Raw genomic sequence first — 61524 nt, 5'->3', positions numbered from 1 at the left:
GCAGAGAAGAGGAACGTGTGTCTTTGAGAAGTGCTCTGCAGAAGGCAGGCATGGCTACTGCCTCTGTCCCATCCCGGCTCAACTGTCCCCACCTGTGTCCTGTTTGCGACGCTTCTCTGAGTCTCCTGATCTCAGATTCTTAACTCCTCACTGCACAGCTGGACCAGACCCTGGGTGCCAGAGAAAACCCCAGACTCCCCTGCCTGACTTCCTTTACCTCTGAGACTCTCTTTCTTCTTGTCCTCCTGAGTCTTTGGGGGAACTTTAGCTTCTGGTGGGTGTTGCTCTCCCATCCTTCCTCCCGGCTGTGTCCTGGGTATCTCAGTGACAGAATCTTCATGTACAGGACCTGTCATCCTGGTCTGAGCCTGAGGAATCCCATGGGCTCGTTTTCCCCAGCAGTGAAGGTAGTCCTCGAGCTGCAGCCGTAGACTCCTACAGGGACCCTGCTAGTCCCAGAAGCAATTTAAAGTTTGGAATGTTGAGTGTTCATTGGGCACTGGGGCTCAGCATACTGGGGGCTCCAGAGACCACATCCCTGCCATCAGTTGCAATTAGAGGCAGTGACTGGGACATGGCCACCGGAAATGGAGAGGTAGGCACAGAAATGCCAGCTTCCTTCTGAGCCTTCCCTGGGATCTCAGAGAAGCCAGTGTCCTAACTCACTGGCTAAGGCTGAAAGTTTTCTTTTTTAACTACTTATCGATTTATTTGTTTGTTTGGCTATGCCAGGTCTTAGATGCAACCTGCAGGATCTTCAGTCCCCACAGTGGCATGCAGGATCTTTTAATTGCAGGATGTGGGATCTAGATCCCTGACCAGGGTATGAACCTGGACCCTCTGCATTGGGATAGTGGAGTCTTAGCCACTAGACCAGCAGGAAAGTCCCTGAAAGTTTTTTTTTTTTTTTAAGCCATGAATTAATGTTGTGTTTTCCAAAAGCTTCTTTGGTTTCATTTTATATAATCATGTGATTTTTCCTAATTAGTCTGCTAATTTGGTAGTTAGATTGCATTGACTGATCTTTGAATATTGAACCAGCCTTGCATTGCTGGGAGGAGGGGATCTTCCTTACCGCTGGGCAAGGAGTGGGAATTTCAGCTCCCCACTAAGGCTCTGCTGATCCCTTTCTGGCTGGCAGTGAGTGGCAGGAGTGCCTAGTGTTGTTCCCATGCCCTCCACTGACACCATGGGAAGGGGTGCCCTCAGTAGCACAGGCACAAGCCCTGACTCTCCCATAGGCCCCTTCTGATACCACCCAAGCAGGAAGAAGAAGGAGCTTCCCACATGGTCTCTACTGACTCTGTGAGGGTGGGGAGGACCTGTTACTGCCCAGCATCCCATCTTCCTATTGATCTTACTCTGATACCATGTTGGCAGGGGAGTGGTTGGGCTGCCTTATCATAGCTTGGTGAGAATAGAAGTCTAGGCTATAATCTGCTCAGCCTTTGCTGGCGGGTGAAGGTGAGGCCATTGTTTTTTTTTTTTTCCGAGGTGTTTGGCTAGAGTAGAGTGGTTATTGTCAGGAATTAAATTTTATCAAGTACTTTTCCTATATCTGTTGAGATGTGATCATTTGGGTTTTCTTCTTTGTTGATGTCATAAATTTTTTTATGATGTCATAAATTTTTAATGTTCACCCTATCCATGCTTTTTGGGGAGGATTAATGCAACTTGCTCACAGAGTTCAGTTCAGTTCAGTTCAGTCGCTCAGTCGTGTCCAACTCTGCAACCCCATGAATTGCAGCATGCCAGGCCTGCCTGTCCATCACCAACTTCTGGAGTTCACCCAAACCCATGTCCATCGAGTTGGTGATGCCATCCAGCCATCTCATCCTCTGTCGTCCCCTTCTCCTGTTGCCCCCAATCCCTCCCAGCATCAGGGTCTTTTCCAATGAGTCAACTCTTCGGATGAGGTGGCCAAAGTATTGGAGCTTCAGCTTTAGCATCAGTCCTTCCAAAGAACACCCAGGATTGATCTCCTTTAGAATGGACTGGTTGGATCTCCTTGCAAATGCATTACTATGTTTGTTTTACTGATTTTCATAATTTGGCTTTTTGGCATCAATGTTCATGGAGAGTACAGGCCTGAAAAGAATTTAGTCCTTTTGTCTTATTTGAAAAAGAGCCTGGGATTTGACTAAGACTCCCGTCCAAGTAGTAACCAGGCCCAACCCTGTTTAGCTTCTGAGATCAGATGAGATTGGGTGGTACAGCCATAGACTTAATCAAGACTGGTTTGCAGTTTCTTGTATCTCAGTTGAAAGTGATCTCCTATGTAATATAAAGATAGCATTGCAGTGGGAGTGTGCAGTGGTCAGCAAGAGAAGGTGACTATGTAAAGATACTTTTCCTTTGGGCTTTGTAATTGTCAAGACTTTGTAAGTTTCTAGATAGAAAACTTATTCCAACCAACATAACCCCAATACAAACTTTAATGCTCATAAAACTGAGAAGTTCAAAGGTGGATTCAGTCTCAGGCACAGTTGGAATTAGGGACTCCACATGTCTTTAGGACTCTCTGCCCTTTCATCTGGTTCTTATCTCTACTTGTGTTTTCCTGGCTTCGTTTTAAACAGACATACTCACATGCTAGAGAAGAGAGCTGTCAGCAGCCTAATCCACATTCTTCTGTTTTAGTCTCCAGAGGAGAACAGAGCCCTGGCCAACACGTTAGACTACAGCTTTGCAGAGGACTTGCTTGAACTCCTAACTCATAGAAACAGCAAGATTATAAGTGGGTATTGTCTAAAGCCACCAAGTAGTAATCTGCAATGCAGCATAGAAAGCCAATAAGGACCCCTTTTCTTCTTGCTCCAATTGAAATATGCTGCGGAATGGTTTTGATTAGTTTGACCAAGGTCACATGCTTTCCCTCAGACTGATTGCTGTGGCCAAGGGTGGGTGTACTACAGTTGGCAGTCCCCTGGAATCACATGATGAGAGTGAGAGGGAGCAATTTCCTCCTGAAACAATAGATGCACAGTACAGATGTAAGTGACCTCTGTTGAGGGCATCCTTAGAAACTCCAGCAATGCTGTGACTGATGTGCGCTTTTAGTAGAGGTCGCAAATTGCAACCCATAGCAAAAGTGGCTGAGAAACAAATTTTGTTTGATCTTAGAATTCTTACACTGTTGTAGAATTCTGGGAAACACTCAGCTCTGCAAGTACCAGAGGGGAATGTGGAGACTACAGCAGAGGAGCAGCTGTCTGCATCTCCCCCCCTTTCCCCTTCCTGCATTCCTGCCTTGCAGAGGTTGGCTGGAGCTTAGGAGGAATAGGCAGTCAGCTCCTGCTTCCCCACCTGGTCCTTCCCCTTAATTAAAGTCCCTGTCTGGCATCTGGAATGCTCTGATTGAAACTGTTTGAGTGATTATGTTATTGACATGTTGCCTGTGATCATCTTGGATGTTTGATTTGGTCATATTGGGTTTCTCATTGCGGTGGCTTCTCTTGCTGAGGACTTCCCTGGTGGCTCAGACGGTAAAGTGTCTGTCTACAATGTGGGAGACCCGGGTTCAATCCCTGGGTTGGGAAGATCCCCTGGAGAAGGAAATGACAATCCACTCCAGTACTATTGCCTGGAAAATCCCATGGACAGAGGAGCCTGGCAGGCTACAGTCCATGGGGTTGCAAAGAGTCGGACACAACTGAGCGACTTCACTTTCCTTTCCTTGGTCACATTTTGTGATAACCTTCATTGGGTACTCAATTGTCTTGAAGATTTTAGGGACTGTCCTAAATTGAGAGAAATGGTTACCTGTAGTAATCAGGTGTGTAATCAGCCATGAAATTAAAGGATGATTTCTCTTTGGAAGAAAAGCTATGACAAACCTAGATAACATATTAAAAAGCGGAGACATCACTTTGCTGACAAAGGTTCTATGGTCAAAGCTATGGTTTTTCCAGTATCATGCACAGATTTGAGAGCTGGGCCATAAAGAAGGCTGAGCGCCGAAGAATTGATGCTTTTGAATTGTAGTGCTGGAGAAGACTCTCGAGAGTCTCTTGGTCTGCAAGGAGATCAGACCAGTCAATCCTAAAGGAAATTCATTGGAAGGACTGATGCTGAAGCTGATATTCCAATAGTTTGGCCACGAGATGTAAAGAGCTGACACATTGGAAAAGATCCTGATGCTGGGAAAGATTGAAGGCAAAAGGAGAAGGGGTGGCAGAGGATGAGATGGTTAAATAGCAACACTGACTCAATGGACATGAATTTGAACAAACTGCAGGAAATAGTGGAGGACAGAGGAGCCTAGTGTGCTAAAGTCCATGAGATTGCAAAGTCAGACATGACTTAGTGACCGAACAACAACAACAAAGTAATCAGGTAGAAATTAATCTGCACATCTAGTGGTCTGGTCTAAACTCTTTGGTTATCTCCAAAACCAGGGATGGAGTAAAAGCTGGTTTTTGTTTCTTCTTTTTTTTCCTTCAATTTGTTTTAAATTGGAGGATAATTGCTTTGCAGCATTGTGTTGGTTTCTGCCATACAATGAGAATCTGTCATAAATATACATATGCCCCCTCCGTCTTGAGCCTCCCTCCCACCCACCCACATCCCACCCCTCTAGGTCATCACCGAGCACTGAGCTGAGCTCCCCATGCTGCTCAGCAGTTTCCCAGTAGCTATCTGTTTGCACATGGTACTGTATACATGTCAATATTACTCTTTCAATTCGCCCTACCATTTCCTTCACCCCGCTGGCTATTCATTTTTCTGAGAACCTTTGATGAGTGAGCCTTTCTGTTTGCTTCCAAGCCCTGGGCTTGGACCTTTTCCCAACAAATAGAATGGACCTGCCCTCAGGATGGGAAACTGGATGTAGCATGCGTCATCCCAACCTATTAGAAACAGTTTTGGCTTTGAATGAGGGCACTTGGAGGATATTCCAGACTGTCCTGAAGCTTACATTCAGGTCTTTTCCTCCCTCCAAAATGAAAACATATTTTAAAAATTTCTTCTGTTAATGTATGCCCATTGTAAATATCTGATATACTCAAATTCTTTATGTATTTTTCCTAGGTCTTTTAAAGTTGCTGTGACTGGTATAAATTGTGTACAACCACTTTACTTTCTTTAAATTATATACAACTTACTTTAAATTATATATAACCACTTTAGTTTTGCACTTGATTAAAATTTTTTCTCAGTAAACAACAATAGTTTACTTACTGAATAGCTTTCTTCTTTTCTGTATTTCATTCCTCATTTATTTTTCTGATCTGGTTTAATTAGCTGGACTCTGCAGAATGATGCAGATATTGAGAGATGTCCTAATCCAGGTTGTAAGCATGTTACTAATGTTTTGCCATCAAGTCCACCCTTTGTTGTTGTTCTGATCATTTCATTCATGTCAAGGATGGATTCCTCTATTCAGATCCACTACTTTAAGAGAGTCAGAAATGGATGCTAAATTTTACCAAATTATTTCTCAACATTTGTGGATGAGATTACTTTTTCTTTTTTCATCTGTTAATAAAATGGTTACAGTAATTGATCTGATGTTCAAAAATTTGCAAATCCTAAAAAAAAAAGAAAAGCGACCACTGGGTAATATGTATTATCTGTTTAGTACATAGTGATTTGAATTTCCTCAGGTTCAATAAACGAGTTTTTTCATTTGATCAACTTTCTTTGTTCTTTCATAACCCTCTAATTCTTTCAAAAACTTCACCCTAATACTTGTTGGTATTTATTCTTAAATTTTCAACAAACATATTAAAACTTTTGCTGCCTTTCAGTATCAGTGCAACGGGCTGTAGTTATAGGAACCCCTTTCCACCATATCCGATGAAACCTTCAGTGGGGTGTAACTTTCTCTTTCTCCATTTCCCAGCTAGATGAATTCATCTAGGATTATAACTGGAGCTCTATCATTGCTTCATTAGCACTATTTACCTCGACATGATTGCTGACAATTCCTTCATGTAGTCACCTTTGCAAAATCGGTATAAGAATTGACTACACTTGATCGGTCCTATGTATTTCGTCATTCCCCACTGTTTCTTCTATCACTTCCTTTCAATTTTTTATTTTTAACTGTTTGTTGGGACAACATTCTAAATAAATTATTTTCATGAAGAGATTGTATGGATATGTGCTTTCTATATTTACACATGACAGCAAGTGTCTTTTAAACCCTTGTATCTGTGCAGAGATAAGGGATGTGTAGAATTCAGGACTCATAGCCCATTTCCTTTCCCTCAGAACTTCAAAAACCTTATTCTGCCAACATCTACATTTAGGGTTGGGGAACAGCGGGCCATTGACAGGCTCTCATTCCTTATTAGGAAATATGCTTTTGTTCTGTGGAAAAGTCTGCAGAATTATTTTGGCGTGTATAGGAATTAAAACTTATCTTTGAATCTAGATAGGTGGGTCTTTTGCTATAATTTCTTACTGGGTGTTTGATGAACTTTTTATAAACAAAATATCTAAAACTTCTATTCAGCGAAAAAATTTTTAGTTATTATTTGTCTTTAATCTGCTCTGTGTCCTCATGAATTCCATACTGAATCCAAGTAAGTGGGATTGTTTCCCCTGAGCAAATGTTCTTATTTCTCAGTTATCTTTTCTCCTAGCCTCCTTTTTCAGACTGCTCTTGTTGATTCAATACCCTCTTAAATTCCACTGAAAAAAACTACTGAGAATTTTCTTTAATTTTTGGACCATCTTCCTGAAATAACTCTTTTTCAGCAAAGGCTGGTTGCTTTGAGTGTTAGTTTGTTTCCTCTGTTGGATTAAAAATTCATATCAACTGTCAGAGGTTTTCTATTTTGCCCATTCTTTTAGCTGAGCTTCTAGATGGATAACTCTAGGGAATTCCTCACCAATCATGAAGCTGATTCTTTTGTGTCTCCTCCTTCTTCTCTGAGCACTGCCGCCTCTCCCTCTAAATACTGACCACGTGGCTCTGGGGATTCTTAGGTACAAAGGCAAGTGATGGTCACCTCTTGGCTACATACTTGGTCAAACCAGGTCAGGTATTTAATAGAATTTATTTGATTACCCTCCACATCTCTCAGTTTCTACAATCCTCTGATGACCCATGGGAAGCCAGTGTTATCTAGAGAAAAAACCCAAGGATGAATGACATTTTCAGAAAAGGAGAAGAAAAAGGCCTGAACCTTTGACCTTTGCATCAGTCTGCCACACCTTGTTTTTCTCACTGTTCCAAGGATGTAAATGATTTTCTGATTGGGCCCTTGGTTAAGGGCAAGGGAAAGACGCTAATTATGGAGACACAGGAAGAGAATGATTCAGGAAACAGTTTTAAGAATTAAAATGACAATAAAAAATAAAGTACAATGAGGATAAAGATAAAAATATTACTGTTATTTGATATGGAGTAGGAAGAATTCCAGACAGGTGACCATAAAAGTATGGACCCATTCAAATATGGTCAGTGAGTGAGCCAAGGAGTGACTGAATTATAGACTATGCAAAGCTCTATAGACTAGAGCTCTTATGAATTAGAAAATAAAACTTGAAGAGTTACTTTTCTTTGACATCAATTTGTTTAGTATGCATGGAAGATACAGAGAAGTAAAAGGCTAGATCAGCAAGAATATACTTTTGTATAATTGCCTAGAGATTGATGGGAAAATTCACACTGACTGCTTTTCTATTCACACAGAGTTCTTGGGTATAATGAGGTTCTGTGTAATTAAACGTACCTATGGAAACTTGCATGAACTTACCCCTTCATGTTATGCTCTTGAGACCCTCAGGTGAGAGAAACTAGGGAGCAGGAGCTATCAGGACCCCTCCACCATCACCAGGTGAAGCGTTTCTGAGTCACCAGGTTCCTCACAGCAGCCTTCACATCCTTATTCCTGAGGCTGTAGATGATGGGGTTGAGCATGGGGGTCACCACCCCATAGAAGAGGGAGGTGAGCTTGTCTGCAAGGTCCTGTTTGTCTGCCCCCAGGGGGTCCTTGGATTTGGGCTTCCCATACATGAAGAGGATGGTCCCATAGAAGATGACCACAATTGTGAGGTGGGCAGAGCAGGTGGAGAAGGCCTTTTTTCTCCCCTCTCCTGAGGGGATCTTCAAAATGGTAGCAATAATGAACACATAGGAGAAAAAGATGAACAGAACTGGGATGCCCAGGAAGATCACATTGGCCATCGCCATACTGATTATGTTGATGGAGATGTCAGCACAGGCCAACTTCAGAACAGCCAGGATCTCACAGGTGAAGTGGTTAATGACGTTGTTCCCACAGAAGGGCAGCTGCATTGCTAGGGATGTCTGCACCATGGCACTGGTGCTTCCAGCTGCCCAGGAGCCAGCAGCCATGGGCACATAGACAGCCTTGCTCATGACCTCAGGGTACCTCAGAGGGTTGCAGATGGCCACATAGCGGTCAAAAGCCATCGTGCCCAGAAGCACACACTCCGTGGCCCCCATGGCAAAGGAGAGGAACATCTGCCCAAAACAGGCTGAGAAGGAGATGGTTTTCCTGGGGGTCAGGAAGCTGTCAAGGATGAGGGGGACTGAGGAGGTTGTGTAGCAGATGTCCAGGAAGGAGAGGCTCCCCAGGAAGAAGTACATGGGCGTGTGCAGGCGGGAGTCAAGGATGGTTACCAGGATGAGGACCCCATTGCCCAGCAGGATCACCAGGTATGTGAGCAGGATGAGCACAAAGAACGTTTTCTCCAGCTTTGGGTGGGCTGAGAGGCCCAGGAGAATGAACCCCACTGGGGGGGAGGTCCGATTGGATCTGTCCATAGTGCCTCTGCTCTGTCACCTGTTTGAACTCAAAAAGCCAACTTCGTGATTCTCTGATACCCAAAGAGGCCAGAAAACCAGTGAGGAAACTCGTCCTGCTGAGCACTTAGAGAACTCTTCTAGCAACCTGGGCAGTTCTTTGTGTTGTTCTAAGTAAAATGGAGAGAAATTTTTCAAAATCTACTTTATGATGTTTGGCTGCCCATGAAAGTGTTACCAGATTGGATTGAGTTTTTCTAATCACGTTCAAGGTTGATGTCACACATTTACTTCAAGTTATATCATGTATGGCCAATTTATTTTCATCAATTTTTTGAGAAGTATTACATTCCCTTTGTATGATTTCACCTGCTTTGGGGTATAGGACTGGTGGAAATAACTGATCTCCTTTGTGCTTAATTCCTGACCATTCCCCTCCAAGCATTTTTGGATGTTACCTTTCTCCTCTTTCACAGTTCCCTCTCTTACAGCCCCCAAGCCCTTGGGATATTCATTCATTTATTCCTTCACTCACCTTCCAAAGCTCCTCAGAAGCATTTCCCCAAAGAGCTGGCCTTTGCCAATCACTCATGGCCTGACGATCATTAAGTCCCTTTTCCTCTCTGGCCATCGGCTCCCTCATACTCACTCTGGAATGGATTGTTTTGAAAGGTATTCCATCCCAAGGACTAAAGGACCTCCTGAATTTCTTGTTCTTGAACTTTCTGTCACACACTAAGATGTCCTTTATGATGCTGGGTCCACAACAGCTAATGTATATAGTATTGTGTGTATGTGTGTGTGTGTGTGTGTGTGTGTGTGTGTGTGTGTGTGAGTCGCTCAGTCGTATCTGACTCTTGCGACCCCATGGACTGTAGACCACCAGGCTCCTCTGTCCAAGGGATTCTCCAGGCAAGAGTACTGGAGAGGGTTGCCATTTCTTTCTCCAGGTGTGTTTGTGTGTGTGTGTATATATATATAGTGTTCTCTTACCTTTTTGTAAATAGGTCGATACAGAAAATCACTTTTCTTCTGTCTGAGGAAGAAGCCTAAAATAGCCAATTGAGTCTGAAAGTATCAGCCAGAGGAGTTAGCACCTGAGACGGATGAAAGCTAAGTTTTCTTGGCTTTGTTCTGTTTCGGAAAAAATACACAAAGGACTGTCTGTTGCATACATGAAGCCATTTAAATCCCACTCTGCTACTGGGATTACTCTAGTCCCTGAGGTGATTTAAAGTTTAGAAGTTGAAGTGACAAAATTTGGAAACTGTATACATCTGAGATTATGTCCCCAAGATGCAATTACTCTGAAGTCCTGCCACAAGCACTTTCTTTCCCTCTCCCTCTCTTTGTAACCATCCTGCTGAGCTATCAGAAAGCATTAGAGGAAAAGGGTCATTCTGGTCCTGCCAGAGTTAACCTGTCCCCCAGTCAGTGAGAACTCTCAGCAGAGCCTACAATAGAGCTGGGAGAATGTGAAACCCACAGGACAAACCCTTTAGCACCCCTGCCATTTCCAAATTTAGGATCTCAGGACTGGAAAAAAGCAAGTGACCTAGAAGGTTCCCTCTGTCTGTGTCCCACCAAATAAATTCAGAGTGCCTACAATAGGCCAGGCCTTCACAGAGCATTCAGAGGGGGGCGGGGTGTCATAAATGAATCAGGTTTCACAGGTAGTGCAGCTCTGGACCCAAAAATGGTCAGCTGATTGCAGAAATGATGTCCTTTTGTTTGAAATCTTTCGTTGGTGCATGTGTCTTATCCTCTCAAGAGAATAAATTTTTGTTAAGGAAGGTAAGGGACAGTCAACCAATGTCGCGGAATGAGGGAGGGGGTGTAGGACCTGTGTTTCTTAGAGTTTTTCTGCCCAATCCTCCTTATTTCAGTAGCATCCCTCTTTATCCTTGGTCCCAGAGAGACTTGGTACAGTGGGTCCTCTGTGCTGTAGGTCTGGTTGGGGCTCAGCTCTCCTAGTTTCTGGCTTAGGATTGGACTCTATCAGATCAGCTACGGAAATGGCCACTAGCCCATTCACTTTCCAGTGTTCGAAATGTCTTCACTCTGATATCGCCCTTCTTCTCCTTAACCTTATTGATTTTGTCATTAGAAACAAAATTAAGCAAAACAAAGACATATTATGGTAGTTTTTGTGGGGTTTACAATGGAGCAAAATTAGATGCATGTGTTCAGTTCTCCTTTATGCCTCAGTCCTGATTCCATGCAGTTTCTAACACCCTCAGCTATTTTTTTTTAATATATGTTAGTCATTGTTTCTTGTCTGTTTCTCTCCTGCTAGAATGTCAGTTTCACAGAAGCAGAGGTTTTTTCCTGCATTGTTCACAGATGTATCCTAGATGTGTGAAAAGTGTACCAGACTCACAGTAGGCATTCGATGAGCAGTTGTTAAATGAATTATTAAGTGAATTTGTGACCTACTTTTGTTTTCTTTTTTGTCCCGTGTTAACTCTTATTTTTTATATTTTATTTATCTCTATCCATCTTTTTAATTTCTGTTTTTGTAAATATTTTATACATATTGATATAGAACATCTATACCTTTATAAATGAATAAACAAACATGCAGTGTAAATTGTTAGAAGGCATGATTTTAATACCCAGGAGACCATTGACCGTAGATACCAAGCTTCTGGCTGTGGGTTTGCAGGAGGAAACAGACAGAGCTGTACTCCATCTTAGGCCAGGCTGCGAACATTAGGCTGCACACATGATCACCCTCCCAGTGGACTCTGAAATTTGTGCCTGGTGTCTATAGAAATGGCATACCAACGGAAAACCAGACCCCCAGATAAAAAAGCCTCAGGACTTGTACTTGGACTCTCCGTTGCCTAAAGTGAAGTCACTCAGTCGTGTCCGACTCTCTGCGACCCCGTGGACTGTAGCCCACCAGGCTCCTCCGTCCATGGGATTTTCCAGGCAAGAATACTGGAGTGGGTTGCCATTTCCTTCTCCAGGGGATCTGCCCGACCCAGGGATCGAACCCAGGTCTCCTTCATGGCAGGCAGATACTTTAACCTCTGAGCCGCCAGGGAAGTTGCCTAAAAGAATATGCTAATTATCTCTCTAACAGAACAAAGTGGTAAATTTCATTATGTTTATCAGGATATGACCACAGGCCTATTGATAAATATCCACTGTTTATCTAGTCTTTTGACTCCTGAATCATGGGTTAACTTTGATTGTATCTCTCTTTTACCTTGTCCAGACTAGTTTCAAGGAATTTGGGGAGGTGGGTTTGAGCAAATACACTTAGGGTATATAAGGTTTTCACAAAAACTTGTTGGGGTCTTTGGCTAAGAGGAGACTCTACCTTGGGCACGCCGGTGTAATAAACTGCACTCCACTATCTGCATTGTCCTTCTGAGTGAGTTTGTTTCCCGGAACGTGTGGCTACAACATTTTCACCCTTTCAAATATTCAACAAACCTCTCTTAAAGTTTGGAAACCTCCATCTTGAGCAGAGCAGCACTGCAGAATTCAGGACTTTCAGCCTCATTCAGAGGAGACCTGCTAGCTTCCTTCTTGTCTGCACCATATGCCTTTTTTGATCAGAGACCACCCATGGTGAATAGGGACTGGTGACTGTGCTCACCAAGATTTTCAAAAGTCAACCCTGAGCTGTAAGATGCCTTGGAGTCATTCCTTCCCTCTCCTCCCTCTTTGGGTTTCTCCCTGAACTCTTCCCCGCCCTTTGTCCTCCAGTACTCTACGTATGAGCTTGGGTCTCCTCAGGAAAGTTCAGGAGCAAGAGGAAGAGAAGGGCACACGCCAGTGCCTCAGTTGTTACAGTTGGCCCAAGTACTGCCATGCACATGGGAATCAAAATATATATCAAAGGGACAGCTTGACTCACTTCTGCTCTTTATAGAAGCCATCTGTGGTGGCTCGTGATATCTTACTATGTTGATGTAACTTTAAGCTCTCTCCATGCTTTTCTGGAATGAGGATATATACTTAGGGAAAGAAGTCAATGAGGTTAAGTAAAAATTCTGTAGATCTTAATTTGAATTGTACATATGTATTCCACTGAAAAAGCCTAGAAACTATGACATCTCGATAGCACCCCTAGCACCCAGACTGTGGTTTTTGAATACCAAAGGAAACAAGAGCTCCTTAGAAAAAATGGTTGTTTCCAGGCCTGGAGAGGAACTGTACACGTTGAGCCTGGAAAAACTTGACATAATCAGAAAGCAAGAAACCATCAAAGATACTTGGGCCCCGTCAAAAGATCTCAGGAGCCATGGGCTCATCACTACACTGAAACAAAAACTTCTCAAGTATGTAGATCTGATCATCAATGAATAGGAAACACAGGGACAGGACTGTAATCAGCAAAATATAAACTAAGATTCTGTGACATTGTGACTTATACAAAATATATATTTGCTCATTCAGATGACCAAGATATTTTTATCACATATGTTTGGACTTTGTCCACAGCTTCTGGCTTACAGCTGCCAAGTCCGTCACAGCTCTTAAAATCCTTGGAATTTCCTTAGTGATAAGAGCAATGGGAGCAACTTCCATCATAGTGTTTAGTCTTCAATGCTCAGGTTCTGAAAAACACTTTAGAGCCATAAAGTAAAGGGGGTATCTTGTTATTCTTAACAAGCCCAGTTCAGCCACAACTGGGTTTATGTTAACAAGGTGACTTTTGGAAATCACCTAAGGTTGAAGTTGATTGCCAGGGGAACCAACTCTGAGTAGAGGGTTGGAACTCTCAGTCTTAACCCCTGATTTCCAGGGACGGGAGAGCAGCTGGAGGTCACATTGATCACTAGTGGCTGGTGATTTAATCAATCATGCTATTAAAAACCCAGACTTTATTTGGTATACAAACTCTATTATTTTCCATGTGTTTCATGGCAAGAAAAAGATTGGGAAACATTAAACTAGAGAGATGGACAGGGGAGAGGGGCTTATGGAAAGATTTCAGAGAAGTTACATACAGTATAAAACAAACTTCAAGGTTACAACCATGAAGAAGAGAGGAGCTGTAATCTAACCAAGGTCTGGTCCCAAAGCTTCTAATGATAACACAACATGGTGCCACCTCATCCACCTACTATTCTCCATGATTTTGCTAAGTATCACCAGTGTCCAGGATTCTAAAAAGATAACACATATTACTTGAGCATTGGACTTTGCATGATGTCACAGTTAGGTTTTGCCCAGAAGCAAACTCTGAGACAGAGATTGGAGTGCAAGAGGTTTATTAGGGAGAGCTCTTGGGTTCAATATTGGTGGAAGGGAGGATGAGGATGGAAGATTGGGCAGAGGGGGATGATGGGCTATGGGACAGTCTCAACAAAGGCCTCAGTCAACCCCATAGGGGACCCTAGTAGTGGGATGGCTGTTCAGAGATGTCTCTAGTAGGAGGAGGCATTTATATCCCTTCCCCAATCAGTCATTGGATATGGGCTGCCTTGGGGAAGGGAGTATGACCTTGGGTAAGTCAGGTCTCTTCAGATAAGAGCCCTCTTATCAAATTTCCAAAGATGACCAACAGTTGAAGGCTGTCTGCCAGCAGCTCTTTGAGTAACTGGAGGAACACCTCCTTGGGTCCTTTAGAAAGATGTGGGTGGGAACTCGGCATAGATCTCCAAGCCGGAAACCAGTGAAATGAAGTATATTGAAAAGGAAGATTGCTCTGCAAGTACCTTTCATTTTTAAGTAAACTCTTGATTATAAAGGTCAGAACTAATCTCAAGTTGATGTCCTCCTCCCTTTAGTGAGCTGAGAAGGGCATGGGTGGACTCTGTGCTCAGTAGGGGAAGGCACATCCCCCTAGGGTGGGACAGATAATACTGGGTATGAAAGGGTGAAACGGGAACATGCCCTGCACTCCTACAGCCCGGAGACTGTTGAAGGGACCACAGGGTGGTGACTGTGTCCAGGTTTCTGCCCACAATGTGCAGGAAAGCGCTGTGTGGCCCACAAGAGTATGGCTGGCCACTTCTTAGGCAGGAGGAGCCCAGGACATCCAAGCAAGGCAGGCTGAGAGCATGTGTTTTCATTGCAAAGTTTTGATTCTCAGGGAAAAATGGGCATCTGATCGCCTCGAGGAAAATGAGGCAATTTCCTTCCCTTACGTGTTTTTGTCCCCTTTTGTGTCACTACTGACTGAGATCTCACACATTTTACCTCTGGACCTCTTGTCGGTACATGTGAATGGGCCCCACCTTTTAGTTTTATCAACCAGTTGTCCTCAGCCCAGCCGCCTTGCTCCATCTTTTGCTGGTCACGTCTGAGCATCTTGACTCCAGCATCTTTCAAATCACGGTGCTACCCCCACCCTGCTCTTCCCATAGAACCATCCTTTAACTCTCCAGACTATAGGGCCAGACTGTGTACTCAGGATTTACTGGGGCAGGAAAACAACGCTTGCATCCAGATGCAAGGCTAAGACCCTCCACACACGTGTTGCAGGATTCACCTTACTTGCCCTCTGAAGAAGCGCCCTGTGTGTAATCTACAAGGTCCCTACTTCTCAGTCTCAGAGACAGCTTCTTTCTCATATCCAGTCGCAACCTTGCCTCCAAGAAAAATAAAATGTGAAGATGTGCCATTTCACCTACAGTGATGACTATTTTTTGTATTTTTTGTACTGCCATGTCATGAAGTTTCACCCCACACTGTCTTCAGTGCCTCCTTTTAGAGCAGGATTTTGAATCTTTATGTAACAGAAAAGTAAATGAGTCTTTTTTTCTCAAAGCAAAGGAGCAGCTTGCTCACAACTTGCCCAGTAGAGAAGCAGGGAGGAACATCACAAATTGTTCTTTCAGCGGCATTCCACTTCTATCCCCTCAAGTCACACTCCCATCAGGTTTTAGGTTTCATTGTTTCTAAAAATTAAGTCCAGTAACAGCTAAAATTCTCCCTTGTATGTGTAATTCAATTTTCTGGTGATGACTCTTTACACATATCTTCTTTGAGAGGCATGCTCTTCTGAGATTCACGAGTGAAAGCAGCCAAGAGACGCAGAACTACAGGGACATCTGTCCTCCAAACATCACCAGATGAAGCATTTCTGACTCACCAGGTTCCTCACAGCAGCCTTCACATCCTTGTTCCTGAGGCTGTAGATGATGGGGTTGAGCATGGGGGTCACCACCCCATAGAAGAGGGAGGTGAGCTTGTCTGCAAGGTCCTGTTTGTCTGCTCCCAGGGGGTCCTTGGATTTGGGCTTCCCATACATGAAGAGGATGGTCCCATAGAAGACGACCACAACTGTGAGGTGGGCAGAGCAGGTGGAGAAGGCCTTTTTCCTCCCCTCAGCAGAAGGGATCCTCAGGATGGTGGTGAGGATGAAAATGTAGGAGACAAAGATGAGCAGAACTGGGACCCCCAGGAAGATCACATTAGTCACCCCCATACTGATCACATTGATGGAGATGTCAGCACAGGCCAGCTTCAGAACAGCCAGGATCTCACAGGTGAAGTGGTTGATGACATTGTCCCCACAGAAGGGCAGCCTCATCGCAAGGGACGTTTGAACCATGGAGGCAGCACATCCAGCTGCCCAGGAGCCAGCAGCCATGGGCACATAGACAGCCTTGCTCATGACTATGGGGTACCTCAGAGGGTTGCAGATGGCCACATAGCGATCAAACGCCATCATGCCCAGAAGCACACATTCCGTGGCCCCCATGGCAAAGGAGAGGAACATCTGCACGGCACAGGCTGAGAAGGAGATGGTTTTCCTGGGGGTCAGGAAGCTGTCAAGGATGAGGGGGACTGAGGAGGTTGTGTAGCAGATGTCCAGGAAGGAGAGGTTCCCCAGGAAGAAGTACATGGGTGTGTGCAGGCGGGAGTCAAGGATGGTCACCAGGATGAGGACCCCATTGCCCAGCAGGATCACCAGGTATGTGAGCAGGATGAGCACAAAGAACGTTTTCTCCAGCTTTGGGTGGGCTGAGAGGCCCAGGAGAATGAACTCTGTCACAGAGGCTGTCTGGTTGGCACTTTCCATGGTATGTCTCCTCTTTCAACTGAATAAAATACTCAGTGATCCAGACTCCGCATCTGTTGTCTCACGCAGTTCCAGGGCATCTGGTCAGGAGTTCCAGTCTGGCTGAGTGATTAGAAAACAATTCTGAAGGCAGTCTCTATTCGTTTCCAAGAAAAAGGAGCAATAAAATTAGAAACTACCTTGGGGTCATAGAATATCAAATTTACACTGTTTAAAATGACAATTCTGATTATTTAATGCATTTGATCAGAGACAGTATATACAACACATTCATTTAAGTGGTTCTATGTGAAATTAAAAGATGCTTACTCCTTGGAAGAAAAGTTATGACCAATCTAGACAGCATATTGAAAAGGAGAGACATTACTTTGCCAACAAAGTTCTGTCTAGTCAAGGCTATGGTTTTTCCAGTGGTAATGTATGGATGTGAGAGTTGGACTGTGAAGAAAGCTGAGCGCCGAAGAATTGATGCTTTTGAACTGTGGTGTTGGAGAAGACTCTTGAGAGTCCCTTGGACTGCAAGGAGATCCAACCAGTACATTCTAAACGAGATCAGCCCTGGCTGCTCTTTGGAAGGAATGATGCTAAAGCTGAAACTCCAGTACTTTGGCCACCTCATGCGAAGAGTTGACTCATTGGAAAAGACTCTGATGCTGGGAGGGATTGAGGGCAGGAGGAGAAGGGGATGACAGAGGATGAGATGGCTGGATGGCATCACCGACTCAATAGATGTGAGTTTGAGTGAACTCCGGGAGATGATGATGGACAGGGAGGCCTGGCGTGCTGCGATTCATGAGGTCGCAAAGAGTCGGACATGACTGAGCAACTGAACTGAACTGAACTGAACTGATGTGCTATATGACAATTGATCTCATTAAACTTTGGCCAGAAAAATGACTTTAAGTTTGCTCCATGTTCTTCCAATTTGTGCTAGGGACTAGGGAAATCATTAGTGAATGCTCACTCTGTTTCTCCAGATCATTTTCACAGAAAACATATTCCTATTGTTCCCAAGACCTCTTTTCCTCATGAGCAATGCAAACTCCAGGGCTATCCATTCATCTGTCTATCCAGCCACCTGTCTTGTCCATCCATCCATCCATCCATCCATCTATCCATGTTTGAACATCAATCCGCTTATCAAAACTCCTGTTGATCACCTGGTATATGGGTGTGAGAATTCCTGTGAGAAACAGGGGTGACCCATGGCCCAGGCATAAATGGCTTCACAGCCTGTCAGAGAGGTAAGCAGAAGGATTTTGGAGAGGCCAGGACATCCAAATGGGCATGCAGTGTATGTGTAGAACAGGGGTCATGAAACACTCCTTAAGTGGTGTAGAATCTAGCTTGGGTTTTAAGGACAAAGGACACTGAACATGGAGAGATAACTTGGGCAGGTCTCCACAGTAACTTTGTGATCTGGAAATGCTGTTATGTTCCTAATAGTTTGAATCTGATATTCTATGAAGATAGACAGAGGACTTTCTCCAGAAACCCACAGTGGGTCACAGTTTCTGAAAATCTAGTTCTGTTAGATAACTAAAACAGTGATTTTTTCCAGTCTTGAATATGTTTGACATATAACATGTAAATTTAAGGTGTATAATGTGTTACTTTGATACATTTATATATTGTAATATGATTGCTGTCATGATATTTATCACATCACATGATTATAGTACAGTATTGCTGTCTATATTCATTACACCATGCATTAGATCGCTGGGTTATTTACTACTTGTTGCAAGTTTGTGGGCTTCCCAGGTGGCACTGGTGGTAAAGAACCACTTCCTGCCACACAGGAGATGTAAGAAATGTGGGTTCCATCTCTGAGTCAGGAAGATCCCTTGGAGGAGGGCACGGCAATCCACTCCAGTATTCTTGCCTAGAAAATCCCACGGACAGAGGAGCCTGGTGAGCTACAGTCCATAGGGTCGAAAAGAGTCAGACATGACTGAAGCAAAAAAAAAAAAAAAGTCTTCCCTGGTGACTCAGATGGTAAAGAATCTGCCTGCAATGCAGGAGACCCAGGGTCAGTCCCTGGGTTGGGAACGTCCGCTGGAGAAGGGAATGGCAAGTTTGTACCCTTAAACAACATCTTTGTTATGTTACTATTTTCTTTTTGTTGTTGTTATCATTCCCTCTTGATAAATGTCCACTCAGGAATCAGTGGACACTGATAGTCCATGAACCTTTTGGCTAAGCTTCTAGGTATGTTATCCAGACTTATATCCTGTCACTGATTATGCCCCCCAAGTAATCTAGTCCAACTCTGTCTCCCATTGTAGATCTTTCTCTGCACCACACTGATGCATGGTTTTCGGTTTCAGCTTGATTTCCTCTAGTGATGAAGAGCCCACTACATTCCTAAACAATCTACTCCATATTTTCAGAGCTCTAGAGTGTTAGAAAATTCTTTTTCATATTGAACCAAGCAGATAGTTTTCTAAGTTTTTCTTGTCTATATGATAGTGGTCAGCTTCCTTTAAAAATCGCATTGTATTTGTGTAAATACATCAGGTCTATAAGCACAGAGATTTGGGCTGCATTCTAACCTGCGGGGTAGACTTCAGTGATCCTTCCCTCTCTTAGACTCTCAGGTTACTTTCTTCTGCTTTGGAATTGGAACAGATCAATGATGTTCAAACTCTTTAAGAGAAAGAACTTTTGTTTCCTTAAATTCAGAACCCCTGCTCCAAGTATATGGTGGGCTTCCCAGGTGGCGCTATTGGTAAAGGACCTGCCTGCCAATGTAGGAGACATCGAAGACATAGGTTCCATCCCTGGGTTGGAAAGATCCCCTGGAGGAGGGCATGGCAACCCACTCCAATATTCTTGCCTGGAGAATCCCATGGACAGAGGAGCATGGCAGGCTACTGTCCATGGGGTCACAGAGTCAGACACAACTGACGTGATTCAGCACAGCACACATCACACCAAGTATAAAGTAGAGCTGTGCTTGTTGAAGTGGGCCAGGAGGGCTCAGAAAAGCTGGGTTGTTCAGCCCATGAGGCCCACCAGCGACCAGGCCATTGATGAGCAGCTTCCAGAAACTGTTTTCATTATAGGCAATATAAATGGCACCTCTGGAGCATAACAGCAGGACAGCTTCAGCCATTTCTGTGGCTATAGTGTGAATGGTGCTCCCTGGAGTTGTACAGAAAAGGCTCTGAAACTGTGGGACCGTCTTATCCTAGGGGTGTCTCTGAAGTTAGAGGAATTCATGAAATGAGACAAAAGTTTCAGAGGCTTCTTGCCATCTAGGCTTTTCTAACCAAGGGGTTTTGAATGGTCCTTGGTCTTTGTGATATCACTGAAATTGTTTCATTTCCTCCCTTCCCAAGCCCCAGCCCCTTCAAAAAATCAAGAAGCTGGAAATATCCCTGCACTGATAAAAGGTTGAGGATTACTCTTATAAGAACCCTCACTTACCTTTTTTAGGAACCTACTGAGAAAGGGTCCCTATGGTCTGGGAACAGTACTTGGGCCAGAAATATCATCACTAGTTTGAAAGGTCCAGGCTGAGATGTCCAGCTCTGATGAGAAGAAGGGGTGGAAGCCATTTCCTCCCACTCTGTCTTACTTCTGTGTTTTAGGCAAACTTTCTAAAGGAACAACCAGTCCATGTAGAAGGCAATTTGAAGTCAGAACTGCAGTTGGGACTATTGTGTTCCCTAAAGTGATTAAAAGTTTGGAAATGGAAGCATACAAAGTCAGGGAATTTTTATACTTTTGGGACAATGTCCCCAAGATCCAATTATGCTGAAAGTACTCCAGGAAAAGCTTCTTTTTCTCATTCCTTTGTTCCTGCTGGAACTTTCCACTCTGAGGCCACTGAAGGGCATCAGGGGAAGCATTTCCATGTGCTGCTTGAATTTGTACACACTTCAAAATGTTTTAACTTCTTGAAATCAGCAGCTGGGGAGATAAGGGTTATTTAGGAATACTCTGTGTTCACAGCATTGTGGAATCAGCTGCTACAGACACACTGTTTCTAAACCAAGTGCTCAACTTCCACCCAGAGCCATGGGGAAACTTCAAGGAGGAGATATTTTCTGGCCAGGGACAGTAAGGGCAAATTTACACGTGAAGAGACAGGCAAAAGATGGAGAAAAGGGATTTACCGTCCTGGTGATGGAGGTTGGCATGGGTCTTGGGCTTGAGTATTTCTTCCACAGCCTCAGTATGTCATATGTGTGAAAAACATCATGGGACAGGAAGTATAGTGGAATCTGGGATGTGATAGCAGCTTTTAAGATGACCACAGTAATTCTTTCCTACTGGATATCATGGCCTTACATAACCCTCTCACCTTTAGTAGCTGCTTCTAACGTAAAGAATGAGTCACACACAGCTGAGCAACTGAACATCAATGGCAGGACGTGGTTACTTCTTTTACAAATTAGCCCTTCAAAGATAGGAAGACAATAAGTCATTATAGATGTGCTCAGTTACACTGAAAATGTGAGCCTGAACTGAGCACAACCACCTACAATAACTCAACAAATAGTAGAAGTTAAACAGTAACTCAATAAGTATATAATAAAATCATGACCAAAAGCTATCCCGGCAAATCAGACTCTGCCATCAGTCCAAGTAGCCCAGAGAATCTCAGGCCCTCAGATGATCTACTTATAAAAGGAGTTTCTCACTGTTATTTATGGGAAAGAAATAGTAACAAATAAAAGAACAAGCACCCGATAGGATATACCTTCCTTCTATAATGAAGCTGCTAGAAAGTTTACTAGACAAATTTGTGGCTTGCCAATAGCAGTCACTATAAAAAGTCTGTATATTAGACAGACAGACAGATAGTTAGTAGTCTATTTTTTTGGGTAAAATCTACTCACAGTGAAAAACATAAATCTTAAGTTCATTGCTCACCCAATAAAATCAATCCATAGAATCAAAGAATGGAATGTAGTGGCCAGTGACCAAGAGGAGGTGCAAATGTGAGTTACTTAATAAATGGGTATAAAGTTCCAGTTTAGCAAGATCATTAAACTCTAGAGATCCATGTACAGCATTGTACCCATAGTCAATAGTAGCGTAATATACACTTAAAATTTTGCTAAAAGAGTATATTTCATGTTGTGTTCTTAGCCATAATAAATCTTAAGTATATCATCCAATGAGGTTTGACAAATGTTCACACCCATGTCACGAAATCTTATCATTACAGAATGTTTACAGCACAACCAAGATTTTCTCATGCCGCTTGCCAGTCAGTCCTCATTATTATTATTATTCAGTTCAGTTCAGTTCAGTCGCTTAGTCATGTCTGACTCTTTGCAACCCCATGAATCACAGCACGCCAGGCCTCCCTGTCCATCACCAACTCCCAGAGTCTACCCAAACCCATGTCCATAGAGTCAGTGATGCCATCCAGCCATCTCATCCTCTGTTGTCCCCTTCTCCTCCTGCCCCCAATCCCTCCCAGAATTAGGGTCTTTATCAATGAGTCAACTCTTCGCATGAGGTGGCCAAAGTATTGGAGTTTCAGCTTCAACATCAGTCCTTCCAATGAACACCCAGGACTGATCTCCTAAAGGATGGACTAGTTGCATCTTCTTGCAGTCCAAGGGACTCTCAAGAGTCTTCTCCAACACCACAGTTCAAAGGCATCAATTCTTTGGCACTCAGCTTTCTTCACAGTCCAACTCTCACATCCATACATGACTACTAGAAAAACCATAGCCTTGACTAGACGGACCTTTGTTGGCAAAGAAATGTCTTTGCTTTTCAATATGCTATCTAGGTTGGTCATAACTTTCCTTCCAAGGAGTAAGCGTCTTTTAATTTCATGGCTGCAATCACCATCTGCAGTGATTTTGGAGCCCCCCAAAATAAAGTCTGACACTGTTTCCATTGTTTCCCATCTATTTCCCATGAAGTGATGGGACCAGATGCCATGATCTTAGCTTTCTGAATGTTGAGTTTTAAGCCAACTTTTTCACTCTCCTCTTTCACTTTCATCAAGAGGCTTTTTAATTCCTCTTCACTTTCTTTAAAAAAACTTTTTAAATATAAATTTATTTATTTTAATTGGAGGCTAATTACATTTCAATATTGTATTGGCTTTGCCATACATCACCATGAATCTGCCATGGTTGTACATGTGTTCCCCATCCTGAACCCCCCTCCCACCTCCCTCCCCATACTATCCCTCTGGGTCATCCCAGTGCATCAGCCCCAAGCATCCTGTATCATGCATCAAACTTGGTCTGGTGATTCGTTTCACATACAATATTATACATGTTTCAATGCCATTCTCCCAAATCATCCCACCCTTGCCCTCTCCCACAGAGTCCAAAAGACTGTTCTATACATTTGTGTCTCTTTTCCTGTGTCTTGCATAGAGGGTTATCATTACCATCTTTCGAAATTTCATATATATGCGTTAGTATACTGTATTGGTGTTTTTCTTTCTGGCTTACTTCACTTTCTGCCATAAGGGTGGTGTTATCTGCATATCTGAGGTTATTGATATTTCTCCCAGCAATCTTGATTCCAGCTTGTGCTTCCCCCAGCCCAGCATTTCTCATGATGTACTCCGCATATAAGTTAAATAAGCAGGGTGATAATGTACAGTCTTGACATACTCCTTTTCCTATTTGGAACCAGTCTGTTGTTCCATGTCCAGTTCTAACTGTTGCTTCCTGACCTACATACAGGTTTCTCAAGAGACAGGTCAGATGGTCTGGTATTCCCATCTCTTTCAGAATTTTCCACAGTTTATTGTGATCCACACAGTCAAAGGCTTTGGCATAGTCAATAAAGCAGAAACAGATGTTTTTCTGGAACTCTCTTGCTTTTTCCATGATCCAGCGGATGTTGGCAATTTGATCTCTGGTTCCTCTGCCTTTTCTAAAACCAGCTTGAACATCTGGAAGTTCACGGTTCACATATTGCTGAAGCCTGGCTTGGAGAATTTTCAGCATTACTTTACTAGCGCGTGAAATGAGTACAATTGTGCAGTAGTTTGAGCATTCTTTGGCATTGCCTTTCTTTGGGATCGGAATGAAAACGGACTTTTTCCAGTCCTGTGGCCACTGCTGAGTTTTCCAAATTTGCTGACATGTTGAGTGCAGCACCTTCACAGCATCATCTTTCAGGATTTGAAATGGCTTAACTAGAATTTCATCACCTCCATTAGCTTTGTTCGCAGTGATGCTTCCTAAGGTCCACTTGACTTCACATTCCAGGATGTCTGGCTCTAGGTGAGTGATCACACCATCATGATTATCTGGGTCATGAAGATCTTTTTTGTACAGTTCTCCTGTGTATTCTTGCCACCTCTTCTTAATATCTTCTGCTTCTGTTAAATCCATATCATTTCTGTCCTTTATCAAGCCCATCTTTGCATGAAATGTTCCCTTGGTGTCTCTAATTTTCTTGAAGAGATCTCTAGTCTTTCCCATTCTGATGTTTTCCTCTATTTCTTTGCATTGATCGCTGAAGAAGGTTTTCTTATCTCTCCTTGCTTTTCTTTGGAACTCTGCATTTAAATGGGAATATCTTTCCTTTTCTCCTTTTCCCTTCTTTTCATTTCACAGCTATTTGTAAGGCCTCCTCAGACAGCCATTTTGCTTTTTTGCATTTCTTTTCCATGGGGAAGGTCTTGATTCCTGCTTCCTATACAATGTAACAAACCTCTGTCCATAGTTCTTCAGGTACTCTAGTCCTGATCTAGTCCCTTAAATCTATTTCTCACTTCCACTGTATAATCATAAGGGATTTGATTTAGGTCATACCTGAATGGTCTAGTGGTTTTCCCCACGTTCTTCAATTTAAGTGTGAATTTGGCAATAAGGAGTTCATGATCTGAGCCACAGTCAGCTCCCGGTCTTGTTTTTGCTGACTGTATAGAGCTTCTCTGTCTCCAGCTGCAAAGACTGTGATCAATCTGATTTCAGTGTTGACTATCTGATAATGTCCTTGTGTAGAGTCTTCTCTTGTATTGTTGGAAGAGGGTGTTTGCTATGAACAGTGCGTTCTCTTGGCAGAACTCTATTAGCCTTTGCCCTGCTTCATTCTGTACTCCATGGCCAAATTTGTCTGTTACTCCAGGTGTTTTCTTGACTTCCTACTTTTGCATTCCAGTCCCCTATAATGAAAAGGACATCTTTGGGGGGTGTTAGTTCTTAAAGGTCTTGTAGGTCTTCATGAACCGTTCAACTTCAGCTTCTTCAGCATTACTACTGATTGGGACATAAGCTTGGATTACCGTGATATTGAACAGTTTGCCTTGAAAACAAACAGAGATCATCCTGTCATTTTTGAGATTGCATCCAAGTACTGCATTTCAGACTCTTTTGTTGACCATGATGGCTACCCATTTCTTCTAAGGGATTCCTGCCCACATAGTAGATATAATGGTTATCTGAGTTAAATTCACCCATTCCAGTCCATCTTAGTTCGCTGATTCCTAGAATGTTGACATTCACTCTTGCCATCTCTTGTTTGACCACTTCCAATTTGCCTTGATTCATGGACCTAATATTCCAGGTTCCTATGCAATATTGCTCTTTACAGCATTGGACCTTTGCTTCTATCACCAGTGACATCCACAACTGGTTATTGTTTTTGCTTTGGTTCCATCCCTTCATTCTTTCTGGAGTTATTTCTCCACTGATCTCCAGTAGCATATTGGGCACCTACTGACCTGGGGAGTTCCTCTTTCAGTGCCCTATCTTTTTGCCTTTTCATACTGTTCATGTGGTTCTCAAGGCAAGAATATAAATTATTATTATTAGCAGTCTCCTAATATTTTTCACTCTTTTTAAAGTATTACCTTTTCAGAAACATCGAATAAATGGAATCATGTGCAAGTCTTTATATACAGAATAAAGTTCTTAAACTCTGTCATGTTTTTACATGGTTTTTTAGCTTGTCCCTTTCTATTACTGAATAGTATTTCATTAAATGAACATCTTTGTTTACCCATCTTCTTCTTGATGGACATCTGAGCTGTTTCTAGTTTTGGCTGTTATGAATAAAACCATTATTAACACTTTCATACAAGTCCTTTTGTAGATGTATATTTCAACTTTTCTTGGCTAAATATCTGAGAATGAGATTCTGGATCATAACACAGGTTTACACTTAGTTTTCTAAGAAATGGATAGGTCTTATGCCAAAGCATGTGTACTATTTTACATTCTTATCCTAAAAGCACAAGATGTCTCATATCACATTCTTGCCAACATTTGGTGTTGTCAGTCTAAAATTTTAGCCATTCTGATGATGTGTACTGGTATCTCATTGTTGTTTTCATCTGCAACTGCTAGTGCCTTAGCTTTCAAAAGCCCATTATGTCAACTGTGTTTGGCCAGCTACTTCTGGATGGTGCCTGATGTGGAAGGGTCAGCGGAACCCACAATATTGATTCCACAGCAGCATCTACTTTGGTAAATGAGCCCCTTGGTCTGATGAGATTTTGTGCAGGATTCCATGCTGTTAAATCAAACCTTCCATGAGCTTTCAGAGAGTGATATTTGCTAATACCCTATAGGGAGGAAAGATGACCTATAGTCAGAAAAGGTGTTGATTTTAGTCAAGGTGAGTCTCTGTCCCTTCCAGAAGGAAAATGGTCTAATGCAATCAGCTCATGACCAGGTGGCTGATGAGTCTTTTCAAATGAAGGTTGGTCTCTTGCTGCCAGTTCGAATATTCAGCTGCTGAAGTAGCTACATCAGCCTCTGTGAATGCGAGGCCCTGATGGTTAGCCCACAGATAGCCTTCTGCTATCATGGCTACTCAGTTGTACCAATAGCAGAGATTGGATAACATCAGCTCCCTGAATCATTTTATTGTTTGTTGAGCCTAGAGGGGAAGATGAAGGCTCTGAAGAATCTCTTGGAACACAGAATGTTAAGGAGGTGAGAAATACCACACTCAGCTTCAAATAATGAAATACTGCTATAAGACATTGCTGTGTTCTCTTCAAGGGACCGTCCCACTAGAGAAAGGAACCATAGGTTCAGGGAAATTCACAGGTGGGGGTCGCCTGAGATACTCTGTACACTCCCTTTATTGTGCAGATGAATATTTTTCAAGCACAGAGGACACACTCATGGCCACCCAGCTCTATGTGGGAGGGCAAAGATTTGAACCTAGACCTCCTGTAATACATCAACCCCTAGACATGTTCCAAATTTACGGGTGATAGAATCCACAGAGAGCAAATCCACTGTAGCAGGAATGGATAATTGATCACAAGAAGTACTACATGTTGACTTCAGAATGATTATTTCAAAACTGATCTCTAAAAGACTTTTGCAGTGCACAAGGCCTGGCACTCTCCACATGCACAGGAAAGAGCGTATCTATTTCACACAAGTTAGTAATCATATTAGATGTGACTTTTACTACCCCCCCCCCAAAGCAAGTAACAATCTAGATTAGTGAAAAATAGAATCTAGTATCAGGATGTAGGGGTGTCCTTTGGAGGCAAAAGTGCAGTAATGTGGCCAGATCTAGGGAAAAAAGGAAACCAAGAACTGAGAACATAGGAAGATGCCTTCATCTCCTGTCTTTGCTCTTTGGCTGTTCTTTTATTTTTGCAGACTTGTTTCCTGTTTAACACTCTCTGCCAAAATAAACTTTATTTCCTATCTAGACTTAATATATACATTAGCTGTATATTATACTATATAATACATATTGGTTTATTATGTACAGTAAGTTCCCCAAGACACATGTTCAAACATGATTTCCTTGTAGCTCCCATGTTTGCATGTTATAGATCCAGCAAGTCTTTGGGCATTAATGACAATCCCCAAAACCTGGCAGAAAGAACCTGCTTGTTCTAGATAGAGTTAGCATCAGACAGCACAAACCTGAGTCCCTCATCTCTGTGGATGAGGATGAGGGGTGATGGGAAAATGCCCAGAGAAATGAGATTGTTGGTTCATAAGCTAGAAATCTGGCCAAAAGTGTGCTGCAATAAAAAACAAATTGATCCAATTAAGTGTGATTTTGAACTCTATCTTTGTCATGAAGCTCCCTCAAAGAAATTATTTAACATATTTAATTAATAATAAACACTTTTCATTTATTAATTGAGAGGCTATTCTTTGCTGACCAGTGTGCATTTTTAATATATATGATGCCCCGTTTTAATTTAATCCCCACCACAACTCCTTGGGGTTGGTTTAATCATCACTGTTTCACACATTAGAAAACAAAAGTCTATGATATTAAGTAATGTTTGTAATGTGCCTGAAGTTACATAGTCAGAGGCACTCGACATGAGTTTAGCTTCACAGTCTATGCTTTTAACCACAAGGGTCATTACAGAAAGATATTTTAGCAGCTGGTGCTCATGTTCGATCCAAATCTTAGATATGATCAAGTGTGACCATGGAGGTTTGGATGGTTGCAAACATTAATGCCAGGGAAAGGAAAGGACTCAGAGTATCATCGACCCAATGGACATGAGTTTGAGCAAACTCCAGGAGGTAGTGTAGGACAGGGAAGCCTGGTGCACTGCAGTCCACGGGATCACAAAGAGTCAGATGTGACTGAGCGACAGAACAGTGATTAAATAGAGACTTCTATAAATTTTGCCCTTGGCCTGCAATATCTAATTTCAGTTGGTGTTGAAACAACTCTTCTGCAAATCTGGATAGGCATAGATGTGCTCTATGTACAGAGAAGAAGAAGAAGGAGTTTCCCAAAATTGGCTCTGGGACTTTATATTTGGGATATAAAATTGGCTCTGAGAAACACTCTGAGCCCCTGCAATGAAAAGGGGGCTAAATATTGTCATTTGGGATGTTTTGGTTTTGGTAATTTTCCAAAATGGCAGATTGGTTTTTGGTTTGGACACCAATTAAGCAATGACTTTTCGGAAAGGAAGTTCAAGGGGGAGAGGACTTATGTATACCTATGGCTGATTCATGTTGATGTATGGGCAGAAACAAACAATATTATAAAGCAGTTATCCTCCAATTAAAAAGAAATAAATTTTAATAAGAAGTGACTTTTCCTCACTGCCGTGCTCCCCATTATACAGTGAGCAGAAAACAACATGATTACACGTACAAGTTGGAGCTAGTCTGCACATGAACAAAGAAAGAAACAATTTTGTATAAAATTTTAATTTTTATTGTTTTTTTTTTTCAGAATAAAAATATATTCTAATAGTCACTTATCCTTGCTTCTAGGTGATTAAGCATAGCCCCCTCTTCCTTCTAAAGACTTGATGTTCTATTTTAAGTTATTCAGAAAAGCCCTATCTATACGTGCATTTTGGGTATCTGTCTTGTGATGATACTAATGTAGAGGATCATGGAGCCGGTCTATGCTTACCAAGTGGCCATTCCCTAGGGAATCCCCTAGAGAACTGCAAGATACACTCATTGCTTTCTCCCACTGTCACTTAGGGAAGCATTTCTGACTCACAAGATTCTTCACAGTGACCTTCACATCCTTGTTTCTGAGGCTGTAAATAATGGGGTTGAGCATGGGAATCAGCACCCCGTAGAAGAGGGAGATGAGCTTGTCTGAAACATCCTGGTTATCTGCCCCCAGGGGGTCCTTGGATTTGGGCTTCCCATACATGAAAAGAATAGTCCCATAGAAGATGACCACCACAGTGAGGTGGGCAGAGCAGGTAGAGAAGGCCTTTTTCCTCCCCTCAACTGAGGGGATCCTCAGGATGGTGGTGAGGATGAAGATGTAGGAGACAAAGATGAACAGAACTGGGACCCCCAGGAAGATCACATTGGCCACCCCCATACTGACCACACTGATGGAGATGTCAGCACAGGCCAACTTCAGGACAGCCAGGATCTCACAGGTGAAGTGGTTGATGACGTTGTCCCCACAGAAGGGTAACTGTACTGCAAGAGAGATCTGTACCAAGGAGTTAGCTCCACCAGCCAGCCAGGAGCTGGCAGCCATGGACACGTAGACAGCCTTTCTCATGACCACAGGGTACCTCAGTGGGTTGCAGATGGCCATGTAGCGATCAAATGCCATCATGCCCAGAAGCACACACTCTGTGGCTCCCATGGCAAAAGAGAGGAACATCTGTATGGCACAGGCTGAGAAAGAGATGGTTTTCCTGGGAGTAAGGAAGCCATCTAGGACTAGAGGGATGGAAGAGGTTGTGTAGCAGATGTCCAAGAAGGAGAGGTTCCCCAGGAAGAAGTACATGGGCGTGTGCAGGCGGGAGTCAAGGATGGTCACCAGGATGAGGACCCCATTGCCCAGCAGGATCACCAGGTACGTGAGCAGGATGAGCACAAAGAACATTTTCTCCAGCTTCGGCTGATCTGACAGCCCCAGCAAGATGAATCCTGCCACAGTGGATTGGTTGGCCAGTTTCATTTTAAACTGTCTCTTCTACCCTCAGGAAAACTGAGGACAGGAAACACATGTTTATGGGGATCAATATGTACTTCCAGAATTTATAATTAAATTTAACCTTTGACATGCTAACTTATAGTATTTGCATCTAAAGGATGAAATTCACTATTCACTAAAGTTACCTTAAAAGTCAGGATATATCAAATTTAGAGCAGGAAAAGCAGACCCTGGAAATCTAATCAAACCATGATATATGATAGAATTTTAGCCTAATCAGTAATGTTAATTCACTTGAAGGGAGGGATATATAAGCATGGATCCCCATGAGGACTGTAAGAGAGGAACTCTGAGGGTGTGCTGCCTGATCCCGGCCTGCCTGTCCCCATATTGTCCCTGCAGGTCCTTGGGGGCTTCAGGCTGTCACACTTAGTGATGCTGACAATTGCCATCACCTCACTCACTTTCCTGGCTCTAATTCTGTGCTTGCGTAATACTCTTCTGATGATAATTTGGCTCCACATGGAGTCCTACACAGAATGTGGTAAGCAGAGGCCAGGAGTATTAGGGTCTGCATAGCAGCAATATTAGTTACTTGGTGCCTGGTTTCTCCTTCATTTCTTGTGAGTCTGGTTGGTGACCTCCCTTTGCTGCACTGTCAGTAAGGAGTTTCTGGTCAGAAGACCACTGCCAGTCCATATCCCCTCTCTTTACCCATGGCCTTTGCCCCCAGAACTGCAGCTTCCTCAGACTTCAACAGTCTCTGGGGCTGGGAAGCAGGGACAGGGTCCAAGGACAAGTGTCCATCACGCTTCCAAGTATGAGCATCAGTGACTTTTGGACCAAGCTCCATGCTTTTGGAGTGGTTTTGTAAGTCGCAGCTCCTAGCTCAGGCCCTTCTATTCCTGAGCTGATTAAAGCCACTGCAGTGCTATGACAATGCTTTCTCCCCCACAGGAAAACAGACAATTCTACCCAGCTTTGCAAAGGAGTGGCTCAAAGGAGACATGCCTATAGGATGCACTTCAGTCACCTAGAGAAGTAGGTCTAGTACATTAGAGAAAAACTCAAGCCTAGAGTTCTCACATTACAGATGAAACTAAAGCTCAGTGAAGATAGGGCTAGGATGGAGCCTGGCTCCTCAGCTTCTCCCTTCATCTCTCTGAATGTAGTTTTGCTCCATTCATACCAGAGCAGGTCTACTGAGGAGCAAAGGACTGATTATGAAGTCTTGGTCATCCTCACTTCCCCAGGACACTCATGTGAAATAGAGGTGTCACACCTTTCTCGAAGACATCTGCCTCATAGCAGTGTGTCCCTGGGCTTCATTCACTGCATCTGTGACTATTACACTGATGCTGGCTGGGGGAAATTGGGTGGGAGAAACCAGGCAGAATTTGAAGCTACCCTCATGCAATTATTAGAGGAGATTAACTGTAGGTGTCAGGAACATTCAAGAAAAAGAGATCTGTTATTCAAGATATTAATACTGTTGACCAGAGAGTGTCAGACTAGGCAGGAATGTTGTAAAATAACTGGTCTTGCCTCTTTCGCCTCCGTTGTGTAAATACTTTCTATGAGACCCAATGTTTCCAATTGCTCCTTTGAATACCTTGAGTTATGTGAGTACATGGCTCCCATTCCTTGATCAGAGATCCTCTATTGTTGGAAAGTTTTCCTTTAAACTGAACAGAAACTTCCTTTTCCTAATATCATCCCCACTCCTCAACCCTGCTCTGCCCCAAAGTGGGTCTAGACTTCCAGGCCTTGCCTGCTCCCTTCCCCTTAAAACCCTTCAGAGAGATGGAAGCTGTGACTAGGTCCCTACTTGTGCCACCTATCCTCTGCTCCCCACCAATCTGAAGAAGGTTTGGCCACAGAGAGAAACAGGTCTGTGCCCCATGTGGGGAGGAGGCCATGGTGGGGACAGGAGCTCACCTGGGTAGGAGGTCTTGGGCAGGGAGGTGACGGCTTGAACTGCCTGCCCTGACCATCCCCTGCTGCTGAGGCTGTGCCTGGAAGCATGCAGGAAGCTCTGTGTAGCTGTCTTGGAGCTGAGCAGTCCCTTCAGAGTTCACAGCCAGTGAATGAGAATTGGGCATTGGCCATAGCTGCAGGGGCTCTGATTGCTCCCTTCCCTGGTCTTGCCCACCCGCAGTGAGCTAGCAGGAGGGAGAACAGCTCAAAGAACTGCTTCCCGAGGTCCTGGCGGTCATGCTCTTTGCCCCTGGCCCTCTCTCCAGAGGTTCTGTCAAGGAGCTATGGAGCAATCTAGAGCTCTGGTTGTTTGGGGCCAGTTTTAATCCCAGAAGCAATTTAAAGTTTGGTGGAGGCCTCACAGGAGTGTAGGACCCGTGTTCCATAAACCCAATTAGATAAGCTGCAGAGCTCTGTGTAAATCTTAACTCACTAATGTTCCTTAGATTAGGAAGTTTCCATCCTTGCCTTGCTGACTTTCCTGGGAGGAGCTGCTAAGTCACTTCAGTAATGTCCGACTCTGTGCGACCCCATAGATGGCAGCCCACCAGGCTCCCCCATTCCTGGGGTTTTTCAGGCAAGAACACTGGAGTGGGTTGCCATTTCCTTCTCCTATGCATGAAAGTAAAAAGTGAAAGGGAAGTCGCTCAGTCGTATCCGACTCTTCGTGACTCCATGGACTGCAGCCTACCAGGCTCTTCTGTCCATGGGATTTTCCAGGCAAGAGTACTGGAGTGGGTTGTCATTGCCTTCTCTGCCTGGGAGGAGAGGAGAGAACTAAGGTCTGATTGTGCTTTGTCCACAATGGTATCTGTTAAAGGGGCTCCACCCTTGTCTCTGCAAGGCTAAAGGTGGTCATCCCTCTGCTACAGAGGTGCTGGCCCTCCCTGCAGTCCCTCAGCATCATACTGAGGATTACAGGCTAAAGCAGAGGACATACTAAGCTGAGGATTACAGGCTAAAGCAGAGGACATGAAGGGCGAAGAGAGCTCTGGGGTTGGTGAAAGAGCAACAGGGTCATGCCGTAGGTGGAAATTGCTCCGGAGTCACAGGCCAGGCAGGTAACTGGCTTCTGGATAGTTGGAGATCTCTGGTGGTTAGGAACATGGAATCTTTCAGGTAGTCTCACCAGGGGACAGTGAGGTGAGTCAGGTGGTATGGGACATGACCGAGCCTGCTCAGTAGGCCTGAGGATGGTGTGTTTCCCTTAGAAGTGGATGAGGGGGAAGGCTGGGAGGAGGTGAGGAGCTTTGGATTGAAGCCTGCTGCTGCTAAGTCGCTTCAGTAGTGTCTGACTCTGTGTGACCCCATAGACAGAAGCTCACCAGGCTCCCCCGTCCCTGGGATTCTCCAGGCAAGAACGCTGGAGTGGGTTGCCATTTCCTTCTCCAATGCATGAAAGTGAAAAGTGAAAGTGAAGTCACTCAGTCATATCCGACTGTTAGCGACCCCATGGACCACAGCCCACCAGGCTCCTCCATCCATAGGATTTTCCAGGCAAGAGTACTGGAGTAGGGTGCCATTGCCTTCTCTGGATTGAAGCCTAATCTCTATCAAAAGCAACTGGTGAAGACTGGTCTTAGTGTGTGTGTGTGTATATAACTGGTCATTCTGCTGAATATCAGAAACTAACACAACCTTGAATACCAACTATACTTCAATTGAAAAAAAAAGAATCTGAAAAGGGGGTGCTGAGTCACAGGCACCTGCAAGGGTAGCCTCGTGAGAGCCGTGTTCTTGGGGAATACCTGACCTTGATTAGTGGTGAGCGCAGTTCTGAAAATATAAAAACTGATTGCTGATTTGTTTAACCGAAAGTCAGATGTAAGCACGCTTGGGGAACAAGAGAAGAAGAAGAAAAAAAAAATATTTGTTTTAAAGAGAAGTAGGATAATTTGCTTGGAGAAGGCAATGGCACCCCATTCCAGCACTCTTGCCTGGAAAATCCCATGGACAGAGGAGCCTGGTAGGCTGCAGTCCATGGGGTCGCGAAGAGTTGGACATGACTGAGCGACTTCACTTTCACTTTTCACTTTTCACTTTCATGCATTGGAGAAGGAAATGGCAACCCACTCCAGTGTTCTTGCCTGGAGAATCCCAGGGACGGGGAAGCCTGGTGGGCTGCCCGTCTATGGGGTCGCACAGAGTCGGACACGACTGAAGCGACTTAGCAGCAGCAGCAGCAGGATAATTTGCTAATAAAAAGATCCTAAGTACTAATACTTATTGGTAAGATGAAGGAAGTTGCAGTCTGAGTTCTTTCTATATCCTTGTCACCCTGCAGGCATCATAGTCCCTGTTAGTACACGGGAAATGCAGAGGTCTCATCTTAGAGTGTGGATTCAGCCCACTCCATCCATGCTTTCATTTCCATAAGGACTGAGAAGAAGGAGCCCTAGAGCCCCTGCTTGGGGATCTCTACCACCCACGGGTACAGGCTGGCATGGTTAGGGTTATCTCTTAGGGAAAAGTGTCCCCATCTTGGACCTCGCAAAGAAGTCTACCAGCCACATGTCCCACATCTCTCTGAGCACAAGAGGTGAAGGTGGGCAAAGAAAAGTTGAAAGTTAATTGGCAAGCGAAGTCTGTGTGTCTTATTGAGCACCTGTGTGCTAATTAAATTTTAGGCACTACAACCCAATATATCTGTAACTATCAGGTCCATCTGAAGGCTGTCACAAGCCTGGGGACTCAGAGTTCCCACCCCACATCACGTCAAAATGTACCTATATCTCATTTTAAGTATGATCTTGTGGTAAATCTGAAATAATTTTTCTACTTCTGTTATTAAAACTATTTGACTTACAAGTGACTTATTTAATTTGTAATTCTATGTCTTTTCAACAATAATCATGAAAGCCCAGGAGTTCCTGTAGAAGTACCTAAGTACCAATTGTTTTAACATATGGCACATGAATACAGAAATTTACCCATTACTGTGGTTGACATATGTTCCCCTTTGTAGGCATGTAAATATACAATTATCAAGAGATTTTTAAGAGTTTTTAATTTAATTTATTTTGTTTGTAGTTAAGAGCCAACATATTTTCCAGACATCAAACATCTTTGTCCTCAGATAAAACCTCGTAGACCTGATACCGCACTCATATGCCCAGGGTGTAACACAGCCCTGCCAGTTCTCTGAGTTGGAGTAAAGATACTCATATGGTAAATACAAATGAAGTTCCATTTATAGAACTGAAAAGTAAGAGAATTGAATTTAACAAGCTGTTTTTAGGGGAGAATTTTTTTTGTCTGAACAAAAGGAATTTGTTGAGTTACTTTCCTTGGGAGTCAGGCTGCAGGAAACACTTGAGAAGAATGTGCTCTGGGAACCCCACACGAGGTTCATGTGTCAGTGCTGAGACTGACCATCATTCTCTGTCCCAGGTTGGGTCTCCCAGGAAGTGGGCTCTGGTGGGGAGATTTTCATGCAGGATGCTGACTGGGGAGTGCTGCTAAGATCAACGCCTGTGGAGTAGGCGGTGGGGAAGGAAGCAGGGCTGAGCAGAGGAAGAACTCCATCATGAGGAAGCTCTCAGGCTGGGATGGCTCTTTAGAGTCATCCCCATTGGAAGCAAGGAAGATCAGGACTCTATATTGACAATGACTCATCAGTAGATGTGTGCTGCCTCTGGGAAGGGAATGTGACTTTGGGTGAGGCAACTGTCTTGGACCAAGGGCAGGCCAGCAGAGGGACGCACTGTCAACACTCTGAGCAGCTGAGGCTATGAGAGCTTCAGCCCGAGGTAGGTGAGAGTCGGGTCTGAAGGAACACCGCACGTCCACTGTATACTCTATATATAGAGAGATATATGATTTGTTTATTTGGCCATGTCAGGCCTTAGTTGCAGCATGCGAGATCTTTGTTGCATCGTGCGGGATCTTTCAGTGTGGTGTGAGAGCTGTCTAGTTGCAGTGAGCAGGCTTAGTTGCTCTGCCACATGTGGGATTCTAGTTCCTGGATCAGGGGTTGAATCAGTGTCCCCTGTACTGGCAGGTGGATTCTTAACCACTAGACCACTAGGGTAGCCCCCCACTGTACACTCCTAACTAATACTTCCCAATGTGTACTATGCATATGAATTACCTGGGGAATCTTGTAAAAGTGTAGATTCTAACTCAGTAGGTCTGGAATGGGCCTCAAGATTCTACATGCCCAAAAAGCTCCCAGGTGTTGCTCATGCTGATGCTCCATGGACCACATCGTGGGTAGCATGGCTCTAAACTGAGTTTGCCTCCCCTTGCATTACTTCGCATTGAGATTTTCAAGTGACAGTCACCAGAGTGTGCAGATCATATCATGGGACACATCCCATGATCACTGAGTGGAGTGTTTCTGAACCACGAGATTCTTCACAGCAGCCTTAACATCCTTGTTCCTGAGGCTGTAAATGATGGGGTTGAGCATGGGGGTCAGAAGTCCATAGAAGAGGGAGATGAGTTTGTCTGCAAGTTCCTGTTTGTCTGCCCCCAGGGGGTCCTTGGATTTGGGCTTCCCATACATGAAAAGAATAGTCCCATAGAAGATGACCACCACAGTGAGGTGGGCAGAGCAGGTAGAGAAGGCCTTTTTCCTCCCCTCAACTGAGGGGATCCTCAGGATGGTGGTGAGGATGAAGATGTAGGAGACAAAGATGAACAGAACTGGGACCCCCAGGAAGATCACATTGGCCACCCCCATACTGACCACACTGATGGAGATGTCAGCACAGGCCAACTTCAGGACAGCCAGGATCTCACAGATGAAGTGGTTGATGACGTTGTCCCCACAGAAGGGTAACTGTACTGCAAGAGAGATCTGTACCAAGGAGTTAGCTCCACCAGCCAGCCAGGAGCTGGCAGCCATGGACACGTAGACAGTCTTTCTCATGACCATGGAGTATCTCAGGGGGTTGCAGATGGCCATGTAGCGATCAAATGCCATCATGCCCAGAAGCACACACTCTGTGGCTCCCATGGCAAAAGAGAGGAACATCTGTACGGCACAGGCTGAGAAGCGGATAGTTTTCCTGGGGTTCAGGAAGCCATCCAGGACCAGGGGGACTGAGGAGGTTGTGTAGCAGATGTCCAGGAAGGAGAGGTTCCCCAGGAAGAAATACATGGGTGTGTGCAAGTGAGAGTCAGACACAGTCACCAGGATGAGGACCCCATTGCCCAGCAGGATCACCAGGTACATGGACAGGATGAGCACAAAGAATGTTTTCTCTAGTTTGGGGTGGGCAGAGAGGCCCAGCAAGACAAACTCTGTCACACTGGATTGGTTGGATGCTTCCATTTCAATCTCTCTTTTTTATCTCTAGGAATACTGAAGGCAGAAAACACATGTTTGATTTCCGATGGCTTGCTTATGTCAATACAGGCAGATCATAATATGTATCATGTCTCTAATTTTAAGCCTACACTGTGGGATTCAACTATAAAACCACTTATCTAAAAGCCAGGTTGTGTATCAGTCAAAAGCATAAAGAACAGACTAAAAATCTCATGAAACTTAATAAAATGAAGGACATTTTTGTGTAGTCAATGATTCCTAAAGCAATGTCCTATGTCTATAGATGTTGTGTATATCCAGAACTTACCAGCAAATCAGAGGCTTCTGAATAACTCTGTCTTTGCCGTGTAGTTGGGGTTCTCAGGCTGTCATAGCTCAGTGATTTTGGCCATTAAGGCCACATGGTCCATTCCTCCAGATCTAGTTCTTCTTTACATACCAGGTTTCTATTTTAATTCGACTTCTCAGATAGTCTTACAGGGAGAGATGTGCTGGCTTAAAAACATAAATTTTCTCATCTCTTGAGCAGTTTTATTCCTTATACAGTATCCGTTTTACACTTCAATGTTTTGTGAGTTTAACAAGTATGAATTAGTTCATTTGATCTTAACATTCTTTGAAAAATATGATGAAATTGAATTTTTGGAGCCTGTAACATGGAGTGTCCACCAGAGTCTCCAGAAATTTGATCTGCAGAGCAGGTCTTGTGCATTGCCCCTGTAATCATACCATGCTGCACCTTGGCTGCTCTCAGACTTGGCCTAAGGGAATAAAACCTTACCTGACAATAAGTGCCCACTCAGAATTCACATTCCCAGCCTACACTGAGTGGGACCTTGTGTCATAAGCTGTCTGGTGCCATTTAGATGTTTTGCAGATATTATCACGTGTAACTTTACTCAGCCTCTCAGAATATCCAGAGTCACACTGTAAATCATCACAGCTTCACTGCCAAAGAAATTAGAACACACATATCACCACACCCTGTTGCATGGTTCCCAAAACAACATGGAACTTGCTGTCTAATAGCTGCCTGAGTGCTGGTTACAAATATGGATTGCTGGGATACAAAATTAACATACAGAAATCTGTTGCACATCTTTACACTACAAATGAAATATCAGAAAGAGAAAGTTTAAAAAATCCTGTTTAAAATCCCATAAAAAAGAAACATAGGAATAAACTTTGCCAAGGAGGTGAGAGGCCTCTATGCTGAGAACTGTAAAATATTGACAAAAGAGATTGAACATGATTCAAATGGAAACGTATCCCGTGCTCTTGGAAGAACTAATATTGCTAAAATAGCCAGGTTACCAAGGCATTCTACAGATTTAATGCGATCCCTATCAAATTACCCATGGCAGAAGTAGAATAAATAACCCTTAAGTTTATATAGAACCACAAAAGACCCAGAATTGCCGAAACAATCATGAGGAAGAACAAAGCTGGAGGCATAACCCTCCCAGACATCAGACAATACTGCACAGATACAATAATCAAAACAGATGGTATTGGCACAAAAACAGACATATCAATCAATGGAACAGAATAGAGAGCTCAGAGATAAACCCCCACATCTATAGTCAATTAATCTTTGTCAAAGGAGAAAAGATTATACCATGGAGAAAAGACAGTCACTTTAGCAGGTGGTGTTGGGAAAGCTGGACAGTCACGAGTAAATCAATCAAATTAAAACACTCCTTCATACCGTATATACAGTAAATTCCAAAATGGCTTAAAGACTTGAATATAAGACATGACATAAAACTCCTAGAACATAGGAAAAACAGTGTCTGACATAAATCATTGCAATATTTTCTTAGTTCAGTCTCTCAAGGCAAAAGAAACAAAAGTAAAAATAAATAAATGGGGCCTAATCAAACTTATTAGCTTTTGCACCCAAAGGAAACCATAAACAAAATGAAAAGGAAAAAAAAATGAAAAGGCAACTTTAAAACTGAAAGAAAATGTTTGCAAACAATGCAACCAACAAGGGCTTAATTTCCACAATATACAAATAGCTCATACAGCTTAACATATTTTTAAAAAATTCAATCAAAAAATGAATAGAACCTAAATAGACATTTCTCCCAGAAAGACATACAGATGGCCAACAGGCACATGAAAAAGATGCTCAACATCACTGATTATTAGAGAAATACACACCAAAACTACAATGAGGTAGCTCCTCATACCTTTCAAATTGACCATGATCAAGTAGTCTACAAATAATACATGCTGGAGAGGGTTTAGAGAAAAGGGAATCCTCCTACACTGTTGATGGGAATATAAATTGGTACAGCCACTATAGAGAATAGTATGGAGGTTCCTTAAAAAACTAAAAATAGAGTTATTAAATGATCCAACAATCCCACTCCTGGGCATAAATATGAAAAAGATGAAAACTCTAATTCAAAAAGATACATGCACCCCAGTGTTCATAGAAGCACTGTTTACAATAGCCAAGACATGGAAACAACACAAATGTTCAAGACTTAAATGGACAAAGAAGATGTGGTGTGTGTGTGTGTGCGGGTGTGGGTGTGTGGGTGTATACATATTTGAAATTGCAACATATATATATATGAAATTCTTATACACACACACACAATGAAATATTACTTAGCCATAAAAAAGAAGGAAGTATTGCCATTTAGAGCAACATGGATCGGCCTAGAGATTATCATACTAAGTGAAGTATGTTAGAGAAAGAAAAATGTATATCACTTATATGTGAAATCTACAAATAATACAAATGAACTTGTTTACAAAATGGAAAAAGACTCACAGGCATAGAAAACAAACTTATGGTTACCAAATGGGAAAAGCAGGGGAGGGATAAATTAGGAATATGGCATTAACAGATAATATTACTATATACAAATATATAAAAGGATTTACTGTATAGCACTGGGAACTATATTCAATATTTTATAATAACCTGTAATGGAAAAGAATCTGAAAAACAATATATACATATACATATATATTCATATCCATATATACATATGGATATGTATATATATGAATCACTTTACTGTATACCTAAAACTAACACAATATTGTAAATCAACTATAGTTCAGTTGAAAAAAAAAAGGAAAAAAGAATGGAGGGAGAAATTGCAAACCAAAAAATTGAAAATACAGTGAAAGAAAGGACATATTGCTGGGTCCTGCCTTTACAGATGGTCTTAGAGATCAGTGTTTGTTTTTCTGTTTTAAATAAATGCTCCCCGTGTACTTCTGATGTACATTAGTCTCAGGAATCACTGACCTCTTGACTTAAAGGTGGAGAAACTGAGGCCAAGAGAGAGATTTGTGGATTGCACCTGGACCTGAAGAAGAGGTGCTTTTCTCCTACTTGGTGATGAGACAGTGTCCAAAAGAGGTTATGTCAGGATACCAGGAATTAAGGGTTGCAGAATCCTTTTTAGAGAAAGGCTCCTTTACTATCGGCAGGGAGTGGGGGGGGGGGGGGTGCCAGACTGGAAGCTTGGCAGAATCTTCAGATATTAAATCAATCCAGTCCCCACCTCTAACCCACCTGTTGCAGGGGCCCTGTCTTCAGGAGGTGATTTCTCGGCCTCTGCTTGAACATTCTGAATATGATGGCAGCACTCATGGCCTACAGTGATGTTGTCGTCGGGAATCCTGAGCTGTTAGTTATCCAGGGACCTGATGTGTACCCTTTTCTCCCTTCCTCCCTGGTCCTAAGCCAGCCTCCTGGGCACATGCTAAACTGACGAGCTCCCTTGCGAGAGTAACAGCCCTCAGAGCTTTTGGAAACAGTTGTCTTGTCCCCCTAGCCCAGTCCTTCTCCCTGCACCCTCTCCTTTCAGCCCTCTTTGCTGGAGACTCCTTTCTTTCCTCCCAGCTGGTGAAGTGTGCATGCTCAGTCATGGCCAACTCTTTTCAACCCTAAGGACTGCCTGCCTCTGTCCATGGAGTTTTCTAGGCAAGAATACTGGAGCAGGGTGTCATTTCCTTCTCCAGAGGATTTTCCTGATCCAAGATCGAACCCGAGTCTCCTGCATTGGCAGGTGAGGTTCTTTACCTGCCAACGCAGGGAAACCCCAGCTGGTGAAGAACCAGCCCTGAAGGTCATCCAGCACTTACCCAGTATGGGACCCCATGAAGGCTGGGTCTGTTGCTGGCAGAAAGGCAGGCCATGGAGTGGGCAGGCTGCCAGCTTACTGGGGGCCAGGAGAAGTGACTGTCTCTGGTGTCAGCTGCCCATCTGGGTGCTACCAAGCCATAACCAAGGAGGCCATATAGGCCATAGCCTTCCGAGTGGCTCTGGCAACAGCTGGGCATGTGCTCTTAACAGGGACACATACGCTTTACCTGTTGTCTAATGTCCTGGTGTCTCCAAGTGACCCTGAGTGTAGAAGGCTCCAAAGTTCAGCCACAGCTACTTACAGTGCCCTTGCCTGCCTTTGGGGCTCTATGAGACAAGGAGACGAGGGCTGACTCTCAAGGCTGAGACTCACCCAGGTACCTCCAGCCTGGAGGAAACTGCACCACAGTGCCAGCAGGCAAGCCATGCCCAGCCCCCGGCCCAGAACCCGCTTCTCTTGTGCTCCACCCTGCTCTCCAGAGGGTCCCACGATGACTCAGGAGTTTAGAGCTGGGTTATTTTGGGGCCAGGCCCTGTCCCAGAAGCAATTTAAAGTTTGATGAGAGACTCAGAATTTAGACTTCACCTCATAGACCCAATTAGGCAATGTTGTAAAGTCTACCCAAAGCTCCTCTCTCACTACAAGGATATTTCAGCTTAGAATTTTCTCTGGCCAGGTAGTCAGAGTTCTCCCAGGCTTTGAACACAACAGTTGGTTCAAAAATTGGACTAACAATTGGTCTAACAATTGATTCTCTCATTGACCCTCAGAATTGCCTAGAAGGGAAAAAGCTGGGCCTCAGTGCTTTGAATATTCCTTGGACAGATTCCTGGCCACCTATGCTCTCCTCCCCTCCACTGGGTGATGCAGAGTGCACATGTGCAGGCTCTCTTTCTTTCTCTCTCTCTCTCTGCTACCAGCCTGCCCTCCACTCTGAACAATCTCTACACTACAAACACGTCATGTGTGTCAGGCCTTGTGCCAGGTACCAGAGGGTAGGGGTGGGTGGGGGACATGATGGCCAAAAGGGGGTCTTTGCCTTCAGAGAATGTCCAGCAGAGTGGGACCAGCCAGGGACTGAGACATGTCTGAGAATGTCACAAAGCTGTCCACGGGGCTGGGCCTGGGAGGGGCAGGCAGAATCAGCCCAGGATGACAGTACCAGGGACGGAGGAGACAGCGGCCCTGGGAGATATTTAGAAGGAAGAAATTCTAGAAGTTAGAGATAGATTGGGGGTGGGACATGCAAGAGAGAGAAAAATGAACAACGGTTAAAATCCCAGATCTTGAGACCTGGAGGAAGTTAGAAGGGGAGGCTGTCTGGGCTGGTGGGGGTAGGGTGGCTACACGCTTGTCTCTGACATATCCGTGAACAGTTTCTCTACTCCTCTGTGCCCAGCTCCAGGCTAGTTAGTAGAAATAGAGACATGACTAAGAGATAGTTTCCGTGATTGTGACAGTTTACAGCTGGTTGATTTGTTGTATTTGAGATAATGGTGAGATATTACTATTAGTAAGGGTTGCCATTAACTTACAGATGTTTTCTAAATCTTTGCTGCTGCTGCTGCTGCTGCTGCTGCTGCTGCTGCTGCTGCTGCTGCTGCTGCTGCTGCTGCTGCTGCTGAGTCACTTCAGTCATGTCCGACTCTGTGCAACTCCATAGACGGCAGCCCACTAGGCTCCCCCGTCCCTGGGGTTCTCCAGGCAAGAACACTGGAGTGGGTTGCCATTTCCTTCTCCAAAATCTTATCTAGTGCTCCCCAAACCCCACGAAGCAGGTTATCTAGGGCTCCCCAAACCCCTTGAGGCAGGTATGAGGGATACTTGGATGTGAACAGCTGGAAGGACCCTCCTTTTCTGGGCTATAGTAACTTGTATTCAGAATGTCTAGCATTTTAACCACTGCCCTCTAAGTACCAGGAGCCTCCCCCTCCTTCACACGTGGATTTCCTCAAGGGTTAGGGGATGTTGTGAGGTTCATGGGGGTGGGAGCACGGTGGCACCACTGGGCCAGATGATTAAACAGGCACTGGCCTGTCAGTCAGGGTCTGAGTGGCTCCTGCTCATCCCTGCATGGCAGAATTCTCTGTCCCCCAACTCCTGGGGGTCACTGTCCAGAGACTGCCGTGGTGGAGACTCGGCCACTCTGCTGCAGAGACTGGAAACAATGTAAGGAACCCCCTCAGAAGGAGAACATGAGGCTTCCTGGGACAAAGAGGTGAATCAGACAAGTACTGTTTAGATAACCCAGTGTTCAGACACGAGAGATTACACACTCGCTTCTCCACTGAGCTCTTGCCACGCGAGTGGGCTCCCTCCGTGAAGGGGCAGCACTTTGGCCCCTCCCTCTACCACCCCTTCCCTTCTCTTCCCTTCGGGAAAGTTCTGTCTCTCTGACCTTTAGAGCACCTGATTCCAGCCCTGGGATCATCTCAAAATGGCAGTGCTGCTCTTCCGCCTTCATAGAGAACGTGCTGTTACTCCCAACACCTGACACAATCTCCAAATGTCTTGAGTAGTGAGCTGGTTACAGGCCTTGTGAATTTTCTGGGGGTGTCATGTCCACATTTGTCCTCAGAATGCCACAATAAACAGAGATGTCTCCCCAGGGGATGCTGGGCTTGCTGGAGTTCAGACTACTCCTTCAGTCCACTTCTCTTTGGCAAACTCATTTACACACACATACACACACATTTGCAGAAAGGAGATTTCTGACACACAGCGCTCCCTCTTGTCCAATTAAAACACAACATCCCCTTGGCTAGTCTGTCCAAGGCTTCCCTAGACAATGAGGAGTATTGAGGAGAAGCATTTTCAGCAATACCTCAAATCTCAATGCCTCGAGACCCCACAAGCTGAGTTAGTAAGAAGTTTAGCCCCGGACTACTCAATGTGACGGCAGAGGGCAGCATCAGCATCACCTGGAAACTTGATGATAATGCAGAGTCCTGGGCTTTTCCCTGGGCCTACTTAATCAATCCCTTGGCGGGGGGGGGGGGGGGGGGGGGGGGGGGGGGGGGGGGGGGGGGGGGGGGGGAGGTCCCAGCAAGCTGCTTGTGCACCCATGAGTATGTGTGCTTGTGTGTACCTGTGTGTTTCCAATCTGTGTTTTAACAGGTCCCCTAGGTGATTCTGATGCATGCTACTGCCTGAGAGCACTGGTCTATCTAGACTTCCAGGATTGGGGTCCCAGTTATCCCTTTAAGGCCTCCCAGAGGAAGGAGGGTGTTTTCATGCATGGTCAGAGCAGCTGCCTGTAGTTCCTCTGCTCTGGAGTCAACTGCTCTTCCAGTCCTTGCTTGCCCCTCACTCGTGAATCTTGACCCTCGACTGTCCACACCCCTGCTGACCTCCTCTGGGTCACTGGTCTCCGTGGCCTTACTCTCTCCCCTGCCAAGAGGGAGTCACTTTTCTATCCTCAGAAATCCACTTCCTTAGAAAGTTCTCATAACAGAGCAGATGGGTCCCTAGCGGCCCAGAGGTCAAGGAAACTGTAGACAGTATGACTGGCACTTCAGGGGTCCGCCAACAATCTCCCATGGGAGTACAGTTAGACTTGTATCTACAGACAGCAGAGCGGTTCCAGCCACTCTCCCTAAGTGATGGATAAGTTGATGAGTCTCGAGCTCAGACGTTTCCCCCATGTCTTTCTGGAAGTTCCTCAAACATTCTATACTCCAAAATGAATTCATCTTCTCCCCGCAAACCATCAGCTTGATCAATATCCTCTACCTTGGGGATGTCACCATCATCCACCCACCATCTGAGCTAGAAACATTGATTCTATCCTCTTTCCTGTCTGTTACATCCAACCAAAATCTAATATTGTATTTTGTATCTACCAAACATTTCTCGAATCTTCTCATCTTCACCCCTCAATCACTCCCCAGTCAGTATCCTTATCTTCGTTTGCCTGAAGTGTTTCTCTCTCTCTAGACCTTGTCCTCCTGCCTGCCCCCAGTGTTCTCTCCACTTTGTGACTGGAAGGACCAACCTAAGATGCAGATTTCATCATGTTAGACCCTTACTTAAAAGCCCCAGCCGCCTCCTCATCTGCTACAGAGGAAAGTCCTAGCTCCTCAGGATGTCCCAAAAGGTCAGCATGGGTCCAGCCCTGCCTTCCTTCTCATCCAGCCCCTTGTGCTCTAGCAACACTGCCCTGCTGGTCACTCCTTATTCCAGGGGCTCCTTCTCGTTTCTGTGCCTTGACTTATGCAGCCCTTTCTGGCTGGAATGATTCCCCACTCCCCTTCATCTGGCAGACAGACATTTCTCCACTCCAGTGGTGTCCTGATGAATGTTTAACAACCACATCCCCAAGTCAGAAAAAGCCCTGATCTGGAACATTTGCTGATTTCTGTGGTGTAAACACTCCTAGGATGGCCCATTTCAAGCTACCAACAAAGTCACTGGATGGGAGTTCAGAGGAGATGTACACAATTGTGAGCCAGTGCCAGCGCACTGCGGACCTTGGGTTACCTCCTCCAGGAAGTCTGGCCCTCGCCTCCCTCTGGGCTATCACGTAAGCATGGGCATTCTCCCTGGCCTGTGCTTCCTTCCTTGTTTGGTAACTTTCTTTTCACTTTCCTGTCTCTAGACCCTGGTTCTTGGCACATTTCTGCCTTCTGTGTAACAGTACACACTCAATAATCATTTGCTGGATAAAGGAAGATACCCTTTTTCTGGATCCATCCCTATTCTGGGTTACGTCTTATCTGGGATCCCTATAAGGTCTGGGAGCACATAACCAGATGATAGGATGCTGAAAGGGCAATGACTGAGATGGATGCCAGGGGAGGATTCAGGAAGAACATGGCGGAATACTTCAAGAGCCCTAATGCCACAAGTTGAAAATTCGGAAGAGAATATGTCTTTCACTCAGACCCCTATACACCACTGCATAAGCACAGACTTGTGGAGAAGGGAATGGCAACCCACTCCAGTATCCTTACCTGGAGAATCCCATGAACAGAGAAGCCCAGTGGGCTACAATCCATGGGGTTGCAAAGAGTCGGACATGACTGAGCGACTAACACAACAGCATACAGGCACAGCCTTGGGGTGATGAGGCTTGAATACAGCACAGGAGGAAAGATTTGGCATCTGAATGAGCCATGCAATCATTGACCAGCAGGCTGTTGGACTCTGTTAATGGGATTATGATATTAAGAGGGAAGGAAGAGAGGGAGGAAGAGAAGGAGGGAGGGAGAAAGGAAGCAGGCAGTAAACTTCAACATAATTGGATCTTGGGGATGTTATCCCAGAAGGATACGAAGTTTCTAAATGTGCCAACTCACTTTCCAAACTTTAAATGACTTCAGGGACAAAATGGTCCCAAGGAACAGACTGGAATTTAAATTATCTTCTAAGGGTGATGGCCAGTCCTTTGGAAATTGTACCCTGAGTGCTGGAGACACAGGGCAGACAACTGGCTGGACCCTTCACCTGTCACACATTCTGAACCCTCACCCTGATACTTCCCACCTGGTATTGCTCTTTCCGATATGTGGCCTCCTCCCAACCCTTAGGAAGCAGATCCTTCTTGCTCACCATGTCTCTGATAAAGGTAAGCGCAGGATTTGGTGACACCAAAAGTTTCATCAGTGCAGTGGCATTTCTGCTACCAGACTTGACTGTAATGGAATAGGGTTGAGAAGGTGAGGTAGGAAGCCCTTCACAGATAAGGTGTTATTCTCACAGAGGCAAATAGACCCATCACACTGCAAAAGTCTCTAAGGTCATCCGGCCTCACCCCACTTTGTGCAGAGAGGAAAGGGTTGCCTGGGACTCCACAGCTCATAATCTTTTTCTCACACAGTTGTCCCTTCTTGATTAAAACTGGGAGGCTTTTTCTTCTTTTGTAGTTAAGAATCCAACATCCGGCAATAATAATGAGCCACGAATCTGGATCTAGTGATGATGACGTGGAGGGAATATTTTCTTCACAGAATCCAAGTTTGGGGAAAAGTCTGGAGGGCTGGCTGACATAGAGTGAAAACCCAGCCTGGCACTGATTTACTGTGTCAGCACAGATATCCAGGTGGCACTGTGTTCTGGGCAGGTGAGCCATGCTCAAGTTGGGGGCCATTCTCAGTACTGACCAGCCTATGTAGTCAGTTTCTGGATGGTACATTTACTCATGAGAAATATGTCTGTTTTAAGGTCCTGGGAGAAAAAGGGAGATGGACTCTTGTTTATCTTCATGCTGAAGCCAAGCTATTTATGGACATTTGGAGGGCTGTCTGTGGAAGAGGGATTAATGTTGCAAAGAAGCAGATTTCAGCTCAATATCAAAGGGGAACTACTTCAAAGTGAAATGAGCCTCGCCAGAAAGCACAGCACCCCACATCATTCAGGGAGCCAAAGGCAGGCCAGAGGGCCATGAGGAACACAGCAAGGAGCTTTCCACATTGGAAAGGGCACAGATTGCGAAATAAGTCCCAAAGCCTGGTGTCAATAGTGTTAGAGGCATTGCTCTGGTCGAGGATGACATAATTACTTGTGTGTGTGACTATGTGCGTGACTGTTTCCTCTGTTAGGTTTTGAGCCCCTTGAGGTGGCAGATGTGCCCTTCTTTGCTGTGATCCCAGCACCTGAAATAGTGCCTGCCTCAGCACAGATGCTCAATAAATATGTCAGCCTGAATTGAATTACTGTGGTGCTGGCTTGGTCACAGCTACAGTGCTGGGCACCACCGGAGAAGTGTCTCAGAGCTCCCCAGGCAGGAGGGTTCCGTGTATAGTCGAGGCAGGGGCTGGATGACTGAGAACACTTGAAGAGGTGGAGATATGGGAATTCATGAATATCTTAGATACAGAGCAAATAAAGGCAAATACCCAACATCCTCAGTGTTACCTACCATTTTTTTTCCCACTGGTCCAGAATAAATCCTAGTTTGGGGAGCTCTTAGAAGTCTGAGGGGAGATTCAAGCTTCCCAGAAAGAAGGGCTGACAGAGCAGGATTCAGAACTGTGGAAAGAGTCTCAGGGAGAAGCCAGTGCCTCTGGTGAGGCAAATGGAGAAAGAAGAAAAGAAGAGACAGTCCATCAGACTCCCCTCAGCTTGGCCACAGTGCACGAAAGGGTCACTTGTGCCCCAGGTGTACCAAAGGGTCAACAAGAGGTGAAGGCCTTGGCACTGTGTCTGGGTTAATTCTCTCAATAGGCAACACCAGGCCAGAGCAGCTGTAGTCTCTCACCTTCCCCTAAGAGAGGAGGCTTGGTTTTCCGTTTTTTCCTGCCATCAGTTTTCATTTATGTCGTCTTGTCTCCTGTGTGACTTACTCTTTTTCAATGTGTGCCGGGCGTTGTATTTGCAGAATTATTTGTGGACCTGATTTAGAGGTAGTGATGATGTTGCCTTCCTTCAAGGTAGATTTGTGTTTGCTTCTGTTAGGTATTCGGGAGCATCAAAAGTTGGGGACCACCTCAGTCCAATTTCAGAGCTCGAGAAGATTTGAAGCTGAGCTGCAGCACCTGTAAACACCTGTTTCTTTCTGATTAACTCTTGTTCCTATGGTGGTGCCCTTTGGTTTCTTCCCAAAGGGAGAAGGTTTAGTTAGGGGTCCTTCACAGTGGGCCTTGCACTTCAGACCTGTTTCTACTTCCAGGAGGCTGTGAGTAACACTTCTTGGTCTCTCAGAGGCCACCTCCAGAAGGTGTAGATGCCCCAGCTGATACATAGTCTCAAAAGCCGGATATATTTCTCCGAATTCCTTTCTTCCCCCTGAATCCTGACTCTGCAATTCCTTGTTGTCTTATCTATGTTGCCAAGTGCTTTATGCAAAAGTTTTAAATCATTTGCCCAATTTTTAAATTTTTTCATCTGCAGATGAGTTAGTCCAAATTAACTCTTTATTCCTGCTGAAAACAGAAGTAAAATACCAATCTCTATCATAATTTTTCTAGAGCCCCTTAGACATGACCAGATTGTCAGAGCTCTTCTCCAGTTGCTCAACAGGTCAGAGATTTTTGCCCTTATGCCCAGGCACTTTTGGAGTCAGAGAGTGCTGAGGTTGACTGCAGAGTTCCTGCAGGTGACAGAGAGGAGGCACTATGGACGGGTCCAATCAGACCTCCCTCCTGATGGATTTCATTCTCCTGGGCCTCTCAGCCCACCCAAAGCTGGAGAAAACGCTCTTTGTGCTCATCTTGCTCATGTACCTGGTGATCCTGCTGGGCAATGGGATCCTCATCCTAGTGACCATCCTTGACTCCCGCCTGCACACGCCCATGTACTTCTTCCTGGGGAACCTCTCCTTCCTGGACATCTGCTACACAACCTCCTCAGTCCCCCTCATCCTTGACAGCTTCCTGACACCCAGGAAAACCATCTCCTTCTCAGCCTGTTTTGGGCAGATGTTCCTCTCTTTTGCCATGGGGGCCACGGAGTGTGTGCTTCTGGGCATGATGGCGTTTGATCGCTATGTGGCCATCTGCAACCCCCTGAGGTACCCTGTAGTCATGAACAAAGTTGCCTGCAGGCCTATGGCTGTTGGCTCCTGGGCAGCTGGTATCACCAACTCTGTAATTCAGACATTGCAGGCTGTGAGACTGCCATTCTGTGGGGACAATGTCATCAACCACTTCACCTGTGAGATCCTGGCTGTCCTGAAGTTGGCCTGTGCTGACATCTCCATCAATGTGATCAGTATGGTCGTGGCCAATGTGATCTTCCTGGGAGTCCCAGTTCTGTTCATTTTTGTCTCCTATGTGTTCATCATTGCTACCATCCTGAGGATCCCCTCAGGAGAGGGGAGGAAAAAGGCCTTCTCTACCTGCTCTGCCCACCTCACAGTTGTGGTCATCTTCTACGGGACCATCCTCTTCATGTATGGGAAGCCCAAATCCAAGGACCCCCTGGGAGCAGACAAACAGGACCTTGCAGACAAGCTCACCTCCCTCTTCTATGGGGTGGTGACCCCCATGCTCAACCCCATCATCTACAGCCTCAGGAACAAGGATGTGAAGGCTGCTGTGAGGAACCTGGTGAGTCAGAAACACCTAACTGAGTGACCATCACTGATTCCCAGGCTGCCAGAGTGCAAGACCCCCAAATTCCTCACTGTCTTCATGGGGAAATGGTAACCGAGGGATGTCCTTAGGTTGTCAGTGGAAAGAGCCTTTTCATTTCTGATGCTGCTGGTTAGCTTCTTGGCTTCTCCCAGAACCAGTATACTGTATCATATCACAGCTGTGGTTTGCTGCCTAAGCCTGAAATCCTCTGATACCAGAATTTGGTAAATATCCATTAAAATGTTATAAATATAATCAAAAGAGACAAATGGAAATTTTAGTGGTACTAAGACTTTCAAGTATTTTGTTTTTTTCTGTGTAGAACTGTTAACCAAAAGTGAGGTCTGGCTGCTTGCTGCTCAAAAGCCAATAAAGAGGCAAGTTGGGTAGAAAGGGAAGATTGCTTTATTTTAAAGTCTGACAATTGGGGCAGGGGATGGCAGACTCCTGTCAAAGGTCAATTTCCACCCCACTCCCCCAGCTGACAATCAGTGGGCAAGAACGTTTACAGGTGGGGAAAGGAACTACATGCAAAAACAGCACTGTCAACTCTTGACGATTGTCTTGAAACTGATAATGGGGTGGTCTAATCAGCATCACCTTGATTGTTGTAAGTGCAGTTAGTCTTCGGCTCCAGGGTCCATTCGTTCTTGTTCCTTTAAGGCCAGTTCTCGGAGTTGCGGCAGCTTATGTCATGGCTACAATCTAGTCATCAAGTTAACTGCTTCCACCTGGTAGGGGCTTTAGTGTCTATAAAACAGCTCAAAGGATATGGCTCAGAATATTATCTATAGCCCTTGAGGAGTAACTAAAGGCCCTTGACTTTTTTTTAATGATGAAACTATCATTTTTTTGTCCTGTTTGTTTTCCTTGTATCAGTTTTCTCTTGCTCTGTAGCAACTCACCACAATATAGCAGCTTAAATCAATGCTCATTTATTAGTTCAGTTCAGAAATCCAGCATGACATGACTTGGTTCTTTTCTCAGGGTATCAAATGGCTAAAATCAAAGTGTAAGCTGCATTAAGTTTTCATCTGGAGGCTCTGAGGGAAAATCCACTTTCAAGCATATTTATGTTGCAGAATTCAATTTTGTGCAGCCACAGGATTGAATTCCCCTTTTCCTTTTTGTATGGCCCCTCCATCTTCATGTCAGTAATGGTGCATCAAATTCTTTTAGTGCTTTGAATCTTTGGCTTCCCTTTCTGCTACTAGCCAGAGAAAAACTCTCTGCCTTTACAGAATTCATGGTTAGATCAGGGCCACCTGGATAATCTCTATGTTAAGGCCAATTATGTCATCATTTTTTACAGTCCTGGGGATTATGCAGAGTGTGTACACCAGGGGGTAAAAAATCTTTGGGACATCTTAGAATCCTGCCTCCCCCCGTTGTAACCCCTGTTCTTCTGGGCTGTGCACAGTGGACTTCCATAGCATTGGAGAAGGTCTGGGGCAGAGAAGTAGGAAGATGGATGGTGTTTGAAGTGGGATACTGTTAGCTCAAGGTGAGTCTAACTTGGACAAACTGTCCACACAGCTGTGGTTGAACTCATAGTGGGACTGAAAGATTGGTAAGTGAGGTACTGCAGCATTTGCTAATTAGGGACAGATCGATGGAGTCAAACTCATATCACATCATACAGATGCCATAGAGCTTCCTCTATCCACATTGCTTCCAAAGGGATCTGTTCCAGCTTCAACCCAGTGACACTTGCAGTTGTCCTGTAGCCGTAGTTCACTGGACTGGAGCAATTGTGACCCCAGATGAGGTAATCTATAGATTTGAGGGTATATATCTGACTGAGGGCTTCCCAGGTGGTGCTGGTGGTAAGAACCTGCCTGCCAATGCAGGAGACATAAGAGAAGTGGGTTTGATCCCAGGGTCAGGAAGACCCCTGGATGAGGGTATGGCAACCCACTCCAGTATTCTTGCCTGGAGAATTCCGTGGACAGAGGAGCCTGGCAGGCTGAGTCCACAGGGTCACAAAGAGTCAGACATGACTGAAGTGACTAAGCATGCAGGCAGTCACATATCCGACTGAAGCAAAAGGGTGAATTGGGCTAGTTAGTGTGATCTTTGGGGAACTTGGACTTGAGAAACAGGGAGACAAAATCACTTTAATGAGACTTAAATCAGAAAGGACCCACCAAAGATTCCATGAGGTAAGGTTGGTGTTACAGTGGTGGGGTGGGAAGCAAAAGCTATCAGTCAGCAGATGAAGCCCATTAGAAAAAAGACAAAAAAAAAAAAAAAAAAGAGAGAGAGAGAGAAAGAAATATAGGAAGTGTCTGTCTCATTAGTAGAGGAGACTCAAAAGATGAACCCATGAATTCTGTTTCTGGGTTTCCCGGAGTTGCTTGCTATCAAGAACATTCTTGAACTTCCTTGGTGGCACAATGGATAAGAATCTGCCTGCCAATATGGGGGACATGGATTTGATTCTTGGTCTGGGGAGATTCCACATGACATGGAACAACTAAGCCTATGCACCACAACTACTGAGTCCACATTCTAGAGCCTCCAAGCCACAACTGTTGAGCCCACAAGCCACAGCTGCTGAAGCCCTGGTGACCTAGATCCTGTTTGCTGCAACAGGAGAAGCTACCACGATGAGAAGCCTCTGGACCATACTGAAGAGTAGCCCCTGCTTGTCTCTGCTAGAGAAAGCCTGTGAAAAGCAACGAAGTTTCAGTGCAGCCAAAAATAAATACATAATTTGTTAAAAAAGAACATTCTCCATTTCTCAATCCTTTCACTTTTGCCTGTTAAGAACCTTGTTCTTTGATTTATATAAGGTTCCATAATTGCCCCCAAATGCATCTTTACTTAGAACCACTACAACAATAGAACTTCCCCTGAGATAGCCTGAGTGGATTTTAGTTTCTTATAATCAAAAAAGCAAAACTAGGTCAGGATGAGAGTTATTAAGAACCAGCTGCTCACAACCAATTCTGGCCCCCAATAGGGATACTCGGGCTGATCTGTTTGGTTGCAGTTAATGCTGGTTCAGTGTTCCCTTGAGAATTAACTTAGAGGACCCCGAATATTATGGGGAGGAGACTCTAAGTATTACAAGGAAGAGAAGACGAGAGTGGGAGATCCATTCACAATCCCCAAGTAAATTACTACAACAGTTACTTCTATCGCCCCCTCTCAAATTGGCAGGTGGCTGTTCAGGAAGGTAGACATGAGATAGGTTTGGTGTCTATCAGACCACAGAGACCATCATAGACCAGATTGATTCACTTGCCCTTTTTTGTTGTAGAGGAAGCCATACCCCAGCCTATACAACCAAGAGCACCAGTGACTTTTAGTTCTGCCTCTAGCATAATACACTTGCCTCATGGATGTACTGATATGATTTATGTCAGAGGTTGTTCTGCTTGTGTTTTCTTCTAAGACTTTTATGGTTTCAGTATTACATTTAGGTTTTTAATCCATTTTGAGTTTATTTTTGTATATAGTGTGAGAAAATGTTCTAATTTCTTTCTTTTATATGTAGCTGTCCAGTTTTCCCAGCACCACTATTAAAGAGACCATCTTTTCTCTGTTGGATATTCTTGCCTCCTTTGTCATAGATTGACCAAAAGTGCATGGGTTTATTCCTAGGCTCTCTATTCTGTTCCATTAATCTATGTATCTGTTTTTGTTCCAGTACCATACTATTTTGATTACTGTAGCTTTGTAGTATAGTCTGAGTCAAGGAGTGTGATACTTCCAATTCTGTTCTTTCACAAGATTGTTTTGGCTCTTCAGGGTCTCTTGCGCTTCAGTAAAAATTTTTAAATTATTTATTTTTGATCTGTGAAGAATGTCATGTGCATCTTTTTAAAGGATTATTTTAAATCTGTAGATTCAATTCAAAACATTTCCTCTGGTACCAGGAACAAGACAAGGGTTCTCACTCTTGCCATTTTTATTCAACACAGTATTGGAAAACCTAGTCATGGCAACCAGACAAGAAGAAGAAATAAAAGAAATCCAAGTTGGAAGGGAAGAATACAGCTGTCACTGTTTGCAGATGACATGATATTATACATAAAAACATAAAGACACTACCAAAAAACTACTAGAGCTTATCAATGAATCCAGTAAAGTTGCACGATACAAAATTATTGTACAGAAATCTGTTGCATTTCTACACACTAACAATGAATTATCAGAAAGAAAAATTAAGGAAACAGTCCACTTATAATCGCATCAAAAAGAATAAAATACCTAGGAATAGGCTTGCCTAAGGAGGTAAAAGACCTGTATTCAGAAAACTATAAGACACTGTTGAAAGAAATTGAAGATGACATTAAGTAGATAGGAAGATATACTGTGTTCTTTGATTGGAAGAATTGATTTTATTAAAATAACCATACTACTGATATTATCCTGCTAAAAGAAAATCTGTGTTGATCATTTTTTTCCCTTTATGGGAGTAAATTCATGACAGATTGACATGAAAAAAATCTGAGGAAATAAATAATACTACCCGAGGCAAATCTACAATTCAATAAATTGCCCTTAAAAAAAAAAAGTACATTTGTACATCCCTTAGCTAAGTAATCTGAGAGCATTTCAATTCAGCTCCGATTTGCCAAAGATTACAACAAGGCTACTATTATGAGCACATCGGTTTTAGCTGTCAGAATAAGATGTCTCTGATGAGAGGCCATTGTGGTCACCCTCTGTTCTCACCCAGCCAATGCCAACCTCCTTCCACTTACATAAACATTGTTATAAAAAGGGCAACTGTCATACTCCATTCTTCATTATGGATTTGTAATCATTTTGCACTCACAGTCCCAGATATATCTTTTCTTTGGCTCTACTTCATAGTGATGAATGTGATTCCTGTACATGGGTTCTACATTCAGTGAAGAATCTGCACAGTTCACATCACAGTCATGGGTTCATCCATATTTTCCTTTGGTCTTTCCCATCCAGGAAGTTCTCCTCTTGTACTACTTTGTCTAAATTTATCACTTATATCATGAAGTTCTAGAAGTATGTGCTGGAAAAAGCATTCAAGTTCCTTATGCTATTCTTGAGTGAACTGAAATACTTGGTTCTAGTGTCATTGGAGATCAGTTGTTGCCCAATACAACCAGTATTTTCCCACATCTCTTGGTACTGTTTTTGTTGCACTCTATAAATTTTGGCATATTGTGTTTTATTTTTGTTTGTCTTGAGATATTTTTCTAATTTCTTTTTTTTTTAATTTCTTTTTTGACCCAATGGTTGCTTACGAGTGTGTTGCTTAATTTCCACACATTTGAATTTTCCAGTTTTACTTCTGCTATTGATTTTAGTTTCATTTGATTGTGATCAGAAAAGATACTTGGCATAATTTCATTGTTAAGTTTGTTAAGACTTGTTTTGTGACCTAAGATATGATCTATCCTGGAGGAAGTTCCAGTTACACCTGAAAAAAAAAAGCATATATTTTGCTACTTTTAGGTAGAAGTATTGTATTGATAAAAGATATAGAGACCGAGAAGTCCCATGGTCTGCCATCTGCATGCTAGAGCACCAGAAAAACCAAGGTATGATTCAATGAGAATCTGAAGACCCAAGAATCAGGAGCTCCAGTGTCTGAGGGAAGAAGATGACTTTCCAGCTCAAGAAGAGCCATAATTAACTTTTAACTCATTTTTCTCAATACAGAGGGGGAATGCCCTGAAGACTGAGCCAGTGTGTTACTCCTCTACATGAGGCTGCCTCCCACTCCACCCTGAATAACAATGTCCATAGTGATGGTCTCTCATGGAGCTTCAGGGCTCTGTATCCATGCCTGGCCTGTGCTGTACTGCTATCAGTGACTCAGATGAAGAACTGAGGATGCGCAGAGGACAGGAAGCTGAAGGATCCAGAAAGAACACAGCATGATGCTTCATGGAACCTAACCACTCTGGGGATGAGTAGTCATCCTAAAATCAAACTCTAACTCTCCTTCCAAAACTTCTGCAAATCCAGGCTGAGGGTGACAGAATTGCTTCTGCAACTGGGGGAAAAGGACCTGGGGGCTGAGTGAGCTGCAGGATGATTTGCCATCAGGCTCCAGGCTAAGGCTGATGTCTTTATAGGAATATATTGACAAAAGAAAGCAGAAGAGGATATGAAAAGGAGGGAGGGAGGCAGCAAGCAAAAACCCTTCTCCAGGGCCTTCAGTATAACTGGATCTTTGGGGTTTTATCCCAGAAGAATACAAAGTTTCTAAACTGAGTACAACTCACTTTCCAAACTATAAATGACTTTCAGGACTAAACTGGTCCCCAAAAGGAAACTGAGACTCAATTTCCTTTCTATAGGCAATGGCCAGTTCTTTGGAGATTGTTCCTGGAGCACCAAGGCAGGAGGAGTGTGTAGGCCTGGACCTTCACCAACTGCAGGGCCTGACACATTCCCATTCTTCCTGCACTGGATGCCTGAGATCCAGTGTGGCTATTTCTGACAACTGGCCTGTCCCCAACCCTTAGGAGAGTGATCACTCTTTCACACCACGTTTCTGATAAAGGCAAGTGAAGGTTTTGATAAAAGGACTCTGAGATTCTCATTAGCACAAGCTTATTTCTAAGAATAGATTGTTTTTTAAAAAAACCTTTTGGGATTGTTTTTTCTCCTTGTACCTTTAAAAAATATTTTATGTATTTTTTTTTCTTTGCTGGGTCTTCGTCGCTGCGTGGGCTTTTCTCTAGTTGCAGCAAGTAGAGGCTACTCTCTAGTCGCAGTGCATAGACTTCTCACTGTTGCGGCTACCCTTGTTGCAGAGCATGGGCTCTAGGGAGAGTGGGCTTAAGTAACTGCAGCATGTTGTAGGCTCAGTAGTTGTGGCTCCCAAGCCCTAGATCACAGGCTCGATAGTTGTGGAGCATGAGATTAGTTGCTTTGTGTCATGTGGGATCTTCTCAGATCAACCTGTGCGTCCTGCATTGGCAGGCAGATTTTTTACCCTTGAGCCACTAGGGAAGCTCTAAGAATAGGTTTGATTGTTCAGTGGAATAGGTCTCAAAATGGGAGGAAAGAGATGAATTTCAGTGGTATGGCAAGTGCTGGAACCAGCACAATCCATCCTGGTGGGACATAATACCCAGAAATATATCTCACAATTATTCAGGAACTGTGGACAATTCCTCTAAACTATATGACATTTTTTTGGATGCTGTAAGAGTAACCAGGTTGATTCTATATCATTTTATTGCCCAACCAACTTATTTCTAAATATTTGGAGGGCATGGGGAAAGAACCAACTTTGTTTGAAGGCTGCAAAAGGTAGCGCCAGATGGAATTTGTAGGGAGGCAGAACTGTCTATCTATGGGAACTACTTTAAAATGAAATAAACCTCAGCAAGCAGAGAGCCTACTTCACTCAAGTATTCCAGCTGAGGCCAGAGCACCATAATCAAAGAAGTAGTGGACCTGCATTCTTTGAGAGTGGGATGGGGAGGTTGGTCTATTTAGACCCTTAGGACCCTGCCACACCTGGGTCTACAGTTGTCTGTCAGAATAATGAAAGCCAGAATTGAAGGATGGCAAGTATGGTGTGTTTTAGGAAGCCCTGAATAAGCAGGTAGCTTCCACCCCATAACTGTTTCTATGACTATTTTTGTGCATCTATTTAAAAGACGTTTACTCCTTGGAAGAAAAGTTATGACCAACCTAGACAGCATATTAAAAACCAGAGACATTACTTTACCAACAAAGGTCCATTTAGTCAAAGCTATGGTTTTTCCAGTAGTCATGTATGGATGTGAGAGTTGGACTATAAAGAAAGCTGAGCACCAAAGAACTGATGCTTTTGAACTGTGGTGTTGGAGAAGACTCCTGTAAGTCCCTTGGAGTGCAAGGAGATCAAATCAGTCCATCCTAAAGGAAATCAGTCCTAAATACTCTTTGGAAGGACTGATGTTGAAGTTGAAACTTTAATACTTTGGCCACCTGATGCGAAAAACTGACTCATTTGAAAAGACGCTGATGCTGGGAAAGATTGAAAGCTGGAGGAGAAGGGGATGACAGAGGATGAGATGGTTGGACATGAATTTGAGTAAACTCTGGGAGTTGGTGACGGACAGGGAGGCCTGGCATGCCGCAGTCCATGGGGTCACAAAGAGTCAGACACAACTGAGAGACTGAACTGAACTGAACTAAAGAAAGTATTTCGGAAAATCTTTTCAAACATGAATTACTTCCAAATCAAATTTATTGGGCTTAAGCGATGCCAAAGGGAAACATTCCTCATCTTTATTCTTATGACAGGAAGGAGGAGGTTGGAACCGTGATTCCACTCATGAATAAGCCATATGTCTTCCTTCCTCCAGTGGAAGAAGAGCTGTTCAAGGGGATTCATAACATCCAGACCCTGGGTCAGAGAGGGACTCTGACCTCAGAGGTATGGGGCCCCTGACAGAGTTCCTACAGACCCCACCTATGTGGGAAAGAGTCAGGGAAGACAGGCAGTCAGTCATTTATGTCATTTAAATCATTCTGATCTTTGCATTTAGGGCCAGAGGGTATAATGTGACTGGTAATAGGGCCTCAGAAAAGCCCAAGGAAGGTGAAGATGGCTTGTCTTCAAAACCTGTCACTGGCTATTGCTTATTCCAGGAAAGTCTTTTGATCAAGCAAATGTCCAGGAAGAAATCACGAAAGTCTCTAAAGACTTTGATTTGTTTGTCTGTTGGTGTCTGTTTGTTTTTAAAAAGTCCTAAGGGCAGAATGGAATACCTGGGATACAAAGTTAGGATAGTGTTCTCAACTTTGGCCGAACGTTGAAGCCATCTGGGGAGCTTTAACAAGACCTGATGCCTGGATTCTATCATAGACATTTGGATTTGCCTGGCACAGGGTGTGACCCAAGAAAAGAGGAGAATTAAGAAAATCATCTTTATCTTTAGATCTCTGATGAGCTATTATGGGGCAGAAAGGGGTGACATGCCAGAGAGCAGAACTAGTATTAGAACCAGGAAGATATTAAGAGATTTGACCCAAGAGACAAAATTTTCAGATAATACAAGATTTATAAAGCTAGAATGGGCTTACTAAAAAGGTAATGAGATCTTTATTGGTGGACAGGAATATTGCTTAATGATCCTGTTGGATTATTGGATGTAGCTTGGATATACAAACAAAAATTCAGTGAGACTAGATGTTTGGAATTTCCTCTTCTAAGGTTGAGGTCTTCAGAGTCAGGGATGAGGCATTAGCCTGACTTCAATGGCAATGGAATGAGATATCAACCAGGGAACTGGGGCTCTCCAGAGGCTGAGATTGTGGCTGTTAAATGCAGCCTGGTTTCCCGGAGCATCAGTTCAAACTGGCCAGGATGGCACTGCAGCCAGGGGGATGATTAACTCCTTAGAATGCAACCATACTCCACAACACAGCTGCCCAAGTCCAGCCCTCACCCTCCTTACCTTCCCCAGGTGACCTTCCTGTCCAGCCTGCCCTTTCAAAGTGACCCATCAGTACCCTCTCCCTGGAACTGTTGTCTCTTTTAGAGCCAGTGCATCATTCCTGAAAGGCTGTGGGGTTTCAGAGTCATGTGTGAGTGAGTCATGTTGGCTGATGAATGGAGACAGGAAAACAGGATGGGATGAAGGGACGGATGAGAGGATGGCCTGGGGCCTGGTTGTCTATTACAGGAGGAAAGGGAGAGGTCAAAAGATGTTTCTGTGAGGATACTACGAAGCAAAGAAAGCCTGTCAAGAGCTGTGGCTTCAGGGCTGATCATTTCACCATCCCTGGACGCCAAGGGAGAAAAGTATGAAGTGAACCTGGACTCACTTTTCTGATGAAGATTTTTTTTTAAATTTTTAATTGGAGAATAATTGCTTTACAATGTTGTGTTGGTTTCCGCCATACATGAACATGACTCAGCCATAGGTATACATATAGCCCCTCCCTCTTGAAACGCCCTTCCAACTCCCACCTGCCACCCCATCCTACCCCTCTAGGCTGTCACAGAGCACCAGATTGAGCTCCCTGCATCATACAGTAGATTCCCACTGGCTGTCTATTTTACATGTGGTAATGTACATGTGGAAGCAAACTGTGGAAAGCTCTGAAAGAGATGGAAATACAGACCATCTCACCTGTCTCCTGAGAAACCTGTATGTGGGTCAAGAAGCAACAGTTAGAACCCTGTATGGAACAACTGATTGATTCGGGATTGAGAAAGGGGTATGACAAGGCTGTCTGTTGTCACCCTGTTTATTTAACCTATATGCTGAGCATATCATGAGAAATTCCAACCTGGATGAGTTAAAAGCTGGAATCAAGATAGGTGGGAAAAACATCAACAACCTCAGATATGTGGATGATACCACCTTAATGGCAGAAAGTAAAGAGGAACTAAAGAACCTCTTGATGAGAGTGAACGAGGAGAGTGAAAAAGCCAGCTTAACGCTAAATATTTAAAAAAAACTAAGATCATGGCATCCGGCCCCATTACTTCATAGCAAATAGAAGGCGAAGAGGTGGAAGTAGTGACAGATTTCCTCTTCTTGGGCTCTAAAATCACTTCAAATGATGACTGCAGCCATGAAGTCAGAAGACGATTGCTTCTTGGCAGGAAAGCTTTGCCAAACCTAGACAGTGTGTTGAAAAGCAGAGACATTACTCTGCCAACAAAGGTCCATATAGGCAAGGCTATGGTCTTCCCAGTGGTCACGTATGGTTGTGAGAGTTGGTAGAGCACCAAAGAATTGATGCCCCTTTGAACTGTGGTGCTGGAGAAGACTCTTGAGAGTCCCTTGGACAGCAAGGAGATCAAGCCAGTCAATCTTTTAGGGAAATCAACCCTGAATACTCATTGGAAGGACTGATGCTGAAACTGAAGCTCCAGTATTTTGGTCTCCTAATGCGAACAGATGACTCATTGCAAAAGTCCCTGATTCTGGGAATGATGGAGGGCAGAAGGAGAAGAAGGTATCAGAGCATGAGATGGCTGGATGGCATCACCAGTGCAATGAACATGAACTTGGGCAAACTTCAGGAGATGGTGAGGGATAGGGAGGCCTAGCATGCTGCAGTCCATGGGGTCGCAAAGAGTTAGACTCGACTGGGCGACTGAACAACAGTTTATGTTTTAATGCTACCTCTCTGACCAAGATTTAACAAGAGAAGTC

General features: G+C 44.0%; 5 protein-coding genes and 1 pseudogene across 6 annotated transcripts; 2 read left to right on the top strand and 4 right to left on the bottom strand.

The window, feature by feature from the left end:
* Nucleotides 1-5173: 5173 nt before the first annotated feature.
* Nucleotides 5174-8743, bottom strand: LOC114112800 (olfactory receptor 13C7-like). 2 transcript variants are annotated; one of them, XM_042242734.1, is made up of 2 exons: nucleotides 7811-8743; nucleotides 5174-5200 (listed from the first exon to the last, which is right to left on the bottom strand). In XM_042242734.1, the coding sequence occupies exons 1-2, from the start codon at nucleotides 8741-8743 to the stop codon at nucleotides 5174-5176; spliced, it is 960 nt and encodes a 319-aa protein (XP_042098668.1). The 2 variants fall into 2 exon arrangements, with proteins under 2 accessions (XP_042098668.1, XP_027819711.2); XM_027963910.2 differs by lacking the exon at nucleotides 5174-5200 and having other exon boundaries at nucleotides 7784-8743.
* A 7009-nt stretch (nucleotides 8744-15752) lies between these two features.
* Nucleotides 15753-16712, bottom strand: LOC114112799 (olfactory receptor 13C7). The gene has a single exon (XM_027963909.3). The coding sequence runs from the start codon at nucleotides 16710-16712 to the stop codon at nucleotides 15753-15755; it is 960 nt and encodes a 319-aa protein (XP_027819710.1).
* Nucleotides 16713-29093: 12381 nt separating this feature from the next.
* On the bottom strand, nucleotides 29094-30050 carry LOC105607666 (olfactory receptor 13C7-like). Its single transcript, XM_027963908.2, has one exon. It carries the CDS (start codon nucleotides 30048-30050, stop codon nucleotides 29094-29096), a length of 957 nt encoding a protein of 318 aa, XP_027819709.2.
* Nucleotides 30051-36324: 6274 nt separating this feature from the next.
* LOC101111773 (olfactory receptor 13C7-like) lies at nucleotides 36325-37281 on the bottom strand. Its single transcript, XM_027963907.1, has one exon. It carries the CDS (start codon nucleotides 37279-37281, stop codon nucleotides 36325-36327), a length of 957 nt encoding a protein of 318 aa, XP_027819708.1.
* A 12169-nt stretch (nucleotides 37282-49450) lies between these two features.
* On the top strand, nucleotides 49451-50410 carry LOC101111518 (olfactory receptor 13C7-like). Its single transcript, XM_004004261.4, has one exon. The coding sequence runs from the start codon at nucleotides 49451-49453 to the stop codon at nucleotides 50408-50410; it is 960 nt and encodes a 319-aa protein (XP_004004310.1).
* An 8203-nt stretch (nucleotides 50411-58613) lies between these two features.
* The window catches only part of LOC101107338 (olfactory receptor 13C7-like), a 5117-nt pseudogene continuing 2206 nt past the window's right edge, over nucleotides 58614-61524 (top strand).

This window comes from Ovis aries, chromosome 2 (genome assembly GCF_016772045.2).
Source record: "Ovis aries strain OAR_USU_Benz2616 breed Rambouillet chromosome 2, ARS-UI_Ramb_v3.0, whole genome shotgun sequence".
Classification (NCBI taxonomy): Eukaryota; Metazoa; Chordata; class Mammalia; order Artiodactyla; family Bovidae; genus Ovis; species Ovis aries.
The sequence above is the reverse complement of the archived record's forward strand: the minus strand, read 5'-3'. Positions and strand labels throughout refer to the sequence as shown.

Excerpts from the sequence above, each read along its gene's own strand:
- LOC101111518 (XM_004004261.4), top strand. The coding sequence starts at position 49,451 with ATGGACGGGTCCAATCAGACCTCCCTCCTGATGGATTTCATTCTCCTG.
- LOC101111773 (XM_027963907.1), bottom strand. The coding sequence starts at position 37,281 with ATGGAAGCATCCAACCAATCCAGTGTGACAGAGTTTGTCTTGCTGGGC.
- LOC114112799 (XM_027963909.3), bottom strand. The coding sequence starts at position 16,712 with ATGGAAAGTGCCAACCAGACAGCCTCTGTGACAGAGTTCATTCTCCTG.
- LOC114112800 (XM_042242734.1), bottom strand. The coding sequence starts at position 8,743 with ATGGACAGATCCAATCGGACCTCCCCCCCAGTGGGGTTCATTCTCCTG. Across the intron at positions 5,201-7,810 it reads AGGCTGCTGTGAGGAACCTG|AAAAGAAGAAAGCTATTCAG; the intron begins GTGACTCAGAAA and ends AATGAAATACAG.
- LOC105607666 (XM_027963908.2), bottom strand. The coding sequence starts at position 30,050 with ATGAAACTGGCCAACCAATCCACTGTGGCAGGATTCATCTTGCTGGGG.